Source organism: Juglans regia, chromosome 1 (assembly GCF_001411555.2).
Source record: "Juglans regia cultivar Chandler chromosome 1, Walnut 2.0, whole genome shotgun sequence".
In the NCBI taxonomy this organism is placed as follows: domain Eukaryota; kingdom Viridiplantae; phylum Streptophyta; class Magnoliopsida; order Fagales; family Juglandaceae; genus Juglans; species Juglans regia.
The window spans coordinates 38482223-38553005 of NC_049901.1; the positions used below are offsets into that span (position 1 = coordinate 38482223).

The 70783-nt window shown below is 34.6% G+C and overlaps 9 protein-coding genes across 14 annotated transcripts in view; 4 read left to right on the plus strand and 5 right to left on the minus strand.

Moving 5' to 3' along the window:
• Positions 1-4368: 4368 nt before the first annotated feature.
• On the minus strand, positions 4369-4899 carry LOC108986402. Its single transcript, XM_018959020.1, has one exon. The coding sequence runs from the start codon at positions 4897-4899 to the stop codon at positions 4369-4371; it is 531 nt and encodes a 176-aa protein (XP_018814565.1).
• A 3420-nt stretch (positions 4900-8319) lies between these two features.
• LOC108986412 lies at positions 8320-8817 on the plus strand. The gene has a single exon (XM_018959028.1). The coding sequence runs from the start codon at positions 8320-8322 to the stop codon at positions 8815-8817; it is 498 nt and encodes a 165-aa protein (XP_018814573.1).
• Positions 8818-10828: 2011 nt separating this feature from the next.
• On the plus strand, positions 10829-16792 carry LOC108986682 (probable lactoylglutathione lyase, chloroplastic). 2 transcript variants are annotated; one of them, XM_018959383.2, is made up of 9 exons: positions 10829-11383; positions 12255-12459; positions 12584-12708; positions 12847-12911; positions 13107-13319; positions 13446-13493; positions 15232-15339; positions 15521-15661; positions 16482-16792. In XM_018959383.2, the coding sequence occupies exons 1-9, from the start codon at positions 11251-11253 to the stop codon at positions 16521-16523; spliced, it is 1080 nt and encodes a 359-aa protein (XP_018814928.1). In that variant the 5' UTR covers positions 10829-11250; the 3' UTR covers positions 16524-16792. The 2 variants fall into 2 exon arrangements, with proteins under 2 accessions (XP_018814928.1, XP_035548159.1); XM_035692266.1 differs by lacking the exons at positions 15232-15339; positions 15521-15661; positions 16482-16792 and adding an exon at positions 13584-14531 and having other exon boundaries at positions 10846-11383.
• Positions 16793-17998: 1206 nt separating this feature from the next.
• On the plus strand, positions 17999-23878 carry LOC108986689 (probable RNA methyltransferase At5g51130). Of its 2 annotated transcripts, XM_018959405.2 has the most exons (9): positions 17999-18261; positions 18647-18765; positions 18859-18973; positions 19675-19722; positions 21410-21677; positions 22318-22405; positions 22562-22627; positions 23158-23226; positions 23435-23878. In XM_018959405.2, exons 2-9 carry the CDS (start codon positions 18706-18708, stop codon positions 23522-23524), a joined length of 804 nt encoding a protein of 267 aa, XP_018814950.1. In that variant the 5' UTR covers positions 17999-18261; positions 18647-18705; the 3' UTR covers positions 23525-23878. The 2 variants fall into 2 exon arrangements, with proteins under 2 accessions (XP_018814950.1, XP_018814940.1); XM_018959395.2 differs by lacking the exon at positions 18647-18765.
• A 14116-nt stretch (positions 23879-37994) lies between these two features.
• LOC108986703 (aldehyde oxidase GLOX1-like) lies at positions 37995-40841 on the minus strand. The gene is made up of 3 exons (XM_035695155.1): positions 40262-40841; positions 39994-40154; positions 37995-39292 (listed from the first exon to the last, which is right to left on the minus strand). The coding sequence occupies exons 1-3, from the start codon at positions 40745-40747 to the stop codon at positions 38125-38127; spliced, it is 1815 nt and encodes a 604-aa protein (XP_035551048.1). The 5' UTR covers positions 40748-40841; the 3' UTR covers positions 37995-38124.
• A 3441-nt stretch (positions 40842-44282) lies between these two features.
• Positions 44283-46331, minus strand: LOC108986711 (protein SPEAR1-like). The gene is made up of 5 exons (XM_018959422.2): positions 45937-46331; positions 45697-45804; positions 44982-45049; positions 44735-44825; positions 44283-44598 (listed from the first exon to the last, which is right to left on the minus strand). Exons 1-5 carry the CDS (start codon positions 46144-46146, stop codon positions 44482-44484), a joined length of 594 nt encoding a protein of 197 aa, XP_018814967.1. The 5' UTR covers positions 46147-46331; the 3' UTR covers positions 44283-44481.
• A 16840-nt stretch (positions 46332-63171) lies between these two features.
• Positions 63172-63928, plus strand: LOC108986420 (polyprotein of EF-Ts, chloroplastic-like). Its single transcript, XM_018959034.1, has 2 exons — positions 63172-63374; positions 63754-63928. The coding sequence occupies exons 1-2, from the start codon at positions 63172-63174 to the stop codon at positions 63926-63928; spliced, it is 378 nt and encodes a 125-aa protein (XP_018814579.1).
• Positions 63929-65500: 1572 nt separating this feature from the next.
• LOC108986720 (rRNA N6-adenosine-methyltransferase METTL5) lies at positions 65501-69311 on the minus strand. Of its 2 annotated transcripts, none has more exons than XM_018959441.2 (9): positions 69134-69311; positions 68991-69044; positions 68541-68638; positions 68012-68081; positions 67686-67734; positions 66647-66735; positions 66515-66562; positions 65973-66032; positions 65501-65767 (listed from the first exon to the last, which is right to left on the minus strand). In XM_018959441.2, the coding sequence occupies exons 1-9, from the start codon at positions 69191-69193 to the stop codon at positions 65630-65632; spliced, it is 666 nt and encodes a 221-aa protein (XP_018814986.1). In that variant the 5' UTR covers positions 69194-69311; the 3' UTR covers positions 65501-65629. The 2 variants fall into 2 exon arrangements, with proteins under 2 accessions (XP_018814986.1, XP_018814977.1); XM_018959432.2 differs by having other exon boundaries at positions 68991-69047; positions 69134-69310.
• Positions 69312-69879: 568 nt separating this feature from the next.
• The window catches only part of LOC108986744 (DNA-directed RNA polymerases II and IV subunit 5A-like), a 10380-nt gene continuing 9476 nt past the window's right edge, over positions 69880-70783 (minus strand). For 2 of the 3 annotated variants that reach the window (XM_018959489.2, XM_018959481.2), the window contains one exon: positions 69981-70295. In XM_018959489.2, the coding sequence (XP_018815034.1) occupies positions 70170-70295 (126 nt within the window). In that variant the 3' untranslated portion in view covers positions 69981-70169. Of the gene's footprint in view, positions 70296-70783 lie in introns of all 3 variants that reach the window. The other variant, XM_018959471.2, reaches the window with a different exon arrangement.

Sequence of the window (70783 nt, forward strand, 5' to 3'; positions counted from 1 at the left end):
ATGAATGTAGTCGTCGTTCAATAGCGCGTCGGTCTCAGATAGTTTGGGATGGGCCAGTACCCATGATACTACAGAAGCAACTCAGAACTCCTCCTTCTTCGATAACGTGATTGCAAGAGATTTGGTGGTTGGGACTTTACCCCAAATGGACCGAACTGGGAACTCACCGTAGTCCCTTTCCCCTCGAGACATTCCCAAATGGTTCCCCTTACGAAGAAACATCGCCGGTGCCATTCCTTTATTGAAGAATAGTGCCTCTCCAAGGTGGCAAAACGCCTTTCGGCCGTATAGGACTAGAAGCTACAGCAGTTCCCATCAAGCCGGTTGATTCAGTAAACACTTAGAAACTCTCGAGCAGTCAGGTCGAGGTAGTCTTTTGAACTGCTCAGAAGAACTCGAAAGTCCACGCAACTGGCCAGGAGTAAACGCCAGGCGTTGGGATTGAGTTGCTCAAGGGTAAGCTTCAGAAAGTCCAGGACGTCATGCACTGGGCGGCAGAACGAAAAACGTAGCCCCATGGAAAACTTGTGGGGGTAAAGCGCCACGACCGTCACCAGGCCTTGACCGTCCACCATAATAACGCGGGACGAAGGGACCTCAATCGAGGTCCCCTCTGGAAGAGGAAACTCCCTACAGAAAGCACGGAGTTCAGTTTTGGTCATGGTTGACGTCCATTGATGCTGTGCAAAACAATTGAAGCGAGCTTCGTTGGCACTCTGCTTAGTCATGACGAAGAGCGAAGAGGAGAAACCGAAAGGATCATCGGGAATTCAAGATGGTGGGAAGAGCAAGACGAAGGTATCAGGGAAGGAGAAAAGGAAGAAACGAAACGCAAGTATAAATGAGGATGACATGATAAAACAGTCTTCTAATTAAAGCAACGGTGCGGGATTCGAAGAGGCACCTCGATAGAGGAGAGACAGTGCGGTGTTACCCACTACACGCACACGAAGAATGAACCGACGTTGGGTTATTGGACCGGCCTTACAAAGAAAAAAAAAGAGAAAAAAAAGAAGAAGAAGGTAGAAAGAGAGAGTTTTTGAATTTCCAACCCACAAGCGTGCTAAAAATTCGCGGGGTACTGTGATAAGGGAAAATTCGTTACATTAGGCCCAAGGTCGCAGGAAGAATACATTGCAGGAGGTCAGGGCCGAAAGTAAGGCCCAGTCTCGTCGCCTAAGTCTGGGCAAGAAGGGTAAGTGCCCAGATCAAAGTATGGATAGGGAACTTGGGTCGGGTTTTGGTAATGGGACGAGGCGTACATCACTAGACAGAAGGGATGTGGGACAGGAGGCCACGTCGCATTTAATGCGGCCCAGAACAGAGGCCACATCGCATTTAATGCAGCCCAAAACAGAGGTCACGTCGCATTTAATGCGGCCCAGAACAGAGGCTACATCTCATTTAATGCAGCCCAGAACAGAGGCCATCGCTGCTCGACAAGGTGACGACATGGAAGCTGCTCGGTGAATCAATTGCACGGAGCGTATTGTCTCATGTTGCGCAACACCCCACTACGGGGGAATCCTAATCGATAACTATAAATAAGAGTCAACCAAGCAGAAAATGAGGTAATGAGAAAAAAATACTATCATCCTTCATACATATCATCATTTTTTGCTTCTGTTTTATTATCATCTTCTTCAAGACACTGACTTAAGCATCAGAGGATCAACGGATCCCAAGGGCCCCCCCCATTATAACTGTGCAGGCTAGCGTTGGAATACCGGGGGCGTAAAGTTGCCCAGGCCGGCGAAACACGATATCACTGATTTAAGCATTGAAGGATCAACGGACCCCAAGGTCCCCCCCCCCCATTGTAACTGTGCAGGCTAGCGCTCGGATACTGGGAGAGTGAAGTTGCCTAGGCCCGCGAAACACGACATCAACAATTACAACTACCCATGTTCTAACATTTGCAATCTAAATAATACATATTCAAATCCACACACAAAAACACAAATTTCGATTTGACTGCCATCAGCTTCAACTTTACAAAATAATTCACATTACAGTATGATATCACTCTATGCCTAGATACCTGCTGCTCATACATTAAATGACTCCACGTAGCTTCTGCATCTAATAGTTCATTTAACTCCCGCAGTCATTCTCCCATAGTCATACCATATTTGTAAAATTTTTAGATCAACCCAACAACAAAAATTGCTCGACCGCCTAAGCTGCATAACAAAATTAGACCAAACCATTAGTTGAACATTGTTCATATTAACCTTCATCACAGAAACTTGCCAAAAAATATTGAAAAAACAAAACCAAGCAACCAAAGAACCTTCTCCTCAACAATATCAAACTACTATGAATTAACACAAAGAAGAACAACCCTATAAGGAGATAGAGTAGGCAGAATGCAGAAACATTAGATGAAAGAATATTTCTTTAAAATGTAGAAACAGTTTTCATAGTTCCTTCTATTTGGTGTCGTTTAAAATTTTAGTGGAAAGAATAATTTTCATAATCAATTAAGGGCAATACCAATTATAATGAAATCGGGAGCAAAAGGAAAATAAGAACAGATTTTCTAAATTATTTATAAAGCTTCCCTAGTGAATCAACATACTTTTCAATGTGTATACATCAATTTATACTCTCTTCAACAAGCAAGTCATTTCATTTACCTTACAATCATGCTGAAGAACTAGCTTGTTGGTGAAGGATTTCCAAAAGCTCATATCCTAGCTTAAAAAAAAGAAAGTCACTTTCTAAAATAAAGTAACAGGTAATTCATAACCCAAAAAGTGTCTCACAAATAAAGCATAAGTTGCACAACCTGAAAAGATGAGCATTTTTTCAATTTCTCTTTTTGAAAAATTATATATTTTCCTTCCCTTTTATTTCTATTTGTTTCTTAATTTTTGTGCTCAATTTGCAATTTTCAATCAAATTTCAGATAAAATGAAATTGGACTGACTTTTATTTGGTTATAGCAATTATGGTTCTGGAGGTTTATTAAAGTTTCACTCTAAGGCTGATCTTGTTCACGTAAAAGAATGGCATGCCTCATGGTGAGTGAGATTTGCATGCCTCATGGTGAGTGCGATTTGCACCTCTAGTGTGACAACCTCATGATACACACACCTTCATAAAGGTTGGGCAACGACCAAAACTAAATGTTAAAAAATAATTAATTATGCACTTACTAAAAAGGAGATTCCCTAAGCTTACTAGGTACTATGAATTGAGGTGTTTGAGCAAATCTTTCTTGTTCATTCAATCATCATATATATATGCAGGCCAAACCTCTTACTTGACTCATTCATTCAAGCTTATGACACTACAAGCTGTACACAGCTTCTTTGAAATACAAAAAATACAGCTTCTCTAAAATATTGGACTTAGATTCATTCAAGCTTAACGATCACATGACTCCCTTTTATTTACACTTGGAACAATTTTAAGCTTGTTTTCGAGCAGATTTTCTAATTATGATAATTTTCTATTCTATACCATATCCTGAAGAATGACACAAAATGGCCAAAAGAGAGAAACATTTATAAGGAAAATCAAAGACTAGGTTTTGTGGTGTGAATAAAACAAACAAACGCAACAATTAATAGTTATTTCATACACGCTGAAATGACTTCTAATCATCTTTTACACATTGCATGATTTGTTTCACAAGCCAAATTAATCATCAGATAACCAAACACCCAAATTGCAGTGGGAATGACTTTTGTGGGGTTACCTGACAGCTTAGAAAGTTGGGTTGTGCATGGCGGCAGCAGACCTTGGAGTGATTTCACCCAAATCACCCAAACTCGAGACAAAGAAAGAGAGTTAGATAAAGAGAGAGAGTCGATTGAGAGGGAGAGAGAAGCACTCTTACCTTCGAAGGCGCCGTTGCACAGTGGCCACATCGCATGAGGCATAAATCGAAGGGGAGAAGAGGTTTGACTAGGCCAGGTAGCGACGCCAAGGCTTTTGAGAGAGAGAGAGAGAGAGAGTTAGTGTGGGAGAGAGGTTCAGGAATGGGTATAGTGTTTATCTCACCTTCAACGACGCCAGGGAGGTTGGTTCGCCCTTCTGACACTGACGCTGGGAGGTCCGTTCTCAATCTGCGACAATGAGAGATTCGTTCGTTTAGATGGAGAGAAGAGCCCAAATGAAAATGAAAGCAATCGGGTAGGAATTTGAATTTCAAAATGAAAAAGCAAAGTTTTGTGTAGACGGACATCATTCTGACACCATAGAAGCAAATCACATCACACTGCAGAGAAGCTGTCAGCAGCAGAGAAAGAAAAAAAAAAAGTAAGCCATGTTGGACGCGCAGTAGTTGGTGGTAAGTGTATCATAATTCTTAGTTTAATAATTTTTTTTTTTTTGAAAATTCATACTTCATACAATTCATCAAATGAAGTTAGTGATACAAGAGGGAATGCTGTCTACATCTAAAGAAGAAGTAGAGTTTACAAATGCATTCTTGGCAAGCACGTGGGTTGCCTTGTTTCCCTCTCTACATATATGGATTGCTGACCAACTTTCAAGAGTGCTAAGCTGGCCCTTTATATCATCAATAATCATCCCAGTTGAAGACCAATTTTTGCCCTTTCCATTGATAGCTTGAATTACTTGAAAGGAATCCCCTTCCAAGATGATCTTGGTGAGGCCCAGGTGGTTGCCAAGCCGAGAGGCTTCCAAAGCACCTATTGCTTCTGCTAGGAACGGTTCAGGATAAAGTGATATGTTTAGTCTTGAGGATGCCACCACTAGTCCTGAATGATCTCTCACTATGATCCTGATCCCCACTTTGCATTTCATTTTATCGATGGTAGCATCCCAGTTGATCTTGTAGGTGTGGGGAGGGGGTGGGGACCAGGTATCATTTTGTTGTTGCAGCCTTTGGTGTTTTGCTGAAGTTTGAGTTAGCATATTCCTCATGTCCCTTAAGGTAGATTTAGCCCTGCTATAGAATTGGGGTCCTTAAAGTCCTGTTTGAATACAAAAGAATTTCTTCTTAACCATATTCTTTTGGCTACCACAGCTAACTCCTCCACTAGATCCTGCTGGCAATTTGAGTCGATTTGAGACCAAAAGATCATGAATAGAGTGCCAATTGGAATTTAACTTCTATAGTTGTCGGGAGCAATTGTGCCAGACGTCTTGGGCAGTAGGACAGGACCATAAGGCATGGAGGACTGTCTCTTCATCTTGCAAACATATGGGACAGAGAGGCTTGTCTAGAATCTTCTTCTTGAACAGGTTAAGATTGGTAGGTAAGGCCTCATTGCATGCCCTCCACAGAAAATTCTTTTCAGTAGGAGTTATCTTTAATTTCCACAACCTTTTCCAGAATTGATCACTTTGAGAGTTATTCGACCCTTGGCGTTTTTCCAATTCATCCAACTCCCTTAGCAAATGATATGCACTTTTTACTAAATAAGTGCCTTGAGTGCTTCTAGTCCAAATCAACCTATCCTCACAGTTAGAAATACTGAGAGGAATCTGTGGATAATTTCAGCCTCCTCTTGAGAGAATAGTTGATTCACTAGTTGAGAGTTCCACTCCCTCGAGGTCTGGTCAATGAGAGAGAGAGAGAGCTGACATTAGCCTCAGTGCTTATACTAGCCAAGGGGAATTGAACTCTGAAAGTGGTAGGCCTCGGGATCCATTTATCTTGAAGAATGTTAATGCTTGTGCATTGCCAACTCTCCATCTAGTCTCTTTTTCTATCAAACCTCTAGCTGCCAATATGCTTCTCCAGATATAAGAGGGTTTATATCTTAATTTGGCTTTCAAAAAATGACCATGAGGAAAGTATTTTACTTTTAGAACTTTGGAAACAAGGGCTTGAGGATATTGGATTAACCTCCAACCTTGTTTTGCTAGCATGGCAAGGTTGAAACTGTGAAGTTCTCGAAAGCCCATTCCCCCTATTGCTTTTGCCCTGCCCATGTTCTTCCATGAGATCCAATGGATGTTTTTTTCGTTTTCAACCCTCCCCCACCAAAAATTCCTAATCAGCTTGTTTATTTTCTTCAAAAGAGTCCAAGGGAGGTTAAAAACTGCCATACTATAGGTTGGCATAGCTTGGACTACTGATTTAATGAACACCTCCTTGCTTTCTTGTGAGAGCAATTGAACTTTATGGCTGCTGAGCTTAAGTCTAATCCTGTCTAGAATTGACTTGAAAGATTTAGTTCTTGATCTGCCCATTAAAGCTGGAAGGCCCAAGTATCTTTCATATGTTTGAGTGGAATTTACCCTTGCTATACTCAACTTATTTATGAAAACAAACTGTCTTTGCTATGAGTGAGGTACTATCTTTGCTCTGAGCAAAGTGAGTCCTTGGAGTTTTTTGTGGCAAAAACTGCAGAGCAACATATGGAGGCCTAACTAGAGAGACTATGGAGAGGTTTCACGTTAATAGATAAGGAAAAGTAAGGATTCACAATGACAAAAGCAGAGGTCGAAAAGGTGGCAGGAGATAAAAAATTTGGTCTGTTGCTCCTGGTGGTTGCTGAGAAACAGGTAAAAAAGGAAGCTTTTAGAAACACTATGTCAAAGATCTGGGGTCCAGTTGGCTGGATCCAATTCAAGGAAATGGGTATCAACAAATTCATGTTGGAATTCAAGCTAGAACAAGACAAAAACAAGGTCCTGCAGGGGTGTCCTTGGACTTTTGACAGATTTCTAGTCTACATGAAGATGTAGATTGGACAATTCCTCCAAACGAAATCACCTTTTCACATGAATCCTTCTAGTTTCGAATACATAACATGCCATTGGGTAGTATGAATACATATATTGGTTCTCAAATAGGAGCAAGCATTGGAGAGGTAATGGAGATAGACACAGATAGTTCAGACTGTGCATGGGGTCAATTCCTACGTATGAAAGTTCGCATCAACATCACGAAACCTCTGAATCATGGCAGACTTATGAATATAGAGGATAAAACTCTATGGCTCCCATTCAAGTATGAGAGACTACCAGCCTTTTGTTTTCACTGTGGCGTTATAAAACACAAGAAGGAAGGATGCACAACCTTAGCAAGACGTAGCCATAACTCCCACAAACTTTAATATGGCCCTTGGCTTCAGGCTAACACTCCAAAACCTGATAGCTTAACCATGAAGCGTTACGAGGGAGAAGGAAGGGGAGAGGCAAAAGCCTCATGGCAGGAAAAAAGTCCACTAGAAGATACTATTCCTGCTCATGAACCGAGTGGTGACTCAAAATAGGACCAAAAAGGGTATGTTTTTAAGGCTACCCTACCCAAGGAGTTTGACTTTACTCGGGAAAACAAGCATACACAGAACTTTGCTGCAACTCTGCACCAGGCTAGCCCCGAGATCCCAGGTTTTGCTAAGGGGAGTGGATATACTGTTGTGGAAGAGGGGAAAAACAGCAAAACAAAGACCCAACTAGACAAGGTCCAGCAGGTCTCAGCCCTTCTTATTAAATCAGGCCCATCCATTGCTAATCAGGATAGTTCTCTTAACCTTTTCCTGGAGTCACAGATTAAACTTCTTAATACCTCTAATAAGACCACATGGAAAAGAAGAGCAAGAGAGCGGACTCTAAATGTAATAGAAAATGAGAAGGAGGACCTTGTTATGAGGAGTGATGAGTTACCTTTGAAACGAAGGGGGGATTGTCATATTTTCAGTGCAGACATTCACAAAAAATAGAAGAAATATGAGATACAAGCAGTGGTTATTAAGTAAGAAGAAATGGTGGAGGCTGCAAGGCAGCCCTACCAACAACCATGATTTGTTTAAGTTAGAACTGCCAAGGGTTTGGGAACCCTCGAAAAGTTCGAGAGCTTCACCTTTTGGTGAAATCCAAGTTCCCTAGTCTCATTTTCCTTATGGAGACTAAATGTAATAGAAATAAGATTAAGCTAGTTAAGAAAAAACTAGGAATGGCTCACAACTTTGTGGTGGATAGTAGAGGGGCTAGTGGAGGCTTGGTTTTCATTTGGAATGACTCAATTAGTGTGAATCTGCTAAGCTATTCACAACACCATATGTCCCTTAATGTGAGCCTAGAAAATGATAAACTGACTTGGACACTCACTGAATTTTATGGTAATCCTGTTCTTGGAAAGAGGAAGTTAAGTTGGCCCTCCTTCATGCCTTGCAACCAGCTGAGAATCACCCATGGCTTTGCTTAGGTGACTTTAACGAAATCTTGCACTATGGGGAAAAATTTGGGGAGGCCTCTCTTTCAAATGGAGGATTTCAGAATAGTCCTTTTGGATACTGGCTTTCATGATCTAGGCTATAAGGGTGACCAATTCACTTGGTGTAATAATATGGAAGGTCTCCAATTCACAAAAGAGAGACTTGATAGAGCATGTGCAAATTCCCTTGGCAGCTTTTATTTAGAAATTCCTCAGTCAATACAGCAGCAGCGAGCAGCTCAGATCACAGCCCACTTGTGGTGTTGATATCTACTGTTGAACAGCTTGCAACCAGAGTTGAAAAACCCTTTAGATATGAGGCCAGCTGGGCTGTAAAGGAGGAATGCAAGAAAGTGATTGAGGAGTCTTGGAACAGAAATAAGATGATGTCCAACAAGTTGATGGTGGCTAGAGAAAACCTAAAGAGGAGTAGAGAAAAACTGAGTTGGTGGAGCAAAAACTCAGTGCAGCCTGATACAAAGATAATCCATAACAGGTTCCAGAAGCTACAAGCTCTCCAAAAAGCAAATAAAGGGGATCTCAAAGAGGAGATTCAGGCCACTAAAAAAGAGATTAATCAGCTACTTGAAGAGGAAGACACTTATTGGAGACAAAGGGCCAAGCATAAATGGCTCCTAGAGGGAGATAGAAATACCAGATTATTTCACTAGTGTGCAACTCAGAGAATGAAGAAGAATACCATCAAGAAAATAGCAGATGAAACTGGTTCCACAGCTTCTACACCCGAAGGAATTAGTGCAAAATTTAATTTTTTGTTTAAGAATTTGTTCTCTACCTCAAATCCTCAGGGCTTATCAGAGTCACTGCAACACCTCAAACCTACTGTAATAGAGGAAATGAATACAAAACTTATGGGAAGTTTTACAAAACAAGAAGTGGAGGAGGCAATTTTCAACATGAATCCATTTAGCTCTCTTGGACCAGATGGCTTCCCCCCGGCTTTCTATCAAAACCACTGGTCCCAAGTGGGAAATGAGGTAAGTGAAGATGTTCTATATATCTTAAACTCGGGTGGCAAGGTTGATACAATCAATGCAACTCAGATTGTACTGATTCCTAAGAAGAAAAACCCCATAACAGTTTTAGATTATCGCCTTATTAGCCTCTGTAATGTTATTTACAAAATGGTGTCCAAGTCAATTGCAAATAGACTGAAATCTATTCTGCCAGAAATCATTTCAATCACACAATCTGTTTTGTCCCGGGTAGGCTGATTTCAGATAATCTTATTGTTGCTTTTGAGGCTTTACACACAATGCACGATAGATTAAGAGGCAAGGAGGGTTTCATGGCCTTAAAGCTCGACATGAGCAAAACATACGATAGAATTGAATGGCAGTTCCTGAAAGAAGTGATGCTCAAGATGGGTTTTGCAATAGAATGGGTGCAGCTGGTGATGAACTGTGTGGAGAGAGTGTCTTACTCAATCCTACTGAATGGCTCTCATCAGGAATCCTTTAAACCAACTAGAGACATTAGGCAGGGAGACCCTTCGTCTCCCTAACTTTTATTTTATGTGCAGAAGTGTTAACTTCCTTGCTAGATAATGCTGAAAAAACCAAGGCCATAACAGGTGTTCCAATTGTTACAATACACCATACTCAACTTATTTATTCTTATCATATAAATATTAATTTGTTATATTGTCAGATGTTCCCTTTTTAACTACCAACTTATTAGCCTTATGTAGTTGTAATCTTGGGCCTGATGGGCTCTTCGGATAGGATCATATTCAAAGCTGATAGCATGCATATAAGAGCATTAGGATTGGATTGTCCATCTTATTCTTTAAATTTTAATTAATATGTAACTTTTTTATTTTTAACTAATCATTCAAAATCTGAAGTCTACGTTGGATTAGTTATCACATTTTCTATAATAATAAAATATTATTATTTTTTATTATTTATATTTTTTAGTTAAATTTTATTTTATTTTCATAATCTTCAATAACTTCTAACAATCATATTTATTTTCATTTTCACAATCCAACAATCTATAATATAATAATCTCATATGTATATAAATGAAAAAATCTCATATGAATAGAAATCTCATATCTATAATATAATAATCTCAAAAAATACTTTTAAACTTGCTATAGTTCTTTTCATATTTAAAAAGAAGAATGAATTTACTATAACATATATTTTGGATGAAAACAGTTTAGTTAATTCAATGTGGAGCAAATATGGATGATATTTGTTAAATTTAAAGATGAAAATGTATTCGATTAATCCAATACTAATGCCCTAAGACATGAATTGATGATAGCCAGTGATGGTTGTAATCTTGGGCCTGATGGGCTCTTCGGATAGGGGCCCATGTGAAATGGGCTTTTTTGAACAAAAATAGTACCACAATACAGACCCAAATGTTAATACCAAACATTCTTAGCTAGTAAAATAGGATCGTATTTCGTATTTCATAGCATGTTTGTAATTTTAAGAATTCTTTTGAAATAAACAGTTTAGGTTTTTTTTTTTTTTTTAAAGTAAAATTCTATAATTAAAAGCTGAAAAGTTCTATTTTCTATCCGATTCTCATTATTAGAATTGGATTTGACTCCTCCATAATTATTTGGTAAAAGAAAATACCAAATAAAAACAAATATTGATATAATCACATTTAAATGATTCAATTAAGACTAACCATTCTTTCATTTCATGATAGATGTAAAGAAAAATACCAGAAAATTAGGGAGGGAGAGAGAGAGAGAGAGAGAGAGAGAGAGAGAGAGAGAGATTGGATTGGAAGGCCTACGTTGTGTGGATAAGAAAATCAAGCCGACGCCAAAGGAAGGCAAGACAAAGGCTAGAGCGGAAGAATCTCGTGAACCACGTCCATCGGTACGGCGATCGAATCAAAAAAACCCTCCCTTCTCACTCCACTTCAGTCCCACTTCTTTGAGTCTTGACCCACACTCACTTCCTTTCTTCCTTCCATGGTCGTACCTAAAAGGAGGAAGCTTTGCAGAGTAAATCAGTAGTACGCAGCATCCTTTTTTCTCTGTTTATTCTACCGTTCTTTTCCCACACCCAATTCCTTTCCCCGCCCATTAAGACTCTGACGGAGTGACTGAGATGGTGAGGATAATTCCCATGGCTTCTACGATTCGCCCTTCTCTCTCCTCGCTCAGACTGCCTCTCCTGCGCTGCTCTTCTCTCTCTTATCACAACCCCTCTCGCCGTCTCGCTCTCTTGCATCTTGGTAGCGGTAAAACCCCGCTCTGCTTCTTCTTCTTCTTCTTCTTTTTTTTTCTTTTTGCTTTGTTTTGAGCCCTGGAAAATTTTCTGCTTTTCGTAGTGCATTCTATTGACTGCTTGCAATTGGACTGGGGGCTTCCCAGGTTATAATTTGGTGGTTTCTTAGGGTCATATATATCGAAGTAGAAGGTAGAGGGATTTTAGATACCATGCCTGCTGATTTTATCATGTAGCTTGATTCGTCCCATCGGAAATAAACGGAAAATTTGCACAAAAACATAGAACATATCTATAGACACACACCTAGATGCATGTATATGTGTGTGTGTCTATATATATATATATATATATATATATATCCGCCCCTGTGCCAAGTCTTTCTTACGAGTGGTGCTGGCTCGAAAAAGGTGGTTGTCAGTTGTGTCGCTTGGAGAAATTGAGGAATTTTGGGATTCTGATGGTTTTTATTAAATGCACCCACATTTTTACTCTTTAGGGTGGCTGAAGCATTTGTATATCCTTTACATTATATGAGCTTTCTTATTTACAATAAATTTTTGAGAAATACTTCAGCCACAAAGAGATTTTTTAAAAATAAATTCACAAATTGACGTGACTTGATGTGGTACGCCAGATTGTAAATTTATTTTTATTGTAAAGTAAATCTAATCGATCACATGAAGCCACACCAGTTTGTGTGTCTACTTATGTGAAATCCCTTTGTGGCTGTGATACTTCTCTAATTTTTTTTTTTATCTTTACTCGCTCATTGAAAAAACCATGGGTCTTGCATGATGCTAGCGTAGGAAACTCTAGTGTATTGATGCTTTTAGACAGTTTCAGAAATTTATCTAAATTAATGATTTAAAGTTGTTATCCAGCTGTTCCACAGTTACAGTTCTTTGGTCTGAAAGCAGCTAAGCTGTTGAGAGGAGAGGGTAATGGCATGGGGATGGCCACAGCTGGAAATGCTGCCCAAGCAAGCACTGCTGCTACCCAAGAAAATGTCCTAGAGTGGGTCAAGAAAGACAAGCGAAGGATGCTCCATGTTGTTTACCGGGTTGGAGACCTGGACAAAACCATAAAGTATGTTTTTTTCAGTATAATGTGAAATGCTCTGTTCATCTTATATATGATCTTTTCATTTAAATAAATATAATGAGAGGCAACTTGGTATCAAGTAAAAGTGGCTGGTGAATGATGATTGCAGATTCTACACAGAGTGCCTGGGGATGAAACTGCTGCGGAAACGTGACATACCAGAGGAGAGATACACAAATGCCTTTCTTGGATATGGGCCCGAAGATTCTCACTTTGTTATTGAACTCACTTACAGTAGGCTGTCTATCTAGCACCTGTTGATGTTTCCTTAAACTCACGAACCTTCCATAAAATACTAAACTAGTGACATAAGTTCTATACTTTGTCCTTTCATAAAGTCAATTATAATTGATTTACTGACACATTTTCCAGATTATGGAGTTGACAAGTATGATATTGGAGCTGGATTTGGCCACTTTGGCATTGCTGTTGAAGATGTAAGTTCCCATTTATGAACAAATTTCATATCTTCTTTGTTTAATCATATGGCATAGTTGCTTTTGAATATTCTTTCTACCCTGTTGTTTGTGAGCTCCCTACTATCATGCTTTGATCACCTATGCTAGACCATCCTCTAGATCTTGTTTCTTAAAGACCTATACTGAAGTTTTATCTTTGTGGTCTCTACTTAGGTTGCCAAGACTGTGGAACTCATAAAGGCTAAGGGTGGAAAAGTAACCCGAGAACCTGGTCCTGTCAAAGGTGGCAGTACAGTGATTGCATTTGTTGAGGACTTTGATGGGTATAAGTTTGAACTTTTGGAGAGGGGACCTACTCCTGAGCCATTGTGTCAAGTAATGCTTCGTGTAGGTGATCTTGATCGTTCCATAAATTTTTATGAGAAGGTGAGTTTTTCTGCATGAGATCGGGCAATTTGCAGTCTCATTTGCTATGTTTTGCTCTCTGCTTCTGACTTTTCTATGTCAAGTCATGTATGTAGTTCTTGATCCATATCTCCTTTTATAATGTAGGCCTTTGGCATGGAACTTCTTCGCACACGTGATAATCCAGAGTATAAGGTATTCTGGCATCTTTGGCTAGATCAATGGATTGACCTATATCTTCGTTTATTGGTCTATTTTATTAACATATAGATTGTTAAAAATCAGAATCTGACTATATTGGTTGGGGAGTTTTTTTATGTCTCCAACCTGATGCCCTTTTCATCCAAAGAAGGATACAAGCAGGAGGAGAGAAGAACAAGTATATTAACCATAATCTTTATGGTGAACCTAAAAGACATATTTTCTAGCAGTGCAAAATAAGAAAGAGTTCACCAAAGAAAGGAGGAGCTCATTGCTGGGAATCCTACTTTCCTAATTGACCTATGTAGCAAGGACACCAAAACTTGTGTTTCAATGTCAACACAGTTATATGATTTGACACATCTGGACATACAAATAGTTATATGTACCTGCTTTCAATGCTACCTGTCATGCACCTTACTTTCATTGCTGGAATTAGTGCTGTCCAGAGAGATCGCATATTTAATAACTATGAATGATACTTTGGGATATTTGGAAGAAAGAGGTGTTTCCATGACTGTACAACCTAGTGATTTTGTTCCGCTTAATCCCTATTTCATGGCCACATATCTTTCCGGCTAAGGGATGGGAAACCTTCATCCTGTTACATGAATGCAATTTTTGTTTCATCCGGGAAAAGTCATCTTTTTTAAAAATGTCTTTGTCATTTGATCCAATAGCGTTCCCTAAGATAGCAATAGATTTGATAAATACCGATAACTCTCGAATGGAGTATTAGAACCGAAAAATCGATTAGATAATGAACTACTGGTTCTAAGCCATCTCTGGTAATAAATCAACAATTCGAAGTGATTTTCTTTCGTATTCTTGCTAAACCAGTGTTTATATATAGATGTAGTAATATCTGTTCAGGTGGTGAAAGCCTTGGTCTTGGGGTATCACTCCCTTCAAGGTCTAAGGTTCAACACCTCATGGATGTAAACAATCCTTTGGGGCCACACCCCCTGATGAAAAGCCATCAATTTAACCAGTTTCGTGTAGGGAAACTTCCGAGGGTGTGGTGCACGGGACCGGGATTTACTCTGCAGGGGTGGGTCCGAAGGGCCTTGCCTTGGAGAGGTTCCCTGACATAAAAAAAAAAAAATCTTTAGACCATCAAAACGTGCTCACTATGATTAGCTGTGTTGGTGTGTGTTTAAGCCATGGTTTAGAGTTAATTATTAGAGATAAAAAAAGCTATAAAAAAAATTTAGGTATTCCATAATATCGATGATGTGGTTCTTCTAACCTAGCATTAAATTCCATATCGTTAAACTTTCTTACATATGAACTGATTTTTAATATGACATTCTGTGATAGGACGAGAATACCACGTGCCCATATTATGGGATTATCCAATAATTTCTCTACTTTCTGCAGGCACACTTTCCTGGACTTGGCCCTTTAATTTAGGGCTGGTTTGTTTTCAAGACTAAAATCCAAAACTTTGAAAACCTCTCCATCTCATCATTACAACTTTCTCAAATTCCCACACAAAATAAAATAAACAATTCAACTTTTTCAAATCCCAAAACAAAAATAATATTAATAAATATATTCTAACAATATTTTATTCAACTTTTTAATTTTAATCTCAACTCATCTTATCTCATCTCATATCTGAAAACAAACGAGGCCAATGTTTACACTTGGAGTTGCAAAGCCTTGTTTGGAAGTTGGTTTTCATATGCAGTGCTGCTTGACTGACCTAATCTTGTGATTTTCTATTTAGTATACGATCGCAATGTTGGGTTACGGGCCTGAAGATAAAAATGTTGTTCTGGAATTGACATACAACTATGGAGTCACCGAATATGAAAAGGGGAACGCTTATGCTCAGGTAAAAGTAAAGCTTTGTCCCCACAGGCCCCTCTTGCTGGTGGAAAATGGTTTTGCTGTGTGTTTATGATATTGATTAATGTTATGCTTGTTATTAGTTGTGGAAAGAGAAGATAAATTAATATTGCAGCACCATGTTTATTTTGTGGGACCTTGGAGACTGATTTCTTATATCGTCACAGATTGCAATAGGCACAGATGATGTTTATAGAACTGCAGAAGCCGTTAAACTCGTAGGGGGAAAGATTACACGGGAACCTGGACCATTACCGGGTATCAACACCAAGATTACTGCATGCTTGGATCCTGATGGTTGGAAGACGGTATGCTTTTAAAGAAATTATGTTGTCATACTTTTGTCCAACGACATTTTTTTCAACAATGTTTTAGATATATAATTCAATTGGCTTTTTGCTGCGTTGACTGCATGTCTTACTTCTGATAGAACTGTCAAGAACAGTGCAGAAGAAGAAATGTAAAAATGGGTATAAGTACTTAAAAGTATCTACTTAAAGTATATTACTTCACATGCTAGTTTCATTACTTTGTAGTACCAATATTTAGTTGTTTGGCCAGTGTCAATTGTTGTTTCCTTTCTCATTTCTATATTTTTTAACATTTGCTTATTATTCCTGTTCAATTATTACTTGTCTATAATCAAATTGGTATCCACTGGATCTGACATGTCTCTTCTTAGAAAGAATATGAAGCTCTGAATTATTCTGTAACCTTTCTTATTTATGCTTTGTAAGACTCGATACTGAACCACAAACAGAAGAATTTCAACCTCTAGCCTTTAGGGTGAGGTATAATTTCGAGAGAAGCCTAAGGGCTCATCTTAGTGAGGAAGTGAATATTGACTTCCTTTAAGGCTATTATAGAAATATTCCTTCAAGCATGTATCTGGTGACAATAGAAAAGTTAAAAAACTTGCTCCAGGTCTTGAACAATGCCAAACCATGATGACACGTGCCCATAATTGCAAAGTAGATTTTTGAAATGCATAATATTTTTCTTGATTAATTTGGTACTTGGGATTTATCTGGTATGTGCAGCTCCTGTTGTTTTTATTTTTATTTTTATTTTTCAGTGATCGTACTTTCATGATTCATTTAGTTTAGAACTTCTATGTCCATTTTGCAGGTTTTTGTAGATAATGTCGACTTTCTAAAGGAGTTGGAGTGAGTTTTAATAACATATCATACCAAGCTTGTGATAATGAAATCGGAATCTCTGGTGTCAAAATGACTCGTCGAAGTCGTGAGAGAATGTATCAAATCCCATTTTGTAGATAAGATTACAATAATTTCCATGATGATGATTGTAACAGGGATCTTACCAGTTCATAGATTTGTAGTTTGAGACTTAAGTTTACCTGTTTAATTATTTTTCTACATTAATTTCAAATGAAAAAAGTTTCCTTGCAAAATACATGAGGTTTGATTTGGCTACCATTTCAGTCGGTTTTGTAGTACTTTTTACCAAGGAAGTTTTTAGTGAAGTTGTTCCACTCTTGTGGTTTATTACGAAGCTGAGAACTGCACAACTCTCTCTGCACTGCCCTCAGGGTTCACATAAAATCGCATTCGTTAAGTAGTCAGGTTTTAATGGAGCATAAAATTCCAAACATACAACGTGACCAAGTTCTTATTTTTGCTGGTTTTGCTTTGTTTTCTTTTGTTTTCTGGAAAAGGGAAGGCATTGTATCTTTGTAGCCGCCAGGAAGGCTGATCGCAACAAACTTTTTAGAAAATTGATTGACTTGTAAAATTATTCTACAGGAAAAATAATTTTGATTATGAAAATTATATACTTTTGTGCATATAAAATGAGCATAAATACCAGGAAAAATATACCTTTACAACCCAGTAATATCAGTAATTTTAGGTCGCTGACAATAGATATTATCTCACAGTTTACATACTATTGCTTTAAATCTAACAATTAACGGTGTAATTAACGGTGTAAAAGCTTTCAGTGCAATCACTTTTACGTATTTTTTGTGTATTTCATTAATGTGATAGGTTGCGTCACTTTTTTTTATATAAAATAATTATTTTGGTCAATTATATCAATGGAATGCGCAAAGAATATGTTAAAATGACTGTATGTAACAGAACTCTTAACAGTGTGCAACATGTGTTATTTTTCATTGAATTTAATTGCCAAATCTTAATCGATATTTATGTTATCAAAGTTTGGTAGATCATGATCTTAATTATCAATTTTAATAGTTTAAGGTGCAATTTAAAATGAAATAATTGTGATGCAAAATCCAATTTCCTTCCTCTAAATACAAATTATACAATGCAACAAATTTAATTCTTTTTTTTTTTTCCTGTTAAAACGATAAGAATTTAAGATTATGTGTCATTGTAAATTTAAATATTAATTATTGAGTAATTTTATATATAATCGTGAAGTGCGTAAACGTTACGTAATTATTTTGAAAAAATATAAAGTTTACTATTAAAAAATTAATTTTTTTATATGAATCTTATATTTTATTTATTTATTTTTTAAAATAATTATGTAGCGATTGTATAATTTACAATTATAAATATCTTTTCTTAAGAAATAAATTGGAGAGAGGAAATTAGAGAAAATAAGAAATAAAAAAGAGAGCTGGGGCTACATATAGAAATCCACCAATACAACCATTGAAGGCTTAAACCCTACCGCTCCGTCCCTTGAAAAAACAAGCGGGCAGCGGTATCCTCTCCCTCTGTGATTGCTTGGTTGAGTTGTCAAGTACTTTCAAGGAACAAAAACGGAAAGGAAAATGGAGGAGAGGAAAGAGAAGGAGAAGGGGAAGCGCGAAGGGAAAGCAGCAGCTGCAGAAGAGGAAGCGAAGCAGCCCAGGAAGAAAAAACGCAACGAAAATTTTCCTTTCGGAAATTACAGAAGCTACTACGGCTACCGCGTAATTTCTTCCTATTTATTCCTTTTTCCTTCTCAACATGAAAAATAAATAAATGATTGCTCCCTGTACCTGCGAAGATATATTTTTTCTTTTTTATTTTTTAAAAAGAGAGGCTTTCGGTTTCTGGAATCTCTGAAAACTTATGACACGGGATTCGACCTTTTGTTTCGTTTTTTACGTTAAATTTCTCGCTATTCAGACGTGGGGTTAATGTTTGTGTTTGGTCCTTGAGGAACTGGTATAAATAACAAGAGTGGCCAACTGGTGTTACTATTTGGGTGTGCAATTATTGTCATTTTGCATAGGAAACCTGATGAAGTTCTATAATTCTTTCGAGTTTAGGAGCAATCGTATTGATAACTCAAACCTTGTCCTCTCTTTGCAGCTATATTAATGTAGATTTTGTGCATATGGCTTGATTTGTCAATATTGTGCTCATGATGTATGGTGGCCCTGTTTGAAATACTTGGAACCGATTGGTTTATCAACGTTTTGGAATTTTGGGTATTAGTTTAACTTTTGCTCTTTCTCTGGAATAGTTGAGACCGGTATTATCAATCCCATTTTCTAAGGTTAAAATTTATTGCGATGTTCCAGATAGGTAGGGACTTGGAGGAAGATCCTCGATTAAAGGTTTTGAAGAAGGAATGGTTTGAAGACAAGGATTGTCTTGATATTGGCTGCAATAGTGGGATAATTACCATTCTAATTGGTAAATCTATTTATTATTATTGCATACACGTATTCTAATTGGCTGTAATTCTTTGTTGGTTGTTTTTGTCCTCGAATGAAATTGTTTGGTTATAGTTTGGTGTTTATCTATAACATTTTTCAAACTGGTTTCAAGGGTTCTTAGTGGAGAAGTATGTAAAGACACGAGTATGGTGCTGCACTGCTAATGTTATGGAAATAAAAAAAATAGTAACAGAAATTAGGAGAATGGCGTCGTCTTGGTAAAATTCTTGGCATACTCTAACGAGACTCTGAAATTAGCATTTGATAAATGATGAAGTAAAAGGCATATAATACAGCCTGTAACTTGATGATATTTTTTGCAACTTACAAATATTTTGGAAGCCCTAAATGTCTTCTGAGCTTCTTTCTTATCATGCTTCTGTCTTGGCGGGTATTGAGACATCGCATGACAATTAAATACAAAGCAAAGCAAAAAGAAGGCAAAGCTTCAGACAAACACAACATTTATTGGATTTCAGGAGTAACTGTCAATCTAGATTATGGTATCAGTGGAGTTACTCCTACTCCTTTAATTGTTGGTTTGTATATTTTTTCGAGGGGGGTTTGCTTTATGTGTTTGTTTGGTACTGTTTGCGCACAGCACATGTGAGGTGTGTAATTACAGGTTTTGCCATGTGTTTAATCACACTGATATTAATTATAACGTCTTCCATACAGCTAAAAAGTTTTGCTGCCGGAGCATTCTTGGACTTGACATTGATTCTAGTAAGATTCTATCTCTGTTGCACAAAAAATTTTAATGAATTGAATTGATTTACTTTGTTCTGTGCTTCTGTTATTTTACATTTTCAGCCTGTTGGGAAAAATTAAAGAAGGAAATATTATTTATATGCCTGAAATTACTTATAAAAAAAGTTTATATGCTTGAAATTAAAAAGGCAGTGGTCCATTTTAATATCTAGTAATGCGTTTTAGCATTTTTAGCATTATTTACTTATAAAAATAAAAACATTTTAGCATTATCTGTGCTTTAGCATTATTAGATAGTGTGTTTTAATGTTATTTGCTCAAAAAAATTTACACGCACTGTTCGACATTCAACTAATGATGTAATTTAGCATTTTATCGTTGAGTTATAAAAAACCTACAGCATACTCATATACACACGTGGCTTTACCAGCATGCGACAAATGGTGTAGTCAAGCTGAAAGTTTTCAGTGTTGAAATTGACTGACATCAGGGATTGTATGCTTCTTGCAATCGCTTGGAGGAATCGGCGTGCAATCATGGCCCATCCGGAAAGTGTGTTTCATTTTCTTGGCAAAACACATTGTGATCCCCTTCCTTCTTCTCTCCTTCATTGCACCCCCCTTCTCCCCTTCTGCTTGTTTCTCCTTCTCTCCGAAGCTTCTCTTCTTTTCTTCTGCAAAGAAAACTTCCTTCCCAATCACCATGGCCTTCATCTTTGCAGCTCCAAAATCTTCATTCCCTTCCTCTTCCTTCTTCGTAACCTGAACCTTTGCTGCCCTGCCAAGATGCAGGACTATATGTACAATACTTGAGTTTGGCGTTTTCCACATGCAGCAAGCTTTTGTGCCTGCAAATAACAAGCAAAAATATTTAGATAACTTCCATAGAATTCAAATGTAAAGGGATCAAGATATAAACGGCGAACCTGTTCTCGTTCTAGAACTAGTTCTACACTTTGCCTCTTCTAGTCCGCCATGACTAGAGTTGGAAATATCATTTTTGGTTCATAAGCGAATAAACAGAAATGAACCCTTATAAACGCCAAACAATCAATAAAGAAAACTGATAAACAAGAAAAACTCACTTTTTTTACCACGATGTGCCTAAGTATGGGTTTACGAACTGAGAGAGAGGAAGAGAACAAATTGATTTGTGCAAATCCTTCACAAATTTTGCAATCAACCCTTTTATACCTCGATTTTTCGTGGTGCAGTTCTTTGCTTGTAAAGAAGAGTCATAGAAAGTCATGGAATAGAAAAAGAGGATTTTACATGTGATATCCTATATGATAAGGATAAGGGTAGGTGGTGTATGAGATCCCACATTATTTGGTAAAGAGAAGTTCTTGCTCTTTATAAAGTTCTAATGAGGCTCTAATTGTATCATTGACTAGTCCTTTTGGAGTATAGGTCATGTGGTTTGGGCCTACCATTGGGGCATTACATTAAATGAGCATGGAATATAAAGCCATGGAATAGAAAAAGAGTGCAGATATTTCCACTTCTTTGCTTAAAACTAGTGAAAAATGGAGGGAAGAAGAGAAAAATGTCTAGTTTGTAGAAGAAACTCGGAAGACTCTATTCCGAGGTCTATCGTCTCAGTATTTTTTTTTAATTTGGCTGATGTGGCACCGACTGCACAGTGGTTGCAAGCAGCTGACTGTCTATAGAAGAACTCATAATGTAAACTCAATGTGTCACAGACCGAATAGAGGATGCACACTGGAATCTCAAAAAATTTGTGAAAATGAAACATACTCAGAAGACAAATGCAAAGGCTTCAAAATTGGAGGTTTCGGGGAGTGCAAATGGTTCAGAGAGTGTTACAGCATCCCCCAATGAAGTGACTGAAGAAATTTCAAGGGATTCACCTTCCATGGGAAGAGATCTGTTTGGCATAGTCTCTTTCCAAAAAGAAAATTTTGTTCAGAGTCGGTGTCCACCAGAAAAGCACTATGATACAATCCTTTGGTAAGCTTTTTCTTGGCTATATTATGTAGATGGAAAAAAAGGAATACAATATGGTAATCTTACTTTCAGGACTAGGCACTTTCTTACAAAAGCTTCAATGGCACACAAACTTTTTGCTTAAAATTTTCAATATAGAAGAAACGTAGAGAAAAAGTTACTGGAAAAAAATCAATGCAGCTCTGACAAAAAACTTTTGGTAATATGATTTGTGTTACTTTTACACGCCCGTCTTCCTTCTATTTGCTTCTCTCCCCAATCATTTGGCAGTGATGTATCTGTCACAGTATTCCATGTAACATTTTGCAAAGTTCCTGTTTTGGCTAAACATATTCATGAGTTGTTCGAGTGTAGCTGCATTTTGTTTTATTTTATTTCATATTATTTTTTTCTATACGCTTTGGGCCTATTTTAATCCATAAACCTATCCTAAAGACTGAAAACTGAACACAAGACAGGAATAATTATCTTGTCAGTAGTTCAAGCTGTCTTTTATTCAAGAAAAAGAAGGGGGTGGGCCGGTGGGGGATGGGAAACACAGTAAAATTTTTTAGTGCTATTATAAGCTCTCATTTTTTGTTCATGTTTTTGCTTAACCTTAATGTCTGCTTGTTTGGTGAAATGCTTTTGTCCTGCATTGCAGTTTGAGTGTGACAAAATGGATTCATCTTAATTGGGGTGATGAAGGATTGATTACATTATTTTCAAAGATTTGGAGATTGCTTAATCCGGTAATTGTTATTTATATTTTCTTATTATGCACATTTTATTTCTATGAATTATTGATGGGGCTTTATCTGAGGGTAATTCTGATTTTATGGTACTTCAACCTTGTCACGTAAGGTCTATTGAACCATCTATTCAGAAAATGTTCTTTTCTTAAGCAGGGTGGCATTCTTTTATTGGAACCTCAACCTTGGAAGTCGTATGTAAGCAACTGTCAAGTTTCTGAGGTAACAGTTATTTTGCACTAATGTTAATTGCTGATCTACAGTCTACACAGTATACATGACAACTAATTAGCTATCATTTTTTGAGTAGTTTAATGAGAAAAGAATGATGCAAACCCTTCTTTTGCATAAGTCCTATACAATATTTATGACGAGGAAGTGCGGTAGGAGGCTGTATATCACAGGATCCTTGCACCTCTCATGAAGTGTTAGGTCTCTTTAGGATGCTGTTGAACATTGGAAGCAATCCCAGTCCCGGTTGTAATGAAAATTAGCATGCCTAAGCCAGTTTATCCTAAATACGGGGAGAGGGCTCTGGTTATTTACAGATTCTTTTTGCCATGTCCTTCTGTTAAAGAAAAAGAATATTTTTTGCTGGACTTGACCTTGGTTCTACTGTAATCTGAATTGAAAACATTTAAAATTGGTGTATAACCATAACTGTCTCCGTTTCCCATTAATCTTATGCCTTAAATTGTTGCTCAATTAAATCAGCTGACAGTCTAAGACATTGTTTTCTTCTCATTTTGCAGACAACGGCAATCAATTTTAAGAATATTATTTTACGTCCAGAACATTTTCAGGAAATACTTCTGGATAAGGTATATTAGTTTATCTATTCTAGCACTGGTACAGAAGCTCGAAGTCCAATAAATGGAAGATGGTTATAGGCACTTGCTTTATTTGTTGTTTATATCCTCAGATAATTTGATGTTTAACTATTTTTTTTTTCTTTGCTCTGGCTTTTTTTATAAGTAAGGTATGATATTCAACATAATTGCTTAAAAAACAAATTTAACATAACTGCAGATTGGATTTAGAAAGGTAGAAGACATAACTTCCAGCTTATCAGGCAGCAAAACTGGATTTAACAGACCGATTTGGGTGTTCTACAAATGACTCGTCAGATATTTGGTTTGATGATGCGTGTTCATGTGGCTTGCTTCAGAAAGTTACTCTCAACTGTGCACTCTTTATGGGATGGGATTAGCCTCGCTTTCGATCTTAGACTTCAGAAAGCAATTATCAGAAGGGAAGATATATTAGATCCATTTTGTTTCGATCAAATATATAATATACCTTTTTTTTGTTTTTTGTCCCAGTTAGGTGAAATCGTGACAGGCAAAGTAATAGAATGTGGTTTGACCTGAGTCTGTAATTGCACGTACAAACATACATGTTATGCTGTAGATTCTCACTGATTAATTGAAATCATACCCGTTTTGTTTGTTATGTGCTACCTTTTTATTTTCACTTTCATTTTCTTTTTTATTTTTTGTAAATGGTCAATATCTGATGGCATTCTATGGCAATGTCAAAGTATTTCACTCGAACAGGCTTTATTTTCCATCAAAATGGAGCTTTCGATTGTTTGAATCATATGATCAGATCAATAAGCTTACCAGCCTAAATCTTTAGTATCTGCCTTTGTAATTGATGGGGTTTGGGTTAGTTTGGTCAATGATTTATGGACCTTACATGCTTCTGTGTCTGAACCAGGGCGAATGCTTGGTCTCAGCTCACTTTCAGAACTGCCCATGGTCTCTTGTTTAACCGATCCAAATTGGGTGAGGCAGCACGGGTGCCACCTCCCCTGGTTGACACTGGCCAGTTCACCAGTCAATGTCCTCATGTTCCGATCTTCACCTGTTTAAACGCTAATTTTGTTTCGGTCTGTGTAGTTAGGTAAGTATGCTGTCAAGAAGTTTATTGGTGTAACAAAGACATGAGATTAAATCCTGCCTTGATTAGATATTCTGGAATAAGGTTCCTAAAGTTCTTTGATTTGGATAATAATAATGTTATGAGGTTCAATTTGTGTCATTTTTTCTTCTAAAGTTTGGGAGATTCAAATACTAGGGAGATTAAGGCATGTTTGAATGATGAGATGAGTTGAGAATTCTGTGAATAATAATGAAATAGTTTGAGTTAAGATATTTTATTGATTTTGGGAAAGGAAAAAAAAAAATTGAATAAAAATATTCTAAGGTTAAAAAATTGTTTGAATATAATTGTTTGAATATTATTTTTATTTTGAAACTTGAGAAAGTTGTACTAACTTTTGTGTTTTGTTTGAGAATATGGTAAAATTATAATAATGAGATGAAAAAAGTTGAAAATTTAAAATAAAAAAGTGTTGTGTTTGACTGATGTTTGGAAATGAAATTATGAAAATTTTTAAGATAGATGATCCCACTTCCCAAACATGGCATAGTCAAACTTGAAAAAATTAATTAGGCAGTCTGCATCTCTAGTTGGAGATTTATTGATTTACGTTTATTTGGAGATTTATTGGTTTACGTTGCCTTGTTTGTTTTCACAATTTATCTCAATTCATTTCATCTCATCCAATCATTACAATTTTTTCAAATTTTCATACAAAATATAATAAACAATTCAATTTTTTCAAATCTCAATTCAACTTTTTCAAATTCTAAAATAAAAATAATATTAAAAAAATATATTCTAACAATATTTTATTCAACTTTTAACTTTTATCTCATCTAAAAAAAACAAATGAGGCTAAATGACCTTCAAGTTGGTTGATTGTAATCATTATTTTCCAAGTGAGGTTGTGAGATTAGTTTTCTTAATAAAATGTCAGTCTCACATTTATTTTTTGGGTAAACTACTATGTTATCTAATTTATGTCACTCACTTTGCCTTCTTGATGTGGGTGCCACGTGACTTATTAAACAAATTTTAAAAATATATATTTAAAACAAAATTGCTCTCGAAAACACAAAAATATAAAGACTAAAATCCTAGATTTCTTTTACCCTTTTATATATGTTCGTGTTTTATATTTTATAAATTTTTTTAATAAGTCATGTAACACCACACATCAAGAGGACATAATGAATGATATAAAATAGGGGGCATAGTAGCATTTTCTTTTTTTTTTTTTTTAAAGAAAATCATTTGGCAATTGTCAATCAGATCAATAATGGTTGGAAGTCTAGCAGAATTTAGATCTAACGAACTTTAAGACCATAGTAAGAGAGATAAACATATAATATGTAACATATGAATAGTTATAGCTATCCGAATGAAATTCTTAGTCAGATTAAATGCTCAATATATATTGTAGGACTTTTTCCATGTATGTCTATGCTCTAAGCAAGTCCGGAAAAGAACTCTAGGATTCGAATTTTGCATTGTCACACAGTAAGTGATCTTTTTTTTTTTTTCTTGGTCCAAATAAGCTATAAATATTGATCGTTGAGCAAAATTATCAAAGGCACAGGCGCTCATCAATGAACCTGACTGTACATACTTTGACCTAAATTCAAAACACTGAGAATATTGTAACAATAAATCTAAAACACCGAGAACATTCCTCTCAGTTTACCCAAAGAAAAAGAGATAAATCAAGAAGATTTGAATAAAATAATTAGGAATTTTTTTTAAATCAATTGTTCTTCCAATAAGGAAGCTTGACAAATGTAAGAAAATTCAAAAAAAATTCCTGAAAATCTCCATTGTTTTATAAAAAATATTTTAAATTATATGCTCTTTTTTCTTAGAAAAATGAAGAATTTCCTGGGTGTTTTTAGTTGTATTATTACAATATATTTTATTTTCTTCTGAATAATGCAATAAGTTTCTAAATACATAAAACGTTTAATTTCTTATGAGAGAATTTACCTAAACAATCAAATAAAATTGAAAATAGGGACAAGTAGTTGTGACGACCAAGACTTTCTAGGCTTTTGTGTAAATTTTTTTTAAGCCCATGAGAGTTTGGACCCTTGTAGGAAATTAGGGTTTTTGAAGCCCAATGAAATTAGGGCTCACGCCAAACTTGAGGTTTTTGCATGATACTTGTCATCTAATGAGGCTATGTATAGGACTTGATGAATCTAGATGGAAATAAGGGAAGAGAAGTAAGAAGAAGCTAGGGTTTGGATTACATGCCTACCATAGGAAGATTTACTACTTTTTGCCATGTATTATGCATGCATAAAGATCTTTGCTTGTGGGAGAAAGCTTTTTGACACGTCACTATAGGGAAAAGGTTCTAGAAGGAAATTATGAAGTTAAGGAAAAGTGGAAAAGAGGCCATGGATGGCAACAAGGACAAAGGGAAGAAGCTTTTTGCCATGTGTCATGCATGCATAATAGGTAGGTAAAAAATTTCTCTTGGAAAAAAGCAAGATTAAGGTTGAAAGAAGGCTACATGCCTAAGGGCTTCTAGAAGATTATTTTGTGTAAGAAACTCCTTGAGGTGGATGGCTAAGGCAAAGTTCTTTGTGTCAAAAAGGACCAATCACATGTTTGTCCAAAGGTATGGTGAAAAAAAAGATCTCCTAGGAAAGTGTAGGGTTTGGCAGCCTATGTATATGCACACTCTCTTCACATGCCACTTGGCACATATGCACACTTGTAAGAGATGGAGGGAAATTTGAGTTTAGTACAAGACTTTTTAGCCATAAGATACATTGGACCAAGACATGAAAAGAAATGGCAAAAAAGGAAGTGAGTTACGGCTTGGAGGAAGAGGACGCCACACGCATGGAGGTGTCTTAGGATTTCCAACTCAATCTAATGATGAGCTAGAAGAAAAATGTGATAGGGCTACACACCACTTGGCATCCATGCATGAGCTTGGTTCATGCAAGAAGCCTTTGAGTGTCTATAAAAGAGGAAAAACCGAAAATCCTAGAACCTTTGGTCATTTTATGTTTTCTCTTGAGGATTTCAGTCACTACATTTTTTCCTCCCAAGTTTCCACCATTTTCTCACCAACCAAACACTCACTTCAATATTCTCTTTTCACACAAACATTCTCTTAAGGATAGTGAGGATACTTTCAAGAAGAGGAACTAAGGAGGTAAAGAAGCTAACTTTTTCTTACTTTACACATACTGCACGCACGTCTTCGTGAAAGAAGGAAAGTTTCGGTTTAAGCATAATTCATCTAGAACTTATGCTCTAACATCCACACACTTGAGCTAGATGGAGTTAGCTTGTGTTTTGAAAGGTTCTTCCACATGAACCATGCCTACACTCACATGGTTAGATTAGGGTTTTCTTCAAGAAAGATAAATGTAGCCCTACTTGTTTTTAAACCTTAAAACATGGTATTTTGAGGTAAGAGGGTCACGACACTAGTGATTTGTAGCTAGGGTTTTTATTGAAGATAAGTTTCAAATTTAAGAGGGAATGGTGCTAAAACTTGGAGTTTTCTTGGAAAGAACAAGGTGTAAGGAGCACTACACTTAAACACATGGGTTAGGATTTTTCTTGAGCAATGATCCTAACTAGTACTACATGTGATTTTCAGCTTACTTGTTATAAACACATATTTCTAATTTTTGTAAGTACACCTCTAACTTGTACTTGGATATTTTTTACATATGGCTTGTGAACTTGTTGGTTCTTTCGGTTTTGTATGGTCACTTATGATATTGTTGTTCTTCTATGTGCTATGAATATCTCTTCATATGATTGTTTTAAAGCATGATTGAAATGGTTTATGGAAGGTGAGTATAATGTGGAAAAAAAATGAAGTAAGAAGTCATGCTAGGGTTTCGGTTTACTTTATTTTTGGGAAAAAGAGCTTCTGTTTAGCTTTTAATGTTTTGGTCCCGTGTTTTTTGGGAGATCTTTAGAAACTCGTATCAACTATGATGACTCTTATGAATTATGCAATAGTATTGGGATCTTATGTTTTCGATATCATGACTAATGTTTCCTTTAAAAGTCAACTTAGTTATCAATAGGTGCATTTCATCTTATTTGTCATGTACGTGGGGCAGGTAACCCTGATGTTGCATGTCTTGACGTTTCAGTTTCTGTCAAATCCCGAGCAGGGGTTGGAGGCACCACAGTAGTTGCATCAATAAAATTAACCAATTTTCTTTTTTAATTAATCTTTTCAAAGTTTGAAACGTTCGGTAGAAACATATTTGTATTCGAACTTTCTAAACAATTTCAGTTTCTTACTAAATAAAAACTTGGTGATCGACAGAGTTCTGACACTTTTTTCAAGGAATTTTTTTTTTAATTTAGCTTTCAATGAGAACCTTCCCGGAGAAGAGGAACTCCAAAAACTTAAACCTTCTGTGAAAATTACTGTTGTAGGCAGTAATTTTTTAGTTTAGCTTTTGATGCTAAAGAAGTTTCTTGCTTTAGTTTTAGTTTAGCTTGCACAGTAATTTTCTACCTGAGCTTTTGATGCTAATATTGTTTTTGAGACAGACACTATTTTTGAGGTTCTTGATGATCTAATGTTCAAGGGAGAGTATTTGTTCAGGAAAATACGAACAGATTCTATAAGTTACTAGGGAGTTGAGCCTTCAAAAGAGAAGCTCTGAAAATTTAACCATTTTTGAAAATAATTTTTTTTCAGAATAATTGTCAGCTTTAGTTTTTCATGGCAAAAAGGCTTTTTTTCTTAAACAAATTTTGTGCTTTAGCTTTTCATATTACTTTGTCCTCACTACGTTGTATTAGTTAGAAACAAAATTAAAGTTTTTCATATGCTTGTGGAGTTTGAAGCTACCGAAAAAAATGAAAATATTTGCATGGAAGGCATGTCAAGAACTGCTGCCAACCTTTCAGAATCTGAAGAGAAAACATGTGATGGAGGATGACTAGTGTGTGTTTTGTGCTCGAGTAAGTGAAGATGTGGCTCATGCTTTGTTTTACTGTTCAGATGTAAGGAAGGTATGGATGAAATATTGTTCTCAATTGGTATTGTGGATCCCGGTATTCCTTTTCGGGATTTGGAAAACCTTGCTAGGGATAGAGGGGTAGAAGAGTTATTGACCAGATTTATTGTAATTGCTTGGGGGCTTTGGTATAGAATAAATAAAAGTAGGTTTCTTTGCAAATTAATGTAGTAGTGAATAATGCTTTTAATATTCAACATGAGTATAAGCAGTTGCAAGTCTTGATGTTTCTAACAAAGAAGATAAATAGAGTTGTGTCTTGGAATCCTTCTATTAGATTTTTGAAGTTGACTATTGATGGGACTACATTTTGTGATCAAAATTCTACAGGGGTGGGGGTACTTCTTAGAAACCATAATGGTGATGTTGTAGTGGCTTGTAGTAAAGCTGAAAGAGAAGTCTCTTATGCAGAATTTATTGAGACTACTGCTTTGTTAAAGGGACTACATCTATGTGCTCAATGGGGAGTTTCAAAAGTGTTGCTGGAAATTGAGTGCTTGATATTTTTTTATGCTTTGAATGGTATATCTGAGTTTCTAACAAACTTTGATTTTATTCTACAAGATATTCGTAGACTCATGAGGGATTTTCAAGCAGCAAAAGTCATTCATGTTCATCGGCTAGGCAACATGGCTGCTCATCAGTTGGCAAGACATGCTTGGGAAGTTGAAGATGTTGTGACGTGGTGGAATTATTGTCTTTCTTTTGTAAGTCGAGCTATTTGCCTTGATAAGATTTCTATTTGTAAGGATTATACTTAATTTTAATGAATGTTTCCAGTTTATCAAAAAAAAAAGTTAGAAACAAAATTTATGTTGTTTCTAGATTTTCCTTATTTGGTTCATAAATATTTGATACTTATGAAAATTAGTACGTAATATTAATATTCTTATAAACAAAATAGCAATATGTGCATCACACAACCAATAATCCTGTTCTTTAAAGTAAAACAAAAATAAAAAAATTATAGTAAAATTCCAACTCTAAATATCCTTTAAATTTTAAACAAACAACTCCAGATTCATACTAAACTGAAATAATTCAATGCAATATTCACATATTTCAAATTTTAAAAAGATAAAAATATTGCACAACATCAAGAAGACCTCCCATTGTTTAAGCTAAAAGGAAAAAAAAACCATAGTATCATTCAAACATTTTATTAGTCCTGATTATAAAAAAATTGACAACTACATATTCTAAAAAATTAAAGCTATAAGATTGCAAAAAATAATAAAAAAGAAAAATTTCAAAGCCCATCTTAAAATTAGAAAACATTGATGATAAGTACATATTCATAAATGAGAAATATTTTAACCACAAAGAGATTACACAAAAGTAAATTCACAAACTGACTTGTCTTGATGTAATACGTCAGATTATAAAGTTACTTTTATTGTAAAGTAAATCTAATAGATCACGTAAAGTCACATCAGTTTGTAGATTTACTTTTGTGTAATCGCTTTGTGTCTGTAGCAATTCTCTTCATAAATTAAAAAAAGCCAGACCTCAACATCAAATCTTGACTCATGTTCAACAACGTACAAAGAAAAAAAATGTGTACATGAGGTAATAAATATAATTATATTAATGTATAATAAGTCTTGATCTCAAAACGAAGAAGATGAATGAGGAGGATTTTCATTAGATGATGGAGGAAAGTTATAAAAATACATTCTTTTATTTAAGGCTTATTACAACAAAAATTGTATTAAAAACATCCATCAACTTACCCTCGACATCTAAATTTTCTTTTTTGAGAACAAATAGAATATTAAATATATATTTTTTTTTTTGGTTTTATTGTTACAATGTATCATGCAACAATCACAACATGCACACAAAAACAAATCCTGTACATCATCCAACTTTGGATTCATATAAACCTCAAAGCAAAAAGCCCAAAGTTGTTGCAAAAATGAAAAAAAAAAATGGATGATTTAAAATGAAAAAACTCTAGATCAAACCTTAGATCATCTACAACAACACACAAAGAAAAAAAATACTGGACATCACGTAACCAATATAACTCAAATTGCAAAATTGCTTCAAGTATATTATTAATTTGAATTTATTAAAGCTAGAACATGGACTGGAAAAAAAAGTTATTTCTACCAAGAGAAATTGAAATTTTAGTAATATAACATTGTGTAAAATTAAAAATTAAAAAATTAAAAAAATTATGTATATACTACAATTCAAACTGTAAATTTTCCTGAAATATGTTATTAATTTCAACTCAATAAATAAATTATTCACTTATAACAAAACGAAACAAAGATTTTACTTTTTAAATTATATATGTTAATTAATCAATAAGCAAAAATCTTGATACATAAATAACCAGAGATCTTTACAAAATGGAAATATAAAATTATAAGCAAAAATCACTAAAGGTTTATACATAATTCACAAAGTCCACAATACAAATCTTAAACCAAAAGCCCAAACTTGCTATAGAAACCAAACTAAAAAAAATTAGAATCTTATTAGATGAATAACCAAAAATATTACAAAATCATAAGCAGAAACAAGTAAAAAATGAGAATATCAATACAAAACACAAATATAAAATCATATAAGCAACTACATATTTATACTGATTGAGAAAGTTTAGAAATATCGACCTGAAACCAAAAAGCCCAAACCTAAAAAATCTTGCATCACAACATAATGAAGCAAAATTAAAAAATTAGAAAATTAAAAAGTTTATATATAATATAGTTCAAACTATAAATTTGCTTTAAATATGTCATTAATCTGAAGTACATCACCCAACTCTAGATTGATCCACTTCAATATCCAATAACACCAAATTCCTTGCAAGAAACAAAGGAGCAAATCATTTTAATTAGAGTACAAAAAAACCACCAGAAAATTATAACATGAAAATAAAACAATAATGTGAAGAGATGCAAAGCAAAAGAATCACATTCATATATTCTCTTTTTCAGTAAATTTGGGCTTTGATTCCGTTCTTTCTATTTGAGAAACTAAATTGAAAGAATGGGATCACATCCCAAATTCCCTGAAAGAACCAAACCAACCAAGTGCAACAAATAAAAGAGAAAAAAAAAAAAACGTGATAACATCCAAAAAAAAAAAAAAAGCTGTGAGCAAGTGGATCGAAGTTAAATGAAGCAAAATTTGAAAATCAGAAACTTAAAAAATTTATACATAGTACAATTCAAACTGTAAATTTGCTTCAAACATGTCATTAATTTGATGTACATTTTACATAATAGACTTGAAAAAATCTTATTTATACGTATATACCAATAAAAATTAAATTTATAGTAAAAATGCAAATATAAAATTCAAACTGTAAACTTGATTCAAATATTTTAGTAATTTGACGTTAATATATAAATTATTTAAATAGGAATTTTTTTTACATATACAAACTAAACAACCTGTAAACATAAACAGAAAAAGATAACCGTAATCATACAAAAAAAGTAAAGAATAAACACCTTGGACAGATAAATTGTAAACAATAAAAGAACTTGATGTCTACCCACTGGCAAAAAAACCTAAATCCTCGAAAACATAATTCAAAATTCTTGTAGAAACTAAAAAAAAAAAGAAAAAAAGATATCAAATGTTCAATCATTATAGACTAAAACAAAAATTGGATCACTTAAAGGAAACAAAATTAAACATCAAATCTTGAATCTTGCACAACAACGTACAAAGAAAAAAAACATGTGTACATGAAGTAACCAATATAATTATAATGTATAAGTCCCATCTTTCACACTAAAACAAAATTAAAAAAACTATATTATAAAAAACCCTAATATGTTTAGATACTATCATATTATATTATCATATTTAGATTATTTATATGCATGTTCTGGATAAACGTGATATTATATTGTAGCATATTAAATAAGTCCTCATCTAAAAAACAAAGAAAATGAATGAGGGGGATTTCATCACATGATGGAGGAAAGTTATTATAACTTTCTCTTATTTAAAGCTTATTTTAGCAAAAATTGTGTTCAAAACCTCCATCAACTTATGAAAACCCTCATCATCTAAATTCACTTTTTTGAGAACAAACTGAATATTCAATGTTCTTTTTGGTTTTATTGTTTCAATATATCACAGAACAATCACAACATGCAAAAAAAGAAAAAAAAAAAATCCTGCACACCATCCAACTTCAGATTCATATAGCCTTTAAACAAAATAGCCAAAACCTCAAACCAAATAGCCTAAAGTTGTTTGCCCAAAAGAAGAGAGAACACACACAATGGATCTATTTATTCACAGATATGCAAATCACAAAACCAAAAATAGCTACTACCCAGATGATCAACACAAAATAAGAAAACATTCGAAGAGATGAAAGAAAAAAAAAACAACACTACATGAAAAAAATTCTATTATGTCATAAATCCGAAAATCACACAACCAAAAAAAAAATCTTCAAACCAGTTGATTTATTTCTCCACAAATCTGTAAATCACACTATCAAAAAAAGCTACAAGCCAGTTGATAAAAACAAAACCTCGACGAAATGAAAAGAAAAAAAAAAAAAACACATCAAACAACCTAAACAATCTATTTTTTCACAAATTTTCAAATAACAAAAAGTCCACATATGAACTCACAACATACAAACAAACATCATACAAAAGGAAAAAAATCAACTTTTTAACACATCTGCAAATCACACAACCAAAAAAACCTTTAATCTAGTCGATGAACAAAAGTCGACAATGACAAATGTGAAGATTAGAACATCGACATCAAAGACAGAAAAACAAACTGAGCTTGGATTTATCACAACATGAAAAAGAAAAAGAAAAAATCCACAACATGCAAACAAAGGAAAAAATTTATTTTTACATAAATCTACAAATCGTAAGAGAGAAAGCCAACAAATTAAAATAAAATACAAAAAATCCACAACCTGCAAACAAAGAAAAAGAAATCTATTTTTCCACAAATCTCCAAAGCTAAAGAGAGAAAACGACATAGGGAAGCCAAATCAACAGAGCAGATGCAGAGAAGAGAGAAGATGAAGAGAACAAAGTACAACAGTCGAAAAAAATCAGCCTAAACAAGATGAAAGCCAAAAAAAACAAACAAACACGTCGAAAAACAAACCTGAGGAGAGAAAACTAACACGTGAAAATGAAAAAAAGAAAGAACCTGCAGAGAAGATCAAAGAAGACGAAGATAAGAACTAAGAAGAAGAGACAAAAAATAGAAAACACACAACATGCAAACACAAAACATATATACAAACAAACAAAATACAAAAGAAAAAATTCTATTTTTACACAAATCGAAAGAGAGAAAGCGTACAAATGAAAATAAAAAACAAAAAATCCACAATATGCAAATAAAGAAAATGCACTACATGCAAATAAAAGAAAAAGAAACCCATCTATCTTGTCCAGAAATCTGGAGACCAAAAACCCATCTAGAATCCTCAAACCAGATTCAACAGCATAAGAAAAAAAAACACAATGTTGTAAAAAGGGAAAAGAGAAAAAAAAAATCTTGCACTGACACACTGACACAAATATAACAGGCAGAGATACAAGAAAAGAAAAAATAGTTGACGGAGACATAAGATCAAAAGGAAAATCACTACACTAATACACATACAAACACACTGACACAAAAAAAAACCATCAACCACTCGACAGTCACAGAAGGAAAGAGAAAAAAGAAAAAAAATGGATTGACATAAATAAACCCATCACCTTGACCCTCAACCACTCGACAGACACAAAAGGAATGAGAAAAAAGAAAAAAGAAACAGACTGCAGACACAAATAAAGCCATCACCTTGACCCACGAACACTCTAACCATCCTCATCCCTAATGCTCAACCTGGTCAACTGACACAAAAATCCCATCAGCTGATCCCTTTCCCCAAGACTCAAACCATCCCCTTTCCCCCAAACATCAAAAAAAAAAAAAAAAAAATCCAAAAAGATCATAACATCCAATTAAAAAAATAAATAAGAAACATCTACTTTTTTCACAAATCCAACCAAAAAAACACCACCATTTATTTAAACTGAGGTTGAAAAATGTAAATACATTAAAATAAAACCTAAAATCCTCAACCACTCAACATACATGGAAGAAGAAAGAAAAAAAAAAGCATCACTGACACAAAAGACCCATCAACCTCAACCACCTTGGCACTCAAGCTTCCCCCAACACTCACACCATCCCCATCAGCAGCACTCAACCTGACGAACTGACACTAAAACCTATCAGGCAATCCAATTCCCCAAGGCTCAAACAATCCCTATTCTCAAGACTAAAAAAATGAAAATAACACATTGACATTCAAACCTAAAAAATGAAAACCGATTAAGCAAAGAATTAAAAAAAATCCAAAAAGTTCATAGATGCATTAAAAAAAAAACAAGAACTTCAGCAAGAAGAAGGAGAATTCCATGAAAAGAACAAATCAACAAACCAGATGAATTAAAAGAAAAAAATCAAGATCATAACATGCAAACCCAGAAAACGAAGACACAATAAGAGCAAACCCAAAAAATGAAGACACAATAACATTAAACTAAAAAAATGAAAATAAAACAATGTCATTCAAACCCAAATTTTAAAGAAGAAAATCAAGATCATAACATGCAAACCCAGAAAACGAAAACACAATAAAAGCAAACCAAAAAATGAAGACACAATAACATTAAACTAAAAAATTGAAAATAAAACAATGTCATGCAAACCCGGATTTTAAAGAAGAAAATCAAGATCATAACATGCAAACCTAAAAAATAAGCACAATAATAGCAAACCCAAAAAATGAAGACACAATAACACTAAACTAAAAAAATGAAAATACCACAATGTCATGCAAACCCAAAAAATCAAAACTGATTAATCAAAGAATAAAAAAAAAAGAACCCAAAAAGAACATAATCGACGACAAAGGAAAACCAAGAAATAACTTCACCAAGAGGAAGGAGATGAGCTTCGTTTAGAGAAATAGGAGTTTTGGTGAGAGAATGTCGGAGAGGAACTTCAGTAAAAACAAAAACAACGAATTTCGGTGAGAGGACGGAGTGAAACTGTGGTCAAAAAATGAGGGAGAGGGAAAAAACTCTAACCTACAAAGTTGAAAAAGAAGAGGAAGAAGAAAAAGAAACACAAACCGGAGAAGTAAAGCCGGAGAGAAACTCTTAAACTAAAAAATAAAAATCAATTAAGCAAAGAATAAAAAAAAAAAAAATTCAAAAATATCATAACCGGCGACAAAGGAAAAAAAACAAAATAACTTCACCGAGAGGAAGGAAATGAGCTTCAGTGAGAGAATGAGGGAAAGGAGTTTTGGTGAGAGACCGCCGGAGAGGAACTTCAATAAAAAAATAAAAAACCAATGAACTTCGGTGAGAGGGAGTGAAGCTTCGGTGGGAGAGATGCTGGAGACTAAGCTTATGAGAGAATGAGGAAAGAAGATGAAATGCAAGAGGAAAAAAGAAGACAAAAAGACAAAAGGAAAGCAGAATAAAATAAAAAAAATCCATTGACAATTATACCCCTAAAATACATGAAAAACGCACAGCACCCATGTATTGATAGCAGGGAAAAATTGACAAAACACAAAAAAAAAAAAAAAAAGGAAGAAAAAAACGAAATGACAAAAATTACTGTAAATTATGATAGCTACACGATAGCCAATTATTATATATAATAGATAATAGATATATGCAAGGCCAATTACAAGAATTTTGAACCAAGTTCAAGGGTATTTTCCAAATTAATATAAATATGTCATTATTTAATGTAGGGATCTGGGTCTGATAATGTTGAGCTAGTAGATTCGATGTTGATAGTGTTGGACTAAATTGAGAAGGCAAATCAAGGCATATGACAGGAAAATGTGAAGATTCCAGGAATTTAGGTGATATTGCTCATGTGTGATCAATATTTTAGCCGTAACTTTGGTTACAGGTATCGGAATCGCGCATATGACCCAAATTCGAAAACTCTTTTCGGTGCGCAAATCATGGTCATCATGCTATGCTTGTGGTCCCCATTTCAATTCTAAAATCAGTTGTTTTTCCCTCCTAGTCATCAATTTAAGTTATTTTTCCTTTTGTAGTAATATTTCACTATCACTTTTAGAGATGATCCTTATTCCAACTTGGATCATATTTTTTGCAAGAATCTTATTCTATTATGTATTTTATTTTTAGGCAATAATTGAGATTTTGTATTCAAAAACAATTCTCAAAATCTCGATTTTCCTAGCTGGCTCTAGCTATTTGAATCCGACTTATGGATTTTAGAATCAATTTTCGACTTTTAAGAATAAACTCTATTTTCAGAATTTTCTCTTGTGTTACGTATTTTCTCAGTTTCAATCCTTAGATTCTGTTGATTAACTAGTCATCAGAATAATCATTATTTTGTCCAGCATCGTTATCTTATTTCGTGAGCTAGTAATATACAAGCTGTATATTGACATGTCAATCGACATGGCCTGTTTGTTTTTAGTCTTTGTCGAAATAAATTTCATGTAATTTATTTCTGATCACTTTTTTTATTTTCTTTTTTAAAAAATCAATGAATGGTATACAAGTTTCTCCAAAAAAAGTCTTCAATTGTATTGATATTGGCAGTTCCCACTTCCGAAAGCTTAAGAACATCCAACCGATCATGCTGTTCATAAGGACCCACATTTCTGATCACCATGTTCTAATCATCCATGCACGTTGAGATCGAAGACATATCCATCGAGGAGGGCTCACGGGAATTAGGATCAAAGAGACAAGGAAATTAATACAAAAGGGAAAAAAATCCTTGAAAATCACAGGGCTTTAATTACTTGATTTGTACCCACATCCCCATGCTTGGCACTCCCCGATAAACCACGAACAGCAAGTAGTATCCAGGAGGAGCAACCGCACTCGTTGGCGGGGCCATGACGTCGATTTTATAGGCGCCATGGAAAGCCCTGTCCATATCAAGCTTAGCCAGTTCAAGCAGTCTTTGATTCATGGAGTATCCGTGCGTTGTAAATGGTGGTGCGTACATGGTCACCTTGATGTCTTTCCTCGCCACAAGCAATTTATTAACACTGAATTGCACCGAGAAGGTTTGTCCGTACGTTAGAGAGTTCTCCGACGACTGGACGAAGATCTCCGGCCGGTGTTCAGCCAACGCAGGGTCCAAATAAGGCGGCGAGAACTTCTCTATCCTCATCTCGGTGGGGTACTTGGCCTTGAAGTTATACCCTGCATTGGGATTGCTACCTCCTACTAGAACTCTGCCATCGGGAAGTACCGCCGACGCAGAATGGTACATTCGGGGAATCGTGCTGGGTTCAAGCTCCTTAAACCTTTGGTCTGCCGGCTCATCGGGACTGTAAAGCACCGGAGTAAAATTAGGGTGGTCAGCGGAGTACCAAGCCGACGTACCTTTCTTTGCACCGTTGAGGATCAGGAGGTCTCCGTTGGGGAGATTCAACATGTCGCCCATGACACGCGCCGAAGGCATGATTTCTTTCTCCCACGTAGCTTCAGGGTTTGTGATTTCAAGCCTGTTACAGTCGTCAAGAGCAGGCAAGAAAGTTCCCTTCTGGGCTAAACCGTAGGCCGCGGGCTTGGCGCCACCACAAACAATAACCTCCACCGGAATGACCTCATCATTGTTAGCTTCGAGTTTTATAGGGAGAAGAGCAGACATTCCCGACGATGGGTAGTTGCGGGCGCCGCCGTCCAAGACTGGGAACTCTTTGATGATGGCATTGGTCTTAGGGTTTAGGAGAACGGAGCGATTGTTGGCAAAGATGAAGACGTTGCCGTCCGTGGACAGGTGGACGAAAGGGTAAAGATTATTCTCGTCCAAATCAGAGGTTTCGTCCAGAAAGGGAAACTTGATGGAATTTTGGTTGGAAGCTCCTTCCTGTGGAACGTACTCGTAGCTGTATGACCTCCGGCCTCCAACCAGAATGAAGTCGCCATTGGCTAGCGTTGCTTGTGTAGCATACCTTAAGGCGCAAGGCACAACAAAATTTAGGTGACGACTGTTAAAAACTGATACTAGAGAATTTTATAAAAATACAAAAATAAATCTACAAGTTTACTTGAGTACTTTATGTAATATTGTTAAGTAGATTTAACACATTAAATTAAGTCATGTTAATTATTTTATAAATTTATTTTTATAAAATCAAGTCTTTATGATTGTAACATTTATGAAGAAGAAAGTTAAGTAAGCATTTTGTTGAAGAACATAGGAAGTTTATACTAATTCTGGATAATGGGGGGTCTCATTTCAAATGTACATATGGCATGTCCAAAAGCAGTCTGAAAATTTGTCAAATTAAAATTCCCTGTCCCAACATCAAAATTAGGAGAACAAACACTTGTACGTGTGTGTATATATATAACCCAAAATTTTCTTGAATACTTTTATACCTAAAGCTTATATACATGAGAAATGATACTTGCAGTCGTGAGTGTGCAAGCGCCGTACAATCGCTTTGAAAAAAATGAATAAATATTAGATCCACATGAAAAGAAATTATTTTTTTATGAGTAGATTCCACTCTTTTTCAAAACCACTGCACGGCATTTGCACAATATTCCACGACTGTATGTAGCATTGCTGTATATACATATATATATATATATATATGTATGTATGTATGTACACACACATATACACACGCATATTATAAAGACATACCATCTTGCGTCTGCCAGTGCAGTTTGGTATTCTTTCCAGTCGCAGTTCTCGCATGTGCGCATATATCTCACAGTTCTTGTTCCCTGTAACCAACCTCCAGTGCTAACCAAGGTCCCATCGGCTGCCAGGCCTCCTGATGAGCACCACGGATCCCACTGAATCTGCAGTTTTACGATTAATTTAATCACCTCAGACCATACCAAAACGAAAGAACACAAAAAAAATTAAGTTGGGTAAAAATGGGAATATGTGCAACTGGTAAATGAACCTTGAGTGGTCTTAGTTTTGCTGTATCAATATCAAATTCCACTGCATGACACCAACAATCCTTATTCTGCATTCCAGTTTTTTCCTCCTTATAGGCAAAGCATTGTCCGTTTGGCAACTTCATTGTTGACATGTGAAATGCAGTAGCATCGAACATTATAATCTTGTTGTTGGGAAGTAAGTTTATGTGCATGGCGTTGGCGCCGGAGTCCTTGGAAACCAGTTCCCACAAACCTTGGTAGTCTGTCTTGTAGGCATGGTCTTCCACCTGAGGAGCGAACCGAGGAAGACCAAAGTGAGTGGATTCTCCGGTTAAAGGATTTGGGATTGTGATGCCAAAATACTTTTCCTCGTTATCATTTTCGTTAAAATCATGAAATCGGCCTCCTGCAAACACCAGTTGTGGGAGGAGAAATTGCGAGTTATACTGGGCTGTAACAAGCAAGAGAGATAGCATAAAGAGGGTTGAACTTGAGGCTGCTGCCATTGAGGGTCAAAATGTCTTCAATGGCTGCGCGCCTCTGGGTTTTTAATACTGCAATGCTGGGGGCTGCTTTTTCTTTGCTTTACCTTATTTCCATCTCCATCTCTGATTGCCTTCGGAATTTAAGATTGCAATTTGTCCGTTAAATCTCCCCAAATTTAGTATTCGCGATCGGTTGTTCCTCGTTCAGAGAAGAATTTGCTAATTACAGGCAGAGATCAAGAGAAACCTACAGTACTACAAAGGCAAAGAAAAGTAATGTTGCAACAATAGATTGCTGTCAAGCACAGACAATATGCCGTAACCCGATTTTCTCTCAGGTACTATATCAGCTTTTATTGAGGGGATACTATATATAAATCCTCTATGCATTAACCAAAATTGTTTCAATAATTTCCAATATTCAGTGGCATAGATTAATATTTACTTATTGCAGGTTGCAATGAAATAGACCTAGCTATAATTTCTGCATGTCCAATTTGTAAGTACTTGTACGTGATCAAGTAAATATTAAGGAGACATTAATATATAACTAAATGCAGCGTAAATTAAGCTACATATTAGCTGATTTATTCTCATTCTAAATGGAGCTTTGAAAAAATATAACCTGATTTTTCATTTTTTAGTAAAGGAGAATTAATATATATATATATATATATATATATATATTGTTGTTTCATGTTTGATAGCTCATGTCTGATCAGGCTGTGGAATCTGTGCATGCTGTGACCTTAATTTGCATGCTAGCTCGTGGTTGCAGAAATGGAGATTTGTCCGTAAACATCTAGCTAGGCTGTTGGGACGCGGGCACAGCACATTAACTTAGGAGTACTAGTACTAGTACTGCTCGACACACGTTTTTGCTTTTGCCTTTCTATGTCATGCGTGTTGTGCTTCCAGAGATCTACATTAATACTATGATCCATCTGATCTCCTGCCGGCCTTCTAGATTTGTTTGGTAAATATATATATGCATGGAGTGCTTATCGCCACCTACCACGACTAGTCCTCTCAATTTGGTTTCAAACGATTTAATTTGCCGTAGACTAAAGTTTGTTTTCTAGTGCTCATGAAATTTGCATTATTAATTACGCTATCCATTAAAAGCAGCTGAAAGCTTTCGACTGGTTTTTCCAGGCCATGCCAGCTCGATCTAATTGCTCTTCAGATATGGTACAGATTACAGAATCCTTTCCCTTCTCGTTTAAGAAAACTAATATGACATTTTATTGCTTTTTGACCAAGGAAAAAAAATATTCACTGGCGATCATATATTTAGTTCATGCATGCTTTCCCATATATATAGCTATTAGAATTTTCAGATGATGATCTGTGCATGTCATGCGCGTGTAAATGCATGCAATTAGTAGCAAATGACTTAAATTTGTTTCGTCAATCATCAAAACATGGCAACCTGGCCAGAAGGAAATACCGGCCTGGGGTTCTAATTAAGAGAGTAAATGAATAAAAATATTACTAGGTGGTAATTACAAAAAAATCTTTACTTTATTCCCAAGGAATAATGGTGATAAGCTATTTTTTGTCTACTGCACTAAACTTTTCATTGATTGACACTAATGGATACAGCTGCTTTACCATCAATATTTGCAACTAGCATTGCTTGGTCGAGCCATTGATCGATCATAGCTTAAAGCCTACTAAAGTAACCAACTTTAAGTAATTTTTTTATTTAGTTTACCAAAGCAGGAAAGCAGGCAAAAACATCAAGATCACACCCCCACGTACCAACTCTTCTCATGGTAAAGACAAATGAGGTTGAGACCGGGTCCAGTAAATTGATTAGGATCATATCATCAGTAGTACTAGTACTACTCAGTTTCCCTCATTCCTACGCAATTGAAAAACCAACTAAAGGGCTTAGGAACTTTAATTTGCCTGAAATTAAGATACTATATATAACCTATATATAGCGCCCGCCTAGCTAATTGATGAATCTTTCGACTGATCTGATCTCTCAGTACCGATCCCGGCCTCTAGCTAGCAGCTGGGGCCACTAATTTTAAAAAGAAAACCCTAAAGAGAAAAGTCCTAAAGGGTTTGACTACTGGGGCCATGTTTTCATATCATTTTTCAACTGGTTAAAGAAGAGAGACAAGGAGATCAGTAGTACTGCTTCGCTCTGCATGGGTCATAGAAACATGTGATAAATGCTATTATCAATATATGTCTGCATGCTCCAAATATTTGAATAAAACGTAACGTATAATATGAAATGATTTGATCTTTAGACATGTTTCCGGAAAAAAATGGTTATGAGCCACACCATTCCGAAGCCGCATGCATGCATGTGTTCGGTATGATTGGTCATAAAGTCTAATTGTAAGCAATTTTACGAACTAATACACACACCTCATTCAATATAATTGGTCAGAAACTAAATTTTATTGAAAACAGTGTTAATTTAAATTTAGAATATGAAGACAACAACATTAATAAGCAGATTGGTACTCAAACTTGTTTGTACATAATAAAACTCTTTCTTCAGGCAAGGCATCGATCAAATTACTGTTGCATCTACAGTAGATTTTTGTAATGCCTGGCTAGCTATCATGAGTATTTATGTAAAAGGAATCGGAATAATTTGAATTGTCCAGCATCTTTTGTTGACTAACTTTTGAGCAACATGACTTGTAATTAATCTTGGTCACATGTCCAAGATTCACACATATAAATCACCAGTGGTTGACCCCAAAGGTAGCTAGTCCAATATAACCCGATGACGTTCCATACCACTAATTAGGAATCAAGAATTAGAAAGATATATCGAATCTCAGAGTACTGCCAAATTGAAATCTGCTGGCAAGATGCCTTTTATATATGAAAGCTTGTGCGCGCTAGGCCTTGATATATGTATATTCATGTCTAGTAGAAAGGAAGACTCAGTTTCAAAGAATCTGAATTAAGTTGATCATGCTTATAAGAATTCATGATATCATGTAGATTAAAATCTCTTGGAGTAGTACTGATTTTCAATATTTTTGAAACTAAAAAGTTAGGGTTTCTAATACTAGCTAGTCTTAACTGCACATGATGATTTGTATTAACCTATTCTTTTTTGAATAGCTCGAGTTGGGGATATTGGAGCATAAATTTTCCATTTCCTAAGGCAATTAGTAATTGCATCTTCATATATAGCGAAAGTTATCTTATATATATATGAGGAGAATTTCACATAAAGCCTCTAAAATCCATTCATATATGACAAATTTGCGGATCCATCCAAAGCTGCCGCCCCTCGCTTTTACCATAGATGAGAAACTTTGAAGATTTATCAGTTTCCTCTTGTCATGTTTGTTCTTGACCCCTTTTTATGATCTTCTTTAATAAAGTTTTTACTATTGAACTGTACATAGGAGCAAGTAAACAGACCATTGAATCTGGTAAAAGTAATTAAATGTTAATTAAAGGTCAGAAAACCTTAACATTAGTACAGTACTTATATGCAGTCTGCTATGTAAACTTCAAGAAATAGAGATCAGATGCTCATCAGGGAAAAAAATATTAAGTAGAGAGAATATTAATAATAATGGAATTCTCATTTCTTGACAGTTGATGAACAAGAAGAAAATTTTCATTGTCTTGTACCAAATCATGTACGCATGCAGTCTGATCCATTAACAAGTTCATTGCCTTCCCAACTTTGTGAACATTTTGCCATTTGATAATTAGCATTTAGAACCCTTGCGATTGAGAGGCAAACGACAATTTCTGATCAATTAAAGTGACAGTCTGAGCTCCAAATCTACTTCCTGATTGTCACTTGATTCAGAATTCTGACTGCTTGAACCCACAGAATTACTCCTGGGTTTCTTGCTGTTTTTATCTTGCGCGTCCTGTAAGATAATCAATCATGATCGAGCATTAATTATAAGAGGTATATCAATAATATTTGTAGAAGCAATTGAGTACCATAGATTTGATTAAAATATTTATGCAGAATTCAATGGAAAAAACTGGATAATTAACAACCTCTAGATGTAGATTTAGAAGGTGTCTAGTCATGCTTGGCTGTGCAAAATGTTGAGCCTCTAAGGTACTACTGGCATTGCTGGGGTCCCATCTGCAAGGGATTTCACGTATGGATAAGAAACGCAGCATATATAAATCGGATTAATAAATTCCAAGAATAAGCAACTCAATTAATCTAGCTGAACGTATCATATATGTGGCTGAATTTGCTTAAGTATTAATTACGAAAATTCAATTGTTGGATTACCTTGCTGTAGTAGTAGGATGGGAATCACCATATCTGATATTTGTTCTTTCATATTCTCCTGGCCCCATCTGTAACGACAAGAATTTAGCTACCAGATTAATTAGAAACCCCAAAATACATTGGATATACATATAAAGAATATTATAAAATCTAATAAATTTCCTTCTGCTTGCAATACTTCATGCACGATTTAAACCCATAAAATTAGATCATATGTGTTCGAGTCAATCTCTCCCAATTTTTTAAAAAAATTATTACATTCTTGCAGATGATGATGATGATGATTATAATGTAGGACAACATGGTTATATATACTCGGTAGAGAATATATATTTAGGGTTTGTGACAAGAAGCAAGTAAAAAACATTGCAACAAAAAGGAAGATGTCTATAGATCACTTTTCCATATGCAGAAGGAATTTATGTCAAATTGAAATAGAAGATTCGTTGGAATTGTTGATCAGAAAATATGTCAATCAAAAAGCATGATGTGATGGTGATGATTCTGTATGTATGATGAACATGACTCCGTGATAAACATCAATGCAGAACCCACGAGCACATGTACTAGGTGGTGAAAGAGGAATCAGGTCAAAGATATAAATATTTTACGCTCACAGCACAAGATGATCATCTATCAACAAATTAAAAACAAAACTGAAGTTGTATTCTCCACATCTGCCGGAGTGATGAAAAGCTAGAGCTAGCCGACATACCATGATGTTGGGGTATTGGAATCCATAAGACGCTGACGAAGAAGACGAAGACGATGAGTAAGAAAAAGATGATGATGGTATTGATGAATATTGCGCTCTCATATCCTCCTGCATATTATATGGTTATTGACACACAAAAACTCCATAAGAATATTGTAAAACCCAACAAACTTCGATCACAGAACGAACCATGTACAGCAGTCAAAGCAGTGAGACGTAGAAAGAAAGTTAAAAGATTACATTGTTGAAATTAGTGGGATATGGCCCATGAAGGGTTGGATGGTATGCACAACCCATTTGACCTTGTAATCTGATCTTCTCTAATTGAGCAACTCCAAGACCTCTCTGTGGTTGCTTTGGCTTGTCTGAATTATTCTTCTTGCCTTTCCTCGAAGAAGATCCACCTCTTTCATTTCCCAAGTTTGGCTCTCCAAAATAACCACTGCCCATCTCTTTTCCTGCTATGAGAGAGAGAGAGAGAGAGAGAGAGAGAGGAAGAAAGATAGAGAGAATCACAGGTTGCAAATCCCAAACTTTCTTCTGCTGAAAAACTTTCTGCCAAGAAGCTGTTGAGAAATCAGAGATCTCCAGCGCCCTTTTAAAGCTGTTTGCACCCTACTAATTATTGCATCGCTGGATCAGATTGTGTTTAGATTTTAATGTTTTATATACTTAGATTTTATGCTTCTTTTCTCCTCTCTCTCTCTCTCTCTCTCTACCCTTCTCTCTTGCCTCATTTTGAGAACTTCCATAAATTGATTATAATAATATTAACAATAATGACCATTATTTATTAGTTTTTTCCATTGGATATGGACTTTCGAGACTTCCACTTGATAGCGATTGTCTCTGGTTATTAAAATGCTTTTTTATTTAAAAAAAAAAAAAAAAAATTATTTTAGTGTATAACAACTATTCCCATCAAAAGTTCAACGACTATTCCACGTGCCACAGAGGCGCGTCAAAGTCACCATTTCCATAACATTTGCAAATACTCTTTATGAATACGTGTTTTAATTGATCTATGTGGCACTGCTCGTTACAAATAAAGCAGAAGTCTGGCCTGCATATTGATGCCAAGTTTTGGTCAAAGTTGAAGAGTGCATGTCACCCTCTTCAGGATGGGTGAGGGATGGCTTTCTCATGATCTTTTTTTTTTTTTAAAGACATTATTATATATAATTAATAGTCTAGCCCCGAGGAAAGATGTTTAAGTTGCTTGCTGATTTCATATATAGATGGTATAATCTTTTGATTTTCATAAATTAGATTGTCATCGATGGTGATCATACATACATACATATATATATATATATATATATATATATATATATATATATATATATACTAGTTTTGAGGAGTACTCTGAGATGGGTAAACCACTTCGCATGTGATGTCCCAGTCCCATGATATTCAATTTGATTTGAACTTATTAATTATAAACCCCCCACAAAGCCCCAGCTGTAATCTATCAGGAAAGTTATTAAAAAAAGAAAAGCTAATAACAATATGATAATCATGATCAAGCAATATAAAGTTAAGACACAAATCATATTTAAAATCATTAATGATTTTAGAAATCTTTTTAAAATTTTATAATTAACTTCATTGGGATTGCATGTATGATGATGATGAGCGAGAATTCAGAAGATCAGAAATTTCTAAATATTAATGTCTCAAAAGCTGTATCAATCTTGAAGAATTTTCATTAATTTAAATGTCATCTTAAATTATATTTATTAATTATTGTCATTAATGTGAAATATACAATTTTCAAAGAGCTCAATCCTCGAATTTATATAGTTTCTAGAAATATTGAAGAAGAAGATAATGCTAAATATTTATGGTGAATTTGACCAAAAGGTGGGAGCTAGGCCGGGGGATAAATTGAGGTAGATATCGTGTTATATAAATTGCAAGAGAGACCAAATCTAATTGAGCTGTTTCATGCATGATTTGTGGGTCATATTATATGAGTAGTTATGTGGTGGAAAGTGTTCAGAATCCTCCAATTTCTTAAACAGATCACATGTGAACTCATGCAATTACCATAGGACCCCATCAATAGTACCTCCGAGTAATTAAAATGAGAAATGTTAAAAATGTTACAGTCATAAAATGATCTCATTAAAGTAAATCTACAAACTGACATACTTTTATATGATACATTAAATCTATTTTACAATAAAAGTAATTTTACAATCTAACATATCATATCCAGTCACATCAGTTTGTGAATTTACTTTGTTGGCTAAAACATTTCTAAAAAACTTTTGCTGCTTTTGAACTCTGTTATATATATATATATGGACGGTGCTAGCAGGCCACCCAATTTTTACCACTGGGCGTACTGCTAGTGCAAATTTGTAGTTCTTTCTTTTTTTATGCTTTTTCTTTAAATATTTTTTTAATATCCTTAGCCATTAAGAAAAAAATTAAAAGAATATATACAACTTTATTAATAGTCACTTCCTTAACCACTAAATAAAAAATTAATAAATAAAAAGTTAAAATACTCGTGCGGTAACTTTGAGCGGTATTAACATTGAGCGGCTAAATAGCATATTCCTATATATATATATATATGTATATGTTGATGTGTCTGATATATGGCCATATATAGGTTCCTTATAAGCTGCATTTAAATATTACCATCACTTTGTTTTATTTATTGTAAGTACATATATATACCGATCGATTTTGGACAACAATAATTAAATTGGAAAGCTAGCATCATATATATATATATATATATATATGCAAACTAGCTATAACTTGCACATATAAAGCTCAAATATTTTAATATCTAATATATTCCTATGTAAGAATATTGTAAAAAGGAAAAGGGAAAATCTTTTCGTGTTTTACAAACACATCATGTACAAGCAGCTAGCTAGCTAATAAAGTCAATGAAGTGTGGGGTTTTCTCTCTCTCTCTAGTCAAATATCGATCCTTATAGGTATGTGTGTATATATATATATATATATGTATCATGATTAAATAATATTTTTTGTGCTCCATGTATGCACTCTTTTTCAATGTTAGTTGTTTCGAAACAAGTAGTATAACAGCAATGAACGCCCTAAAATATTCACACAAAAACACGTTGCGTCCTTGGATTTATGGAACACTTTGCTTCGTCAATATTTGGGGTTTATTTTTATTTTTTTCTTGTGGTCGACATGGTGCGGCGGCAACAAGCTGGTCCATATAAATTTTCGTTGATGATGAATTACCGATGCTAGCTAGCTTGATGCAAACTCTTTTGAAAACGATAGACATATAGTCGATCCTCTAGCTACTTAGGAATGGCACATACATTATATTATATATATATATATATATATATCTATCTATCATAATTTTCTTTCAACAACGACGTGCAATTGGTTATTAAATTCAATGTCGTGAATCAGATGATTCTGATCAGAGCCTTTTTAATACAGTGAGTACTATATATACATATATAATATAAATAATTTATTTGCCATTATGGGCTTCTCGTGCCATTCCTGTTGTTTATTATACTCAGGTACATGGTGATGGCATGACCCACACATATATGAATATTCTTACTTCTTGATAAATGTTTAAGATAAAATATTTTGATACCGTACATCTCGATCTATACATCAAGATTAAACTTTCAAGATTATATCAGTAATTTATTTATTTATTATTTATTTTTTTAAAGGGAAACTGTATCATTCATTTATTAGAGAAACTTACATTCATGATCAGATACATTTTGACATGTCCTCATATCAAACATGACATCATAAATCAAAATAATGCATTTGGAGTTCCAGTACCACTAGTACATTATAATTTTCTTTTGTGAATGGTCTGGTTTTCACTATTGCTAGTACTTTGTATAGACAAACGTCCAAGAGACAATACTCTATGCCTAAACAGAGACTCAACATCACCCTTCAAAGAAAGAGATGACTCAACATTTACAGACAAACGTTTGAAAGAATAACTCTTTTTTTAATTTATGATCTTCACGATGCATAATTAACTGATGAGCAATGCTACATACAATCCTCATTTGGGTGCAAGCCTAATTAATTTTTATCTTTAAATTTTTCAAAATTACAATAATATCCTTATTAAAATATTATTTTTTTCTATTTAATGAAGTGTTTGTACATGCAATCCTTAAATAGAGACTACGTACAAATAGAATTTCTCTTAATTGAATCTAGAACGTAAAACTAATGCCGGCAATTTTGATAATTTGAAATTGCTGAGTTTTTTTATACATTAAGGGCAGGTTTGGGGGTGAGATGAGAATTTTATATTTTGTTTTAATATTTAAAATATTATGTTTTAGTATTATTATTGTATTGAGATTTGAAAAAGTTGAATTGAGATTTGAAAAAGATGAATTGTTTATTATATTTTGTATGAGAATTTGAAAAATGTGTAATGATAAGATGAGCTGAGATGATAATTTTGTATCTCATCCCACCCCCTAAACCTGCCCTAAGAGTGTACGTGTTTTTTCCTCTAAGCGTGCTCATTTATGCATATATAATAATATAATAAATATACACACATACGCACACGTATGTAGCCATATATATATATATATTAATTTTACTTTTTAAACAAATTAACAATGTTAGAATTTCGAGATTTCCATTACGTGAAGTAAACGTACGGCGCCATGAATTCTCTGATCGAGCTAAGAAACATGATCGACAAAGAACCCTAGCTTGCTTTTATATATAAATATATATATATATATATATATATATATATATATATATCATCCGAGAAAAGGAATAAACAACTTTTTACTAGGAAAAAAAGAGGGAGTGGGGAGGGTTAATTATAATTATAATAAGAATAAAGGAAGAAGAAAACAAGGGATTATGTTGGTTTGATGTGATTTGATGAGTGATGGAGTTGTTAACAAATTAAATAGTATCATAATAAGTAGAAATCAAAAGACAAAAGAAAGTGGAGAGAGATCATGTAGAGAATATATGATAATATCCACTGTAGATTTGAAGGCACATGGAAACTTACAGGATGCATGCATTACTCCACACGATTTGCAAAGCCCAGAAATATATTTAAAATCCCTTACTTGGAATAAGCTGTCTTCTACGTGTTCATGAGGAGCCACAGCAAAGCAACCTCATCAGCCTCTCTCACCATTCCCAAATCCAATCCAAATCATCATCAGCCTCAAATATCCCCCACATTCATCATGTAAGATTCCCTCCCCCAAAAAACTTAAACTATTGATCATCTTATACAGCACCCGGGGACTTGCACCAAACCCTGCATTGGTTAAGGTTAAGATCAGTGTTTGTGTCATGTGTTTGAACGTCTGTGTCTCCAACCTTTTGGATCAGTTTAAACCCAAAAATTAAAAGTATAATAAATATTATAAATGGCAGAATCCTCCAAGATTCTGGAAAAATATATATTGATCCGATATCACATCTGTTCCAATATATGTGATCCGATCATTAAATTCACTGTACTTTTCATAAGATTTTATATGTTACACATGTCGATTATATATTGCAGTATATATAGTACCTCCTCATTTATTGAAAATTTATAATTCTTATTTGACCGTTAAAGTTATATTATATTACATTTTTTTCATATTTTTCATGCGTCTTAAAAAATAGAATTGGACGTTTATTATTTGAAGGTATAAATTAAGTGTATGATAGGTTAAAAACTCAATTATTTAAAGAAAAATTCTACTCATCATACATAATTTTTTTAATTTTTAATGTTTTTTCTCTTATCAATTGTGTGGTGTGTATGGATAATCAGTAGAATAACTCATTTAGTTTAGAAAGAATAAAATTAAAAAAAAAATAATAAGTGTGGTGTATGGTGTGTGAGGATGATGAGTAGAAAAACTCTTATTTAAAAGGGTAAAAAAATTTATTTCTTTCAATTTTCTCTTTTCTAAGCAAAATAACAATATATTTCCTTTCATTAATTAGTGCATGTCTTTCCAAGCTCCCTCCTTTTCACTCTAAGCCATAAATTTGGTACAAAGGGTTAACTAATTATGCAAGCATATTTAAACTGGTGATCAATTGTAATTCAAACTTAACACCTTAGATGGAATATTATGGGTCATGTTAGGTGAAAAGTGATGCAAAACCAGTGACATAACTTCCTTGATATAGTTTTAGAAAGTTCGCAATCCCTAATCCATGTAATGTTTCAGTTTGGACAATTCATGAACCATTTTGAGTTTGAATGTGTAAAACCAGTTAATGCAAGTTTCTGATGATCTCATCATACCAAAAACATTAAAAAAAAAACATATAATTACATTTCAAGAATAGTGCTCCTCCATCTTTAAAAGCAATGATCTATGATTTAATTGCTGGTAATCTATCATTTCATTATTGGTAAAGGATAAGAGTGTTTAGGATGAGAAATACTTTAATTATAAAAGAATTACATAAAAATAAACTTTTAGATTTACGTAGCTTAACATAGTATGTGTAAGATTGTAAAGTATTTTTATTGTAAAATAAATCTAATGAATAACATAAAATCACGTCAATTTGTGAGTTTATTTTTTATAATCATTTTGTGGATGTAACACTTATCTTTTAAGATACATCTGCTTGGTAGAATTTATCTTCTAATTTCTATGATCTTCTACAACTGATAAAGAGAGTGAAATGAGAATAATAACAAGCTTTTCATGTGATTAAGAAGGATGCAATTAGTGTATTAGTTTGCTAAGAACAAAGCTAGCATATTAGTGCATGGGCCTCAATTAGTTGGAGTGACAATTTTTTAATGGATCTTTACTATATAAAAAGCTTTTGGGGAGGACCCATTCCTCCTGATCCCTCTTAATGATCTCCCATGATAGTTAAGTGAGTTCTTTTTACTCAATATTTTATTCACCTTGTTCACCTACCACCATTTTACTTTAACTATTCATCTATACCTTTCTTTTTTTTCTCTGTCTTCGTCTACACTATCACCATGCCACTAGTACCACTACTATTTTATACATGATCTAGATCTATTATTTACATGGTTTTCCAACAATATGAAAGTTTGATCCTCTATACCCAAACTTTTTAATCCAAATCTAACTTCTTCAGATCTAGATATTGTAAAATTAAAATCATCTTCTTCCGTTCCTCCAGCTTAATAAAGGGAAAATCATCTAACACCAAAAAGATTATATAAAAGCGATTCTACAAACTGACATGGCTTGATGTGGGTCAGATGAAGTAGATCTAACGGGTCAGATGAAGCAGCCACATCAATTTATGAGATTATTTTTATATAATTCTTTTATGAATGTAGTAGTATTCTAAAAAAAAGTGCAATCTAACCAAAAAAAAAAAAAAAATGAAAATGAGAGAGGGAGGTGAGACCACATCATGAGTACTAGTCCTAGCTAGCTAGTCCTATGATTTCTTGGCTTTGACAATATTCATTACCAAACAAAAATTGGCTTGTATATAATGTAGAGAATGTCATAAAATTATACATGATTTTTTATTGTTCTTATTAGGTGATTGTGGGGGACTACTCACCACCTTTTTAATAACTTAGTAACTTAGTTGATACTCAATATATATATATATATATATATGCACATTAAAACAAAAAACCTCTATAGGTTAACACATGCAAGACTCCCTAGCTCTTCTACACTAGAGAGTACTACTACTAGAGAGAGCAATATTGATAAACAGGAAGGTTGTTCAGAAGAGAATACATATAACATAAAATGAATAAATCATTAGTAATATTGTAACCTTTTTATGACATTATATAGAACACTAATTAATATATTTTTTTGAAGAGAATACCTTTCGCCTTCAAATTATACCCCTCCCCTAATATCGATTTAACTGTTAATATCACTTTTTAAAAACATTAACCTTGCGGAATCTGCGGTTTTGGTACACGCTAGCTAGTTTAACTAAGCATGAATATTAATGGCCATGAACAGATATATATTATATAATATAGGTTGTGGTTGTTGGATGATATCATGTGGCTATGTACGTACGAGAAATGCTAGCCAGCTTTAGGTGATGACTAAGACCCCATTGATCTTGAAATTATAAACTCCAGGATTAAGTTATTAAATTAGAAGTATATATATATATATATTATATTATATATTATATATAGATTTCTAGATCTCTTGGGCTAGCGTTACACGACCTCAAAATAATTATTACATTAATATCAATGATTCCCTGTTAAGCTTATAAGCAGCTAGCGAGATTTTCTTCCATTTTTTTATTACATAATATATATAAATATATATATATATATATATATATATATATATATATATATATAACTATACAAGTGCATAGCTACCTATAATTGGCCCATATATTATATGCATATAATTAATTAATTAGGATTATGTGTGTTGTTACAACTGGAAATGGGGACCTTGGGAAAGTACAAATTGAAGCTCCTGAACCACGTGTGGAGATGCTATAGAATTCAACACTCGGGGGCTGCCCTCTTTTAATTTATATATATATATGATTAATTACTCTCTGAAAATTATAAACCCTTTTCTTTATGTATAGAGGACCCCACTCATGACTTGGAAATACGTAGCACAATGAATGCATATGGTCCTCAATGTCTCCTGCTCCTTAGAGATTACCACTCACAAAACCAACATCCCCAGTGCTCCTACGATCTATCTTGGATATGGTTTCTGATATTGTTGGTTTTTTAATCCATTATGATTAACTTAATCTCCAATTTTAAAACTCTAATCATATGTATTGAATCATCATTATTTATACTGTTGTCTGACAATCATATATATTAAGATCATGATCATCTATTAATTAATGTATATGTACACCCAATTATAGGGTCTCTGCATGCACCCACCCCAAAGGAGAAAAAGAAACGACCTTACATATATGATTTATTCATGGTTATTAGAGAGAAAGACCAGTCGGTGGATTCCAATATAATCTCAATTAATTAATTAACAGCTTATAGATTTATATATGCTTTTACTGATCACTGAAGTAGTAGTACTTGCATTAGAGGCTCTTATAAGCAGCTAGTGCATATATATATGGTACTATCTCAAATTAAACTCCGGCCATCCCCCCCACCCAAAAAACAAAACACAATAAAACTATAAAAATGTAAGTGCAAACGCGATATTAACACATCAAACATATATATTATTACTATTAATGCATTTATATATATTGTGTTTGATTTTTTAATAACGTGTAAGTAATCTTGGTCGGTTAGGCAAAGTGAAGCTAGAAACGACTGAACACTTAACACAGTACCTCAGTACCCATCCTGCTCGCTCAAAAGCTGCAGCAAAAGGTTGCTGATACAGCAACGGGCGGGGTCACCCTCCCATGTGAGTTATATGCATATATATAGATATAGTTCTTTAGTTTATGTATGGCAGTGGGAATTATAAATTAAGAAGTATATATATATATATATATATATCTAATTACTCTAAAGTACACGTTTACCTGACATATATACATGATTGAACATCATTATGGGACTGATTTAAACTAAATTACAAGTAGTAGTGATCACGATGTCATCTTCCTAGCTCCATGATGAGAAAAGTATTTGTAGTAGTTCCAGTACTCATGCATTACTGTGAATCTTTTGGAATTTCCTCAAGGTTCATGAATCTTGGCGGGGGATTTGCTTTTCCTCATGCACAACAAAGTAAGACGCATATTATTAATGTTTTGGATATATTACAAGAAAAGATTTAGTCTACATACATGCATGATGCATGTGGTCATGATATTGCATGAGTTGTACTTTTACATAAGTTCACACTTAGGTTGTCCCCCATTATAGTTGTTTAATTTGGGACTTACTGGATTTCTTTTACTTTAGACAAAATGGAACTTTTATCATTTGGTGCTTGAAAAATGACGGTAGAAAACTGCAACTTCCACCTGATTTACTGGATCTTGTTTAACATTTACCAATATTTTTTATTAATTGTGGGGGGGGAATCAACTAATAATTAAAAGGAAAGACATAAAAGATCAGGACAAAAAAGAATGCATGAATGATGAAAGGAAGACTCATACGATCCGACAATAGAGAAAATAGCCTTGAGAGAAATTCATGTTGGAATTTAATCATGTCCCACATGACATGACACGTATGCCACTATTACATTTCTACTTACTTAATTAACGTTATATATCTAAGAATAGGAGAATTAAATTAATATTTCATATTAAAACTCCTACTTTGATAGGAAGTGGAAATATTGTAGTTGAAGAAGGAAATCAGCCCTCTCTCTACCCTATAAATTAACATATGCATATATGCCCATCAGATTATGAATTAAAAAATTCCAAAGGGTTAAGTGAGAGAAACCTTTTTAATTCTAGGGTTAACGCTATTTTCATATCTAGAGTATAGAAGAGTTGTGGCTATGAATTCCAGTATGTTCTTTATACATATATATTTTGATTTAGTGAGAATCATGATAGTTAAGAATATCCTAGACATATTTTACAATATTATATAGATTGTTTATTTTACATGCATAAACTTACATGTGCATGGTATCAGAGCATGGTTATGACTTTCGTGGTTTTCCATTATGATGAATAATAGATCTCGATGTCTAGTACTATGATCTTTTCTTACCTTAGATTTGTGCCGCTGTGAATTAATTCAGAAAACGGTATGAGACTAGTAATAGGGTTTGCTATTTAGTTATTACTGATTTGGTGCTTAATTGTCAATTTTGGTGAATATATGGCCTTTTATGTTTTAATGAAAAGCTTATCTATTTATTTCATTTACAGTTTCTTTGATTATGAAATTATTACTTGCATGATTACTTTGAATAAAGTATATATGATGTTTTAGCTTCTTTGATATCGATTCTTTTATTATGTGTTGAGGATAATATATATATATATATATATATATATATATATATATGCATGAATATCTTTGCTTATCAATTTTAGTAATATATTACAAATCAATTATTATTTGTTTTGCGACGACATTTTATGGTAAGGCTTGGTTATCACCAAAGTGACCCAATTAGAAGCTAGGGTTCATAGATCTCAAGCCATTTTTCTTTTTATCTTAATACCAATATCTCAAGTACGATAATGAAATTCCAAACTTTTAAACGATTTTTTAATTGCTTAAGTTATTTTGGATTGGCCCAAAGGCGTGCCACATTTTAAGTGATTAATAAATCAAAGTATGTAGAATATTTAGCATGCATCTTTAATTGAGAGTTGGCATCGGATATCCAAAGGTAACGAACCTACTGGATTATTGATGCATCTTTAATTATTTTTATAGGTGAAAGAGAAGTAAACATAACGACTAATGATGCATCTTTAATAGTATGTTGTAACTTTTACCCAATAGTGAAGTTGATGCAATACTACTTAATGATTATTTATTATTTTTAACAACTCAAAGCATTAATATTGTGAGCATTTATTTTTATTGCAGTTTCAATTCTTGCTATATTTCATTCGTATGCTCCATCTATTCTGATCCCAAATGGAAAAAATTTCACAGACTAGTCTGAACAAGTCCAGTTTCACTTTGGTATCCTGAATCTTGATTTGTCACTCTGGATTTAGAAACCACTTTCTATTAGTGGTTCAAGCAATGTGGATGAAAATGCTTTATATCACTCTTGGGAGAGATAAAACAGATTGAGCATTATGTTATGCAAATAAGTATAGTGAACAATATGAAGTCAACGCTTCCTAAATCATGTGACACTGCTAAGGAATTCTGGAGCATTGATGCCAAAACTTACCACCATTAAATTTGGGATAATGATAGGATTACTACATTTCTACTACCCATTTACTACATTTTTTGTATTTCGTTTTTTTTTTTAGTTTTTTTTTTTTTTTACTTAATGGTTAAGGAAGTGACTATTAATAAAATTATATATTTTTTTAATTTTTTCTTAATGATTAAGGATATTAAAAAAATAATTAAAAGAAAATGATAAAAAAAATAAAAATAAAAAACTTCAAATACAATATAAGTAGTAAATGGGTAGTAAGAGGGTTGTAACCCTATCACTACCCTTAAATTTGTTGGTATGCATGGGATGCTTGAGTATACCCTTGAAATTTCAAATCGTAGTTGCTAAATTAAAGGCTCTTGGGATGAATGTGGATGAGTTTTTCCTTGTACTCATTTTGATTTCCTTGCCTCCTCAGTAGAGGTCATCTCAAATTCATTACAACACTATTAAGGATAAGTGGAATGTGAATGAATTAGCCAGTATGCTTGTTCAAGAAGAGACAAGCCTTAAGCAATAAGAGAATCATTCAGTTTACCTTGTAAGTCAAGGAACCAAAAAGAAATGGAAGAAGCCTAAAAAAGCAAAAGGGCAGAACCACCAAGGCAAAATGGCCCTCCCCAAGGAATTGAGGTTCATGAGAATGGGCAAAATAGTATTAAGTTCCATTTCTATAAAAGGTTTGGGCATCTTCAGAAAGATTGCCAGAAATGCATGGCATGGTTCGAAAAGAAATGTAAGCTTGTAGCTCAAGTATGTTTTGAATTTAATCCTATTGAAGTTCCTTCTAACACTTAGTTGATAGACTCGGATTCCACTATTCATGTTTCTAATTCGATGCAAGGCTTCCTTACAATCCAAACAATAAAGCTATATGAAAACTTAATAGTCATTGAAAATGGATTCAAAGTTCCAATTGTTGCTATTGAGACTTTTTCGTTTATTTTTAGATACTCAATGTTACTTAGATTTGTTTCAGACACTTTATGTTCCTTCTATTTATCATAATATGGTCTCTTTGTCTCAACTTGATCTTGAAGGCTATTCCATTACATTCCATAACAGAAAGTTCATTTTATTTAAAAATACATCTCTTGTTGGTTCTAGAGATTTATGTGATTGCTTGTACAAATCAAATCTCAATTGTCATTTTGGTGAAAGTCTTCTAACTCTGCATCATAATATTGTTGGAACTAAACTTAACCTGATCAATGAAAATTCTTCTATCGTGTGATACAAACATTTGGGTCATATACTCAAAGAAAGAATTGAGAGATTAGTAAGAGCATCAGTACTGAACTAGCTAAAGTTGAACTATGGCCAAAGTTTGGCCATTTTGTCCAAAACATAACAAATAGTGAGCTGGTTATATGAATAGTATTTTTGGCATGAGCTACTTCAGCTGGTCAAATTTGGTTTGCAAATTCATCTAGCCATCTAAATATTTCTGATAAAAATATTACACAATTTTGGCGCCAAATTTTTTCTCCCCCATCATGCTCTCCCACTCTTTTCATTCTCTCATCTCTATGGTCCATTCAAGTGCCATTTGTGAGTTGAAAAAGAGACTTCTGCCATTTCCAACCTCTTTAAGTCCTCTCTTTCTCTCTTGTATAGATTGAAATCAATTGTCATCTTTCTTTGTGCTTCAAGTGAATTCATTTTATTATTTTTCATTTTTTTACTTGCTTACTTAATAGTTCAATTCCTTCCCGTTCAATGGGATTGGGTAATATGAAAATTGATTTGGTAATTGAAAAACTTTCTTCTTCTTCTTCTTCTTCTTCTTCTTCTTCTTCTATATGCTAGGCTGATAAAAGTTTAGCTGGAGAAGGGTATTTCTTTTTTGGAAGTGTTTGGTTGTGGAGAGAATGTGGGAAATGAACAGAAAAATAGAGATGTTAGAATTAGGTTCTCCTGAATTCTGCAGCTTTGTGATGAATACAAACATGCACTACCATCTTATCTCGGTTGCTTATTTACCGATACAAAAAAATAAAAAAAGTTCTCCTAAAACTTTGGTGATGGGTCTAGGCTAGTTAAGCTTTGTTTTGTTTGGCTCAATTACTTCACAAACAAGGCCCTATATATAATCTCATTGAAGAGTTATAAAGATAAGTTTTTGGTGGATCAGCAAAATAGTCGTGAAAAAGTTTTTGGGGGGCTTGCAATCAATCACGCCTGATAAATCTGCGTGATTGTTTAGGACAATCATGTGGGGTTGATCCTTCTTCCACCATAAAAAATTGCCTCGATATCTCAAATTTTTCTTCAAAATCAAAATTGAGAAGTCTCGTTTTGCAAAAAAAAAGGATCTTCCAAATAAAAAAAAATGATTTCACAAAAAAACTTGTATTGAAATGAATAAAACTGTTGGGGAAACTTTTGTATTTTATAGTGAAAGAATATAACCGTTGAAAAAATATGGCAGTTAAAATAATATTTCCATTGGAAGAATATGACTGTTAGAAAGTTATACATCCATTGAAAAATTATGACCATTGTAATAATATGAACGTTGGAAAAATATACTTACGGGAAAATGTTGCGTTTTAATTTGTATCCTTTTTTAATAAGGAAAAATATTTCAATTACTATGAGAATTAGAAAGTAGAAATGAAGATTAAATATAAATATTTTAATAAAATGAAGATAGTTTTATAATATTTGATGTCTATGAAAAGTGGCTGGCTAAAGTGAGAAGTGGATTCTCTAGTCAAATTTTAGCTAAAGTTTAGCCACTTCACTATCAATGCTCTAAAAGATGGAGATTTTGCCAAACCTAAATTTTACTTACCTCGATGTGTGTGTGGATTGTATTAAGGGAAAACAAACCAAACACACAAAGAAATGTATAACAAGAAATGGAGAACTACTTGAAATTGTTCATACAAACATTTGCAGACTGTTCAATTCTACATCTTTTGGTAGAGAAAAGCGTTTTATCACCTTCATTGATAACTTTTCACGTTACTGTTATATATATTAGTTGTATGAAAAACCTTAAGTAGTGGACACCCTAGAGGTATACATTACTGAACTTGAAAAACAATTAGATAAAAAAGTAAAAATAATCAAATCATATAAAGGTGGTGTATAGCATGGGATGTATGATGGATTAGGCCAATACCCTAGCCCATTTGCTAAATTCCTTGAAAAACGTGGCATATGTGCACAATACACTATGCCATGAACACATTAGCAGAATGGAGTAGCTGAAAGGCGTAATTGCACATTAATGGATATGGTTAGGAGTATGTTAAATAATTCCTCTCTACTCATTTCATTGTAGATGGAAACCCTTAAAACCTTTATTTATTTATTGAATTGGGTTTCTACTACCAAAGTTGAGTTGCTTGAATTATATGAAACAATCGGCTATAAGTGGGTATTTAAGACTAAGCAAAACTCTAAAGGTAACATTGAATGACATAAAGCCAAACTCATTGCCAAAGAGTTTTTACTGAGAAATAAGGTATTAATTATATAGAGACCCTCTCTTATCTAAGAAGGACTCACATAAAATCATTATGGCTTAGTAGCCCATTTTTTATTTGGAATTACACCAAATGGATGTGAAAATTGCTTTTTTGAATGTGAGTCGTCGGTACCTGCATCACCAACCCCGACACCTCACCCTTCTTTACCTGATTCGACCTCTAATCCACCATCAATCCCTCCCCAATCTCCTATTGTTACTCGATCCAAGACCAATTCCTCTCGCCCCAAATAATTTTCTGATTGTCAAATTCCCTATTCTCCACCTCGGCACTGCCTCAATTTCTCCATTGAAATCCCTAAAGAATCCACTTCTTATTTCATTGCTTCCCGCTTCCCTGAGTGGCGAAATGCCATGACCAATGAGTTTCAGGCCCTAATTCAAAGTCAAACATGGACTATTGTTCCTCTCCCCCTTTCTCTAACGTTGTTGGTTGCAGGTGGGTTTTTTGCACGAAGCATGGCGCCGACAGAACTATTGAACGGCGCAAGGCACGTCTTGTCGCCAAAGGCTTTCATCAATGGTATTGATTACTCCGAGACTTTTAGTCCTGTAGTCAAACCCACCACGATTCGGTTAGTTCTCTCTCACATCGTCTCTCATGGTTGGCCACTTCACCACTTGATATTCAGAACTCCTTTCCCCATGGCGATCTCACTGAAACTGTGTACATGTCACAACCTATTGGTTTTGTTCACCCTGAACATCCTAACTATGTATGTCACTTGCAAAAGGCCATTTATGGCCTCAAGCAAGCTTCCCGTGTATGGCTTGCACAGCTTAACTCTCGACTCTATGAATATGGTTTTCTTCCCTCTAAAGTCGATCCCTCTTTGTTTGTTTATTCCTCTCATTATGTTATGATTTATGTGCTAGTCTATGTGGATGAAATTATTGTCGCCAACTCCCATTCTTCCCAAATTGATCATCTCATTCATTTCCTTGGTTCTGTTTTTCCCATCAAGGATTTCGGTAAATTATCCTACTTCCTTAGTCTTGAAATTTCTTATTTACCAAATGGAATCCACATCTCACAATGAAAATACATTCATGATATTCTCTCTCACACGAACATGTTATCTACCAATGGCATCACCTCTCCAATGGCTACCTCCACTCTCCTCTCAATTTCCGATACTCCTTCCTTCTCTGATCCAACTCTCTATCGTTTTGTTGTGGGGAGTCTAAAATATTTGTCTTTAACTCGACCTGATCTTACCTTTGCAATCAACAAAATTTCTCAATTCATGCACAATCCAAAAAACTCTCATTGGCAAGCTGTTAAGCAATTACTTACTTCGGTACCTCAAACAAACCTTAAATTTTGGTCTCCTTATTCACAAATCCTCTTCTCTTCAGCTTCAAGCATTTTTCGATGCCGATTGGGCAGGTTGCCTAGATGACCGCCGCTCTACCGGTGGCTTTTGTATTTTTCTTGGTCGAAACCTAGTGTCATGGAGTTCTCGCAAGCAACGCACTGTTGCTCGCTCCAGCACGGAGACCGAATATAATGCCCTTGCTAATGCCACTGCTGAGTTACTTTGGGTTCAATCTCTTCTTAAAGAATTATGCATTTTTCTTCCAAAATTACCAATTTTCTGGTGTGACAACTTTGGTGCAACTTACATATCAGTCAATCTCATTCTCCATTCCCGCACAAAACACATGAAAATTGATTTCCATTTTGTGAGTGACAGGGTCACGGCCAAAACACTTCAAGTTGTCTTCCTTCCATCCAAAGATCAATTGACTGACATCCTTAACAAACCACTTGTCTCCTCTCGGTTTCATTTGCTGCAAACGAGCCTCACTGTCATTGATAAATTGTTCAGCTCGTAGGGGCGTATTGAGCAGTCTACATTATCTTCCACTCCTCAAATGACTCAGCAACACTCCACCACCTCAGCTGCTACTCTAGAATCTTTTGGAATTACTTGGACTAGGTTGGTGCCTACCGGCCTTTGGGTACGGTTGTAGTATTATGGCAGACATTATGTAACAAACTCTGTGTAATGTGCAATGGATAGTAATGCACACCAACCGTTTGAGAATATTTTGTTAGGATCTCTTGTATATATATACGACTTGTACACAGCTATTCAATTAATGAGAAATACAAAACATTCCTTCCTTCTGAACCTACAAGAAATAGGAGCTGGAATGATGGATTTCAAGAAAGATCTCTTAAAGACTGGACGGGACGTTGTTAAAGCCCACGAGTTCCTTAGAAAGAAAGGCTTAGCAAGTGCAGAAGAGAAAGCAAGCAGAGCCACTGCTGAAGGAAGGATAGGGTCATATATCCATTTTAAGGAGCTGCCTGATGAACTAGCCATGCAAGTGGCTGCATGCCCTCAAGTGCAGCATGAGTTTTGAACCAAAACACGGCACAGTGAAAAGAAGTTGATGTTTTATGAGTTCTTATTCATAGTCATGTCAGCAAATGTTTAATAAAATATCTGGAGCAATCAATGCTGTTCACGATCGTTGAAAAATTCCCCAGTTATATAGATCTTTATGGGTCAGCATTTTTGTTGAAAATTATCAGGTGTGACGAACCTTTTTATTCACTTTTCCCAGTTTACATCAGCATGTTTCTTTTCACAAAATGGAAATTCGTCCTCCTTGAAGTAGCTCAATGGCCCAACAAATATATATTGTTTCTTTTTCAGAGTTCACTTGAAAAAGAAGGAAGACATTTTCTTATATTCCTTACGAATGTTAAATTCGTTTTATTTCCTATAGCAGGCCACCAACAGTAACAGTGTCTGCCGCAAATGGTACACATGAGCTACGAGAAGAAACTGGAGCAGGGATGATGGACTGCAAGAAAGCTCTTTTTGAAACTGGAGGGGATCTTGAGAAGGCACAGGAGTACCTTAGAAAGAAGGGTCTTTCAACTGCTGACACGAAATCCAGCTGACCTTTAGCTGAAGGTAAAATGAAATGAGATGAAAGTTGAATAAAATATTATTAAAATATATTTTTTTGATATTATTTTTGTTTTAAGATTTGAAAAAGTTGAATTTTTTATTTTATTTTATTTTATGTGAGAATTTGATAAAATTGTAATGATTAAATAAAATGAGTTGAGAAGTTTTGTGAGAGTGAGCGAGGAAGCCCTACATTCATGATTCCCGCATAGGAGTGCTAATTGAAGTAAACTGCGAGATTAACTTTGTGGGTGTGAGAATTTCAAGGAGCTGCTTGATGATCTGGCAATGCAAGTTGTGACCAGCCCACTTATGCAATTCGTATCCATTGAGGATATTCCTGAGAGCATTCATGTGATCAAGGAAAAAGAGCTTGAGATGCAGAGAGAGGACATCTTATGAAAATCCGAGAACATTAGAGAGAGAATTGTTGAGGGGAGGATATCAAAAAGGCTTGGAGAGATGGCTCTTTTAGAGCAGCCTTTTCATTAAGAATGCCAGCACTTTGCTGAAGGACTTGGTAAAAACAATCTGTAGATGCAATTAGGGAGAACATTAAAGTTATGAGGTTTGTCCTGTTCACCTTTGGGGAAACAGTCGAAAATGCAAAAACAGGAACTGAAGCATCAGAGGGATAAAAACACGTACACCTACTTCAGCAAGAAGCAAAGATGTGAGGAAGCCCATGGAACATGGTTTGGTGGCAGCTACAAGGATATGGAGGTTGGATGAGGATGATCTAATTTAAGATGAGAGTGATCTAATTCTTTTTGTCCTGAAATCAGTTTACATATGCAGCAGGCAACAACCAATGTGTTGTATGTTATCAAAGCTACAAGACACTTGTACTTGCCACTTGCAACATTTTCAAAATCAAAGTGGACATTGTAGTCTGTAAACAAGATTACCATTTCTGTGCACAGTTCGTCTTTACAAGAATACACTAATTGGCATCCTTGGTACACGCATGCAAGTTCCTGAATTGCAAAACGTGGCCATCATGAAAATTGACTCCTATGTTTTCGTGTATAGGTGTATATGCCTGTAAATTTGGCTCTCATTTTGAATATTCCTGTTACAATAGATGGGAATAGGGAGGGTTTAAAAGTTATGAACACGAGAAGACTTGTAACTTTAATTTGCAAGACTTTCCTGTGGAGGTTTAGAGAAAATGCAGGATATAATGCTAGAAAAACTTTTACTTGCAAGCTTGTTTATTGACATACTAAACATATTACTATAAAAATACGACCAACTCATAACTAGCTAAAGCCGTTAAAAGCAGAACTCAAGAAGTAAGGCCATTATAGCCAAAATCTTGTTCCCCACAAATTAGGAACTTTTTTATACATGTAATGATACTTAGTTTGAATAAACCTCTTCCCTGAGATGATCTGTCTCAATTAAACTTAGAGAAGAAAGGTCTGAGTAGTGAGTGGTAAACTTGAGCATAGCCGTTTTAGAAAAACTACTAAAATTAATTTCCCGATATTCTCAAGGGACAGTATAAATTTGGTTATAGAGAAGCTATACAATCTCTAACAAACTTAGGAGCCGAGGGATATAAAACTATAAATGATTTTATTTAATTTGTTTCACAATACATGCATCTAAAGAAACTCAATAAAATTGGAAGGATAAAATTAACACATTGCAGCATCTATGTTACATACATATTCATCCGCTATGATCTAACTTGTGCCTGATTTGAGGTGATGCTCGGTGCCCTTTCCTTGATTACCTTTGGGCACAAATCGCCAGAGATCAACAGCAATGTCTACTTCCTTTTTCTTATGAAACTTGTATAGCTGTGGTACATCAAACCGGAGCTGAAAGAAAGAAAACATAACAAAAATATCACATTCGCACCAACTCATTCTTACCCATCACACTGGCATGACAAAGAATGATATACAGTAATAAAATGTATTCGTAGTATAGAATGGTTTGGTAGAAAATAAGGTTATAACAATTTGCAACATAATTAGTGGAAACATCATCCAGTTATCACTAAACAAAGCCATCTTCACCCACCTCACATAAAACCTCAGCACTGCTAGCGTTTAAGTCCCGCAAGGCTACCCTTTTGATATGCTGCAATGACAAAAGAGAAGTGATGCCACTACATAATACCCGATCCACATTATATGGTCTAAAATATTTTCATTGAGACGTTTAAGGGGCTGATTATACAGTTGATTATGGGGTTTTGAGGTTCAGTTGTAGTTCTTTTCTAGAAGAATCAGATGCAGGCTGCAAAAGGTTAAGAAATTACAAGTAAAAACACATTTGAAGTATGTAGCAATAATTCACTATAGAGAATCATCCTTTCCTTATAACTGGCTACCTTATGGTATACACATACGCCAACATCAGAATTCGTCTCCAACCCCTCCAAGTATCTAATACAGGAAATGCTTCTCTAATAGCACATTAATTAACTGGATGATTACACTACTATCTTCAATCAAGCACAATTTAGGAGAGGATAAATAAAGCCCAATCAACCATGTTAGGTTGGAAAATGATGTTGAGCATTAAATCAAATAGCTGGAATCACAAAAGATATTACTCACATCTCTTGTTGAGGTCTTATGCAAGGAATAAACTGCTTGAGAAGCAACCTGACAGAACAAGCAATATACAGAACATATATTGCTCAGATGCATTTCAAACATAAAAATGGAGGGATCATTCATGATATTTACCTTCAGAGCCACACACAGAAAATCCATATCAGCGCCCTTCTTCCGGGTCCCAAATGGAGGATTCATTACAACGGTATCAACAATTTGACCTAAATAATCAAGAAGATAAGAGGAACAAACAATTCAAGAAAACACTATAATATTTTGTATTATTTTAAAATGTATTATTTTTAAACTAAATTATATTTTTTCATTGTTTCATTCTCAGATGGTGAAATGCTGATCCAAGCTAAGTCCCCAAGTCTTTCAGCTTCCTAATCAGAGGACTGGTCACAGTTGCTCCCTTGCTCCAGTAGCTCTGGTTCAATAGACATAGTTCTCTTTTCCTTCGCTAGGCCTAGATAGAGTGAGTCCTCTTCTATGGGATCGTTATGAGCTAAAAATGTATTATTCAGCAATTAAACTATTTTTCAATGTCGCCACTTTTTTTACAACTTTATTAATTACATCTCCCCCCAACCCAGAGAGAGAGAGAGAGAGTAACGCTAGCTTTCCAGTGCATAACCCGGCCAATAAATAACTACCTACAGAGCCTATTGAGAACATAAAAACAATTCTCAACACATCTCCATCCTGAACTCTAGTAGAAAAATAAACTATGCATGGTGCCACCAATGACAGGCCACACTGTTCTCTCCCAAACTTTTTTTTTTTTATAACTGAACCGTTCTCTCCCAAACTAGTCCAGCAATGTTTCTGCAGGCAGAAGATTATAGCAAAATTTCTACAAGACCAGTTCCTTATACTTTAAGTCATGGAATTCTATATGGAATCCAAAGAAATACTATGTGGAGTTGCAGCACTATAAATAAAACAAAGGCACTCTAGGTGACTGAAACTATTTTGTTGCAAACCTACTAGACTTCAAACTATGGAAACTAGTTGTTTCCAGCAAGAGCAAATGCCAACTGAATTTACATAAAAATAGAAAAGAATATATTTCACTCCATTATTGTTGCATCCTGCAGGAAGAATTTTAGCATATTATAAGTGCTAACCATCACATTTAGCTTCAATTTTCTGTTCATAAAATTGTTACCTCTCCATCCTAAGTTCTTGATGTCGGACTGAATAAAATTAATGTCCAGCTGCAGGTTCAAAATATTATCGAAGCAACAATCCATTAGTTGAATAACCACTAGTGCAAAGCATATCTAATTAAGGAGTTCATAATCTCATTGATAAGCGGTTACAGAAGTACAGACACAACAAAAAGACTGATTTGAAGATAAACAGCTATAAATAAATAAAAAATAGTGGGCTGAGCCCTTTCCATTCTTGCATCTCCTATTCCATGAAGAAACATGTCAAGAAAACAAAACCTATTAACATCACAACCAATCAAAAACAAGAAAATGAAGATACCTCAAGATCCTCTGCATTTAGTGATGCTAATTCAAGAGATTGTGAATCGATGTCGATGCCCATAACATGTCTATTCAAAGCAAAAGAAGTTAAGAGCAGTACAAATCTACACAAATGGAAAAATCATCATCCGGAAGACCAATAGCATTTGCATCAATTTTAATAGTGTCAACGTTCCCTATGATTTCAAATTTCATTCAACTTAAGTGGATTGTGAAGACAACCAGAAGAGGTGAAACAATGTCTCATTCTGGTGGTAACAAAAGAGCAAATGGGGCCTTGATTAATAGAACATACAGCCCAAGATACTACAGAGAGATAACCGAATGGTTAAAAATCGTTTTTTTATAAGGAATGGTTATAAAGGTTTTTTTTATAAGGAATGGTTAAAAAGGATGAGAAAATCCAACCATAAATATTGGCTATATAATATTCATTTACGAATGCATTCCTTAAATCACAGCAAAACCTCAGCAACCAAAATGAATTGAAAAAGGGAAAAACAAAAAGAAGGGATAAGGCTACTCACTCCGCACCCAAGAGAGCTGCTGCCGCACCCAATGTACCACAGCCACAACCGAAATCAGCCACTACCTTGTTGCTCACATCCTCAAAAGAATTCTCGGCCTGATATGTTTCAATCATTTTACAAGCCAAAGCAAAAATAAAAGGCAGAAAATACGATAACAACGTGGAGCCATATTGAATTATACAACAAACAAATGCATATGAAAATCAGTTTTTTCCTTCAATTTCTATTTTAGAACTTGAAAGTTGCTTTTGCCAATCGATTGTGAAATAGCTTTTACTTCAAAAGCAAATAAGCATTATCAACAAAGACCCAGAATAGAAAAAGAACAAGGAATTGTTAGACGCAGAGTTTGAAGCAAAGTAGAGAAAGATAGCGAAGGAACAATGAGCTACTGACATTTTTAGAACAGTTAAAAGGGAAAAGGCGAAGAGGGAGAGAGAATGATACAGTGAAGAGCATGCGAGAGGCAATGTGCGGTCCAGTAGGGTATTGCTCCAGCTCCTTCTACAACGGGGAAATTCACAAGGGATTATCACAAGCGATTGAGATACAGCGCTCTGTTCGTGTTTCAGAGAGAGAGAGAGAGAGACCTTTGGGTTGGAGAACTGTTGAAGCTCACCAAGGAGGCCTTCTAATTGCTTCAGCTTCATATTTCGGGTGGAGAAGAATCCTCCGACGAGACACCCGCACAGGGACAAGCAGGGAAACGGAGAGAGAGAGAGAGAGAGAGAGAGAGTGAAAATATGCTGGCAGTCTGAAGTGGGAAGAAAAAACCTAATTAATGGTAAAATGCAAATTTCTTTAGGTCGTGCAAAAAGTGCCGACTCTGCCTTGTTAGGAGTTTTTTTTTTTTTTTTTTTTTTTTAAATGAGTCCAGATGGTTTTAAATTAATTTAATAAAATATTATTTTTTAATATTATTATTATTTTAAAATTTAAAAAAATTATAATAATAAAATGACTTTTCAATCTAAACGAGCCCTGTCGGTGCTTTTTTTTATATTTTAGTAAGAGTCGAAGCTGTTTTTTAACCGATTTCGGTATTTGTATCCATAAATTATTTATTAATGGTAAAAAATAAATTCTTTAGTTCGTAGCTGCCTATTGATTTCCAAGGCAATGGCCACAAATTTGGACCCGAGATGTCCATTGATTATTACAAATTCCGACAAGTTTTCGTTTCTTTTAAAAGAAAAGAAAAAAAAAAGTTCCAATATTGAAGCTTCATGGCCAAGTAAATTAGCTACCAATAAAATATCCTCCTAGTCTCTCTAGTATTTGAATATATGTTTACTAGCTTTGATTTATTAGGAGTATTTCAATTGACACATCAACATTTGTTACATTAAAATCTAAATAAATCATTTATAAATTATATTCGAAACAATTAGTGGATTTCTTTAAATCCACTTAGTAAATTTAACACAAATAATAAAATTGAAAAAAAAAATTAAAAACAAGCATACAAAAGTCCAATAATTTAAGATGCTTGAAAATACCAACTGAATTACATCCTACCCATCACATACTACCAACTATCAAGTGATCCAGCCGTTTTAACTAAGGCAAAACTCGAGTACAGTTTCGAACCCTTTCCTAATCAGTTGCCAAAGTTGTCAAATATATTTACACAACATATCGGTAAGTGACATATCGACCAGCTGTTTCACTTGGTCGGATGATCTTCACAACTTGTCCACGCTTCAGCCCATAATATCTCGCAACGGGGTCAGTCACTTGCATACGAGGCAGCTGAATTCAATCCAGACATAACATAGACCACAAATATCAGAATGTGATCATATTTGCAACAGAAACAGTATCATACATTTTCAAAAGACAGATATCCCAATCTCGATGTGTTTCTCAAGGACTTCACCAATCTTTCCCCAAGAATGTTGGCTTGCATGCATTAGGTAATTGTAATAGATTAGAGCTAAAGTTTTGGTAACAGGATCCACAAGTAGCCTTTAACCAAAAACCATGTATACGCATTGTCAACATGCCTCAAAATACGCACATCAAATCGTCCATCCTAGATACTAGTTCATAACTTGGTTTTGTTACGTCTACTTTTTGGAGTAGAATTCGGGAGATTTCTACATTTTGGGTATAGAGATTGATCATACCCAGTGGTACCATGCATAGAGAACACTGCAAACAACCAGAGTGAATCTGACTTGGTAGGAACTTAGATGCCCAGAGAACCAAAACTTCAATTTAAAATAATTGGCTCTGCT

Excerpts from the sequence above, each read along its gene's own strand:
- LOC108986720 (XM_018959432.2), bottom strand. The coding sequence starts at position 69,193 with ATGAAGCTGAAGCAATTAGAAGGCCTCCTTGGTGAGCTTCAACAGTTC. Across the intron at positions 69,048-69,133 it reads AACAGTTCTCCAACCCAAAG|AAGGAGCTGGAGCAATACCC; the intron begins GTCTCTCTCTCT and ends TCCCCGTTGTAG. Across the intron at positions 66,563-66,646 it reads TTCTGTGTGTGGCTCTGAAG|GTTGCTTCTCAAGCAGTTTA; the intron begins GTAAATATCATG and ends TTGTTCTGTCAG.
- LOC108986420 (XM_018959034.1), top strand. The coding sequence starts at position 63,172 with ATGGATTTCAAGAAAGATCTCTTAAAGACTGGACGGGACGTTGTTAAA. Across the intron at positions 63,375-63,753 it reads TGCCCTCAAGTGCAGCATGA|GCCACCAACAGTAACAGTGT; the intron begins GTTTTGAACCAA and ends TTCCTATAGCAG.
- LOC108986402 (XM_018959020.1), bottom strand. The coding sequence starts at position 4,899 with ATGAGGAATATGCTAACTCAAACTTCAGCAAAACACCAAAGGCTGCAA.
- LOC108986682 (XM_018959383.2), top strand. The coding sequence starts at position 11,251 with ATGGTGAGGATAATTCCCATGGCTTCTACGATTCGCCCTTCTCTCTCC. Across the intron at positions 11,384-12,254 it reads TCTCTTGCATCTTGGTAGCG|CTGTTCCACAGTTACAGTTC; the intron begins GTAAAACCCCGC and ends GTTGTTATCCAG. Across the intron at positions 13,320-13,445 it reads CCATAAATTTTTATGAGAAG|GCCTTTGGCATGGAACTTCT; the intron begins GTGAGTTTTTCT and ends TTTATAATGTAG.
- LOC108986711 (XM_018959422.2), bottom strand. The coding sequence starts at position 46,146 with ATGGGCAGTGGTTATTTTGGAGAGCCAAACTTGGGAAATGAAAGAGGT. Across the intron at positions 45,805-45,936 it reads ATCCCACTAATTTCAACAAT|GAGGATATGAGAGCGCAATA; the intron begins GTAATCTTTTAA and ends TATAATATGCAG. Across the intron at positions 44,599-44,734 it reads TTCTAAATCTACATCTAGAG|GACGCGCAAGATAAAAACAG; the intron begins GTTGTTAATTAT and ends ATTATCTTACAG.
- LOC108986689 (XM_018959395.2), top strand. The coding sequence starts at position 18,121 with ATGGAGGAGAGGAAAGAGAAGGAGAAGGGGAAGCGCGAAGGGAAAGCA. Across the intron at positions 18,262-18,858 it reads GAAGCTACTACGGCTACCGC|ATAGGTAGGGACTTGGAGGA; the intron begins GTAATTTCTTCC and ends GCGATGTTCCAG. Across the intron at positions 19,723-21,409 it reads TGGACTTGACATTGATTCTA|ACCGAATAGAGGATGCACAC; the intron begins GTAAGATTCTAT and ends AATGTGTCACAG.
- LOC108986703 (XM_035695155.1), bottom strand. The coding sequence starts at position 40,747 with ATGGCAGCAGCCTCAAGTTCAACCCTCTTTATGCTATCTCTCTTGCTT. Across the intron at positions 40,155-40,261 it reads CAAAACTAAGACCACTCAAG|ATTCAGTGGGATCCGTGGTG; the intron begins GTTCATTTACCA and ends GTAAAACTGCAG. Across the intron at positions 39,293-39,993 it reads GCACTGGCAGACGCAAGATG|GTATGCTACACAAGCAACGC; the intron begins GTATGTCTTTAT and ends TTGCGCCTTAAG.
- LOC108986412 (XM_018959028.1), top strand. The coding sequence starts at position 8,320 with ATGTGCAAATTCCCTTGGCAGCTTTTATTTAGAAATTCCTCAGTCAAT.